Source organism: Motacilla alba, chromosome 3 (genome assembly GCF_015832195.1).
Source record: "Motacilla alba alba isolate MOTALB_02 chromosome 3, Motacilla_alba_V1.0_pri, whole genome shotgun sequence".
In the NCBI taxonomy this organism is placed as follows: domain Eukaryota; kingdom Metazoa; phylum Chordata; class Aves; order Passeriformes; family Motacillidae; genus Motacilla; species Motacilla alba.
The window spans coordinates 87,636,075-87,707,355 of record NC_052018.1 but is presented as its reverse complement, the minus strand read 5'-3'; the positions used below and the strand labels follow the sequence as shown (position 1 = coordinate 87,707,355).

Below are 71,281 nucleotides of genomic sequence, written 5' to 3'. Positions count from 1 at the left end.
GTTCCTATTTTAAGAGTAAGAGATAAGCCCAAGCCATATGTCCACATACAAAAATTACCCTTGAAATATAGCATAATAACTTGTTCTGACACCTTACAACATGCTCCATGGTCAAAGGATTGGGAGGAAATCCCTTCCTCTGATCTAGGAAAATTCTCACTCCAGGAGGTGTTTTGCCCTTTGGGGTTGCCTGTCTCTCTTGCTTGGCTGTGGAGGCAGTATGAGCAATGCACAGTCCAAACACCTAATGTGTAGGCACTAACATTTAGGTGAACTAAATCTTAACCTGAACTGAAGTTCCACTACAATGAACTTTCATCTCCCACATTCTTCACTGTCCATGTCTTAATCACTGTCCTGTAATATGATTTTTGCTTGCTTCTATCACAGAAACATCTACAAGGAGAAACTTCTGTCTCTTCCAACAGTCTTTCTTTCTTCCTCTTTGGGACAATTTCAGAAAGAGAGATCGTCATCATTTGCCAGCCAAGCATCTCTTGTTTAATTACTAAATTAGACATGAAGGCCAGGGAGTTGAGTGCACACAGCACAAATATAGCTGGGTGATGTGTGTTCATACCAGTGGGTTATTTTAGACTCGTGGCTAGTTTTGAGACATGTGTGGAATGGTGTACCTTGACAACTGCAGGTGGTGTAAGCATGCTTAGAGTCCTACTGGTAAGGGAAGTGTGAAAACTCTTTTTTTCTCAGTCTTGCTTTGGGGCTGGGACTGGAAGGCATTGACAGTGGCCTTGTGCTTACCTGTTTTCTGGTGAAAATATTCATGTTGTAGTTGACAAGGAACTGTAGAGGCAGGTTACAGTTGTGTATCACTTTTAAGGATAATATTAACATGAAAATATCCAGCATCTAAAAAATTGATGTCTGTCCCCAGAAAAATCAGAATGTTTCCACCAAAATCAACCCAGCTGTCAAATCCAAGCAGGAGAGATCCAGTGGTATTCGTGGATGCATTTAGATTGAAGAATTTGGAAATTATGTTCTAGTCTAAATACATCAGTTGCTCTCTTCTCATGCTTGCCTATGGACTGAGAGATCTACACAATTAAATTATTGTTCCACAGGAGACTTTCAGAAGATGACTCATAACCTCTATAATCTATAACGTTTTACGTAGTTTCAGGCTGAAGGCCGTACACTAGCAGTAAATGTTTTCTCTCTGAATTACCAAATGTTTCTATAACTCAGCTCAAGATAATTGAGGTGTCAAACCTCCCATTCTTTTATGTTTGTCTACTCTGAAATAGCCATGAAAGTTTGGTAAAGGGCAGGTTGCCTACCCTTATGCACAAAAAGATTTATGACTTACCATTTGTTTCTTGAAGAGAAACTATTCTGGTCGTTGGACAGTCCTTCAAGGCCAGCAGAGGACATTTCTGAGCTTCATGGGCTTAGCTGGCTGAACCTACAGGTCACAGAGGCTCTTGTTTCAGTATTTAGTTGTCATGAGAAAAGGGACAGAGTGAAACGTCTAAGTAATTTGATCTATTCAAAGTGTTTCCACTGGTTCTACCTGCTTGTGTTTTATTATGTTGTGCATTTAAGTTTGGAAGCCCAATTTCAGGCTACACATTCTCAAGCACTGCGAACTGGTTTTGGAAAAGCAAAAAGGCCCTTGTAGGACTATTCAGCCAAATAGTGACTTTTTTGGTGAAAGGTGGAATCAACCAAATAAATAAGGCAAGGTGCAAAAGGTTTATTGCTGCTCTCCTCATTAACAGAAGAAAACAAAAGTTATAGTGTAATTATAGCTTTATGTTCCTTTTAACAGGGCTCTTGCAGCCAGTTACAGTCTTCTGTATCTGTTCCCAGATACGCTTACACTGTCTACACCATTCTGGGCCTGCATTGCAAGCACCAGGGTCATCTCTGAATGAAGGAGACATGACTGTGTGTGCCATGTAGAGTCAGTTTTCCCTGGATTGCTTACTCAGTACAGATATATTTGTAATGATTAATCAGAAATGCAGTTACTGAATGAATGTGTAACTTGTGTCAGGATTTGGGACTGTAAGCTTCTCTTCAAGGGTTGTGAAGCAGTTGTATGCTGCCAGAGAAGACTCCTTGGACCTTACCAGGCCCTGAAATTCTTGGAAGAATTCCTTGGCAGTGGCTGAAAAACTGGGTACTTTTGCATGTTCAGTCTTCCAGATGGTGGTCTATAGACAGACCCTTTACTGTGCCTTGTTTATGCATTTTTTTGGTCTACAGAGTATCAGGAATCTTTTTGACTTAGCAATGAATTTTAACTTTGAGCCCCACTGCAAGGAAGTGAATGCAACTGCCTTTATTAATACAAATTGTGCAGTTGGACAAATGTAATGGCATGAAAATAGCATGCTGCTAACTTGCTTTTGAAAAGAAACTTGAAAGAGTCTGTATACAGTACGACCATTACATTGTAAAAAATTTTCCTTTGAAGAGATGAAAAAAATATTGTTGTGCTTAGTATTTTCATCTGCCTATTAACCATTCCAAATATAGTCCTTGCTAAATATATGGGATGGCAAGCTTTTTACAGAAGGAGCTTCTTTTAAAATTGCTCAGGCACATAAAAGGTTGCCTTATTCTACAGACTGGAAGTCAGCTAACTCAGAGCATGCTTTTTCATTAGTATTAATTAATACTATTTTTCCACAGCCTGTATAGCAATTATTTTCTCTGTATACAAAGAAAATTTACACATAATAAAGACATTAACTTAGACAGATGTAGCATGAAAAGTGCACTACAAGGTCAAATCCAGCCCAAACTTCCTTTTTCCTTTTCATTAATATTTTTAGAAGGAGTCTTCAAACTTGTAGGTGGTGACTCAATGGGATTTGATATGAAGATGTGACACCTCATCTTAAATTCCTTAACCACATTTCTTAAGTTGACAGGAATGTCAGGAAGTGTGCCTGATAAGGCTTGCTGTCCTCTCCGAGCTGACTAATCATACATGAAGTCTTGGCAAGAGATAACCAGGTTACAGTAGAGCCAAAATGACATCACATCAACTCAATTTCATATCCTGTAGACACCAGTGCCTATCACCACTCCAGGTTGCTAACATCCTTGACACACAAATGGTATTTTCAGTCTCCTATGTCCCCCTTTTACCCTGTGTCTGTCACTCTGGGGTAAATCAGGAACAAATTTGTCACTAAATGTAAAGAACCATTAACTCACGGGCACTTTGTCATCTGAAGCATAATTTTCTGTGCACGGCTTGCCAATCCCTGGACTCTAGCTATTTGCATAACAGTTTGCTGTACGAATTTATGACGGAGGATAGTGCTGAACTTGTTAAAATTCCATGTGAATCTCAGCACAGAAAATGGACTGGTGCTTTAAATCTTGGAGAGTTGTTCACATCAATAATGAATTTCAAATAATTTATTCACTTCAAGTGTAAGTGGTTGGCATACAGTCCTTACAGCTGGTTTGTTGAGATAATTGATTTCCATATAGTTTAAAGATGGGGAAAAGAAACATATGACAACTACAGCAGGTTTCGAGGCAATCGTGAATGCCATATCAGTTTAATTATAGCTCCATCTTTAGCTAACATGGGTTCTGTCCTATTGGAATGAAAATATCCCAGCAACTTGAAATGTAACAGTGATGAATTTTTTATGTTCTTCTACCTACCTTGTATGCTCGCTTAGGGCACTGTTACAAGTACACTTCTAGCTTTTTTCAGTGGATAGTTAACATGACATGCAAGACTGGTCTGCATGACACAGATAACTCAAGGGAATAGCAACAAAGTAAATGAGATGCATTAGTATCTGGATGTGAACTGGGGGATATAAGTTCTCAGAACTTCTTGTTTAATTTATAGAATTGGGTTTTTTTCCCCTGTGCATAAGATTTCAGAATGGTAATCGTATTCAGGAAATGAGCTGTTCCCACTTCAGGTACTAATATCAACATGTAAAAGATAATCATTAACCAGATGTACCACTCAGGAGTACCTATTATATGTAAGCAAGCTAGCTGAGGTGATAAAAGAAGCTTTTACTTAAAATGTAGGTATATTGACCATGGAGACAGTGGGAAAACCGTGAGGATTTTGTTTTGGCTGGATTTTTTAGTTGACCACTATATGCATCAAACCAGGGCTTAGAGAAACAAAGAGTGTAATAAAAATTTGCTTTGCAGCTAACAGCTCATGTATGAAATACCCCCTTTGCTGAGGTACAATCTGGCTGCCCCTATGTAGGGCCGTTTTAAAGGAGGTGAGCTGCACCTCCATATTCTCACAGGTAGGACATGCAGAGGAGCAGTCCTTTCTAGAGGACTGCTAGGAACCCCAAACTTCACTCCATTTTTTCCTTTCCACTAAAAATTGGTTCACATAAGTTGCAAATAAATTGTTTCATTCTTACTCGATTAATTCCTAAGATCCACAGTGTAGAAAAAAAAAGTAACAGGCAGGTGTCCAGCAAACTTTCCAGCAGTCAGGAATTCCTGACTGTGTTGTTTCTACTTCACCTGATGTAACTTCCCTGGTTACAATCAGGGCCCTATACTTGAGCTCCGGCATTAAGTTGAAGCAATTCCTGTGGGCTGAGTCCATAGTTTTGTTTCAGTTTAATAGAAGAATTATGAATATATCTCAAATATTTTTCTGGCATCTCTGTATGCTGGAATAAATGAGAAAGGACTCTCCTCTGAAATAAATGATAAACTGTAGTGGAGAAATAAGGGCTTCAATGGCCTAGCTTGACATAGATGGCACAACATTCCCTGCCATTAACTTCCTTTTTTACAGATATATTCAAACTTTTCTTTTGACATTACTAAAGAGCAGAAAGTTCCCTCCAGCTTCCAAGACTTTTTTAGGAGTAATTGCTGAGGATCTGCAATTTAAGGCAAAATACTTGGTTTAAAAAGAAAAAACTAATAAGCCTAAGTCTTCTGGTATTTACTTCCAGCTCCAATTCCAGAATCCTAGATTTCTTTTAAAATGAAACACAACAGTAAGATGCTGGAAAAGATCCTGCAGGTCTCTGACAGTCACCACATAAGTATTTTGGGATGCATAATCACATTACAACATTGCTCCCTGTTTTTGGCTCAAATATGTAACTTTGATTCTGTAAGTGTGCACTATGAACACATGTTCATAATTTGAGGTTGGAGCTTGGACTGGGTCTTGTATCAAGAAGTCCCTGTGGGGAGTCACATCAAAATTATCTTAGCTGTTGTAATTTAAAGACAGTAAAGACAGTCCTGGAATAGTGATCAAGGGCTCTGGGGACTTAAAAAGCCTTATTGGCAAACAGATGCATTAACACTAGAAAGAGTTCAGTAAAGAAACTAAAATGGGGGCTCTATGCAGAAGCAACTCTCTCTACCATCTGTTTTTACAATACTACAGAAAATTTTGATGGCATAAGAAATGCTGGTGCTTGATTTTGTTTGCAAGAGGTTCCTGAAATGTATCAAGAGGTGGAAGTGAGCTGGAAATCGTAACAGGGATATCACCAGTCAAAGTACCACCGAGACTTCCTACGGGAGAACAAAGTTTCAAAAATACCCTTTCACTTTTAAATATAAGCTCAGGTCTTGTTGATGTGCCTGGAGTGGTTTGTTATGGGCAAGCAGGAATTCTGCCCATGGAGATAAGGTAGCCAAGTGTGAAATCTGCTATAAATAAAGGAAGTGTTCTGCAAAAGCACTGTGCCATGGGATTTAACCTTCTGCAACTCTGAATGCAGTCAGGTGAGTGGCACACACTAATAAATAGATGCTAACAATTTTTTGTGTGTGTTTCACACTTTCGTTATGTATTTCAGGTTGCATTTTTGCCTCCCAAACTGGTGAGCTAACTTGAATACTAAATAGATAGTGGAGACTGACACTTTTCTTTTTAGTCATTGACAGTAACTCATAACACCCTGCTTGCTTCCCTCAGCCTCCACAGGGAGAGAAGGGAAGAGCTGGAGAATGGAATCTCTCAATCTCCAGTGGATGTTTGCCTAACTCTTTGACTTCAGAGGGGACATGGCCTGTCCATGCATCTAGTAACTTTAGTAGCTTTTAGGACAAATGTTTGTCAGGTCTCAGAGTACCTGATTTTCTTGCTATCCTTAGCCACTAAACAGCCATATTCAGTTTCAAGGGGAAAGGCTTAGAATCCCAGGGCTATATAATGCTTTCAAATATCATAAACCAACATTTCTTGTGCGCCATTTTTGTGTAAAAGTTGTTCCTATATCTAAGAAAAAAACAGACTATTCATTCTGTATTTTAAAGTCTGCATAGAATAGAAGGATTTGCACATAAATTTTCCACAGCTTCTAAGATATGACATAAAGTGCATCATCAACAGGACTTTGTTCCTCTCAGAGTTAGTGAAAAAAAACCCTTGAATAGTTTGAATCAGACTCCAGACTTCCAACTTTTATTTGTGGAGAAGAAAAGTATTTCTTGATGTCCCAGACCAGCAACTACATGATAGAACAAGTCTTTTCAGCTTATAGAATGTGCTGTGTACTGTGGCAAGTTGTTGGTTGTGCTACTGGGTTAATCTTTTGGGAAGCCATCAGATAACTGTATCCACAATTATGAAAACTGCATTCAGTAAAGAAAACAATTTGGGCACATTTGCTGCTTTTCTTGCTGGAGGCCACCCTAGTGGTGCATGCCTTGAGAAGCTCTGCAATAGCTGCAGAGCTGCTGGCAACAAGAGTGCAAAGTTAGTAGGGCTAGGTTGAAAAGCATGGGCATTGATGGGAGCATGACCTTTTGGACACTCAAACCACACCCTGCGTTGCCCCTAGCTTTGGCCAAGACTTTTTTACTTCCATGTCCAACCTGAGCACTTGCTTCAGATCCATTGTCCCAGCCAGGTGGCATCTTGCTGCCTGCTGTCTTTCATTCGAGTGTTTCTGTATACAAATGGATGTCATCTGCTGGCTCAAAATCTTAATATTTCCTTTCAGTTTCTGGCCAAGAAGTGGCTGATTTTTCTAAGTTGCTGAGAGAGTAGGCATGATTGAATCCGTGTGTTGCAGAAAACATGTCAAGACAAACTCATATGAATGAGAATTTATTAGCAGACTCCACAGTTAATGGCACATATCAAAAATGACAAAGGAAAAAAAGAAGTGGGAGGAAGGAGGGGTGCAGAGAGGAAAGCTCTCCTGAGTGGCAACCTGGAAGGAGAAGCTGTGATTGACTGTGATTGTCCTGAGACAAACAACTTCCTCAGGCATCCTATCCAAGGCAATAGGCAGTTCCAATACAATGCTTTCCCTACAGAAACTACACTGTTTTGTTCACGACTCACTCAAACTCTCTACTGATGGTTCCCATTTCCAGTGCAAGCTTTGAGCAGGGGAAGGTGCTGTGTAGCAGGTTAGTTGGTGAGCTCTGTATTTTTGTATTTTCCTTGGCTTAAACCAAAGCTACAACCAAACGAAAGACAGAGGAAAAGGAGTGGGTGATTCTTGCCCTGATGACAGTCACTTCCACTGGAACATGCCACGCCAACACCATTGGAGTACACAGGCAATATCCCACCTATCTTCAGGAGAGTCCTGTGGTCTCAGGAAATCCTGGTGCCACTGCACAATTTCCATGGTGCTGAAAGCATCATTCCTCCCTTCCAGTGGCATGCAGCAGAAGACAAGGGATGCTGTGTGCTCCTTCATTATAAAAACCATCCAACTTTCCAACCTGAGCAGGACACACCAGGCACTGCCCACGGGGAGGACAGGCTGCTGTAGGGAGTTTTGCTCACCTAAAAGGCACTTGGAGGTAGGCAGAAAACTGTTGCTGGCGACCATTTGCACACATGTAAGTACTGTTTAAAAGTAACAGTAAATTTATCAGCAAATAAATTGGTACTCCTGAAGTGCTTGATTAGCTGGTATGAAAAATACATTAATAAAAACTATACATTATTCACTTGGCAGTTGCCTAATGTCTTAGATTACAGGAAAAAAAATGGAAAGCCATGTCTCGCATTAAGTATTTACCTCCCTTTGCCCAGACCATGTGCAAGGATTCTCTAAAACTTTTCTGCATCAGAGTGTAGAATGTTGTTTGTAGAGTAAGCCACTGCTTCTAAGCTAAACTATTTGTGTTTGGATCGTAGTGTACACATACTGATATTTGTGTTTGATGTAAAGAGCCTCAAGATGTAAAAGAATAGTATCATATTGGCTGGATAGCCAATTTTAGTGGTTTATATTACAGAAATTCCTGGAAATAAAATAAAGAATTATTAAGTAAGTGCATTTCACTTATCCATATACTGAAATAAGCATTTCACAAGTAGTCTGTTAGCATAGAACCATGCTGTGCTGGACATGATAACCCAAGGAAGCAGGCATTTGACATGTAATCCCTGTATGTCCTTTTTTCATATGAAATTCTGCTTACATAGACCATCACACATACAAAAATGCACATTATACTTGACTTCTCCTTCCTAATGCATCATACATAGCAATATCAAAAAATGGCTTTTATCCATACATTTCATTTGGTGAAAAATAAACATCTAAATGCCCATGAGCAAAAAAATGAACTAACATAGACCTTTTCACTTTTGCTCTTGAATCTCCTTTACTTCCAGCTCTTTACGTAAGTAGTCACACATGATCTTTTTCTGGACTCTGCTGTTGCTCTGTGCCAGCTGCAGAGCTGCATTGATGCAATCTGCATGGCAGTGCACCTATGCAAGGTGCAGCCTGCTGGCCCCAAGGGACTGTGGGTATCAAGGCTGTGGGGGAGGGTCAGAGACACTTTGTGGCCTTTCTCCAAATCATTTCTAACTTCAAAAATTTTGGTTGACTAAATCCATGTCTGCTGACACCTATTTAAGTGAAACCAACCAACCAACCACAAACCACCCAGAACAACCCAAACACAGAAAAAACATGCAGAAGTGTTGCTTTATGCATGAGCAGGGGGCCTTGATTTATTTCATGTTTTTTTGCATAACCCTAACTAATTTTATTATCTAGATTATTTATTGTTCATAGACCTCTGTAAACACTGGCCAACCATCAGTATGTTTGCACTTCTGCATCTGCACTGGTGGATTCTGACCAGCCTTTCAGAAACATTCACTTAGAATGATGTAAGTGACTATAAATAGTCACTTCATTCTAGAAACAACAACTTGCTGTTTAAGGAATAAATTTGAGATCTTAACCACATATTCAGTCATTCCTTTGTATTAACTGATTTTAGATCAATCATTAGAAATTGTCATCTCCATGTAAGTTTACAGCTTGTACCAATTAATACTGTGCAGAATTAACTTTTCACAACTGAACCTGTGACACTCATCTTAGGTATACAAAACCTAAACATGCATAAAGTAATAAAATAAATGTTTAGTTATCTTCTTTTTACTCGTTCTGATGATAAAATATCTATATCTTGCAGTAGTTCTAAATTAGTATGAAAAACATTTTGCTTATCAATGAATATGCTACTTTGCTGCTTTGTTTGTAATGAAAAAAGGTCAGCTAAGTATAGAAAGATTTATTTTCACTTTTATCATTCACTTGCAAGAAGTTATTCTCCAATTACTTATTAGCTGTAGAATAATACTGAAATTAATACTGAATAATACTGAAATGAGAGCCCCAGTCAATATTGCATGCATCAAGAATGATTAAAATCTTCACTTACTGAGAACTGTGAAATGTTTATTCGTTTTTAGACACAGAGTCCTCCAGGGAGTGCTACAAATCCACACAAGCTCACTGCACCTTCAGTGTTGCATTTAGAGTGTTGATTTGGATGGAATATGTGTAAAAACTCCTGTCAGCAGACAGCTCTCTAGTGACTATAGATCTGCAAAGGCTCAAGAACATAAACTATTGCAACATGAGTCTGGAATAAATTATGTTCACCTCACAAATTCTAGATCTGCTTGGTCCACAGCCACAAAGGAAAAACTGTTGTGTTTTAGAATTAGGGAACCAGAGTTTTTGTCCTCATCCTGTATATGTGTGTGTAATTTTAGACAAATTTTTTTCCTGAGTAGCAGAATGCTAATGAAATCAGCAAAGGAGAGAAGATTGGTGAAATTAGGACATGGAGTGATGTGAGATTGGTACAGCAAGTTCCTTGAGCTACCTCAGAGCCAAAGGTAAAGAAGCTGTCTTCTCTTCAGGAAAAAATGAATCAAGCTTTTTACCCCAGAGCATCCTACACAGTTCAGATTCCTTAAAGCTACTCTATATTCCCTGCAAAGATAAAAGCACTTCTAGTTTTTTCTCATGGATTATCAAAAAGGTCATTCATATTGGAACAAAAAAAAACCAAAACAACAAAACAACTTTTCCCAATATTCTGTCTCCAGAAAACAGTGGTTCATCACTTGCTGCTGTTACAGACCCAGATTTTGCATTCAGTAAATGTTTCAGGATTTGTCTTCCATGAATTTACTTCCATGAATTTACTAAGTCTTTACTGAGTTTGCTTATCTTTAAGGATATGCAACAACTTGTGGATGTGAATAAGTCCAACACTTCAGCTCCCTAATCTGTGGAAAAAAAAAAGCTCTTTTTCGTTTGTTTTGTTCCCCAGTAATATCTTGTGTACCCCTTGTTCCTGCATCGTGATAAATTGTCAATAATATTTCATATTTACCTTCTCTCTGTCTCATGAAGAAATGTCATTCTATGTTAGCCCTCCGTCACTTCTTGTCTACATAGACACCTTATACTCTGTAAGACATCCTCGTTCAGAATCTAATCAATGCAGCTGACCATTTTCTCTGTCTTTCAGTGTATTTTTCTAGGTTTAACCACATTGTTTTTGAGTTGACGTGACTGTACACCACAGGCTATATATCAGCAGAATAGTTTCTGATCTTTTCTCCAGTACTTTCCTAATATTCTCAATTGGGTTTACTGCTGTTGAACACCTGGCTGGCATATTTATCAGGCTCTCCAAGATGTCCTTCCTGAGATTAAATAGTTAATTCAGTGATCACAGCCATGTAGATGTGTTTGTTTTCCCTACATGCATTGTCATAATTGAAATAGAATATATTGACTTATAATATTTATAATTGACTTATAATAGTTATTTTATTGCCCAGACACTCATAGAATAATAGAATGACAGAATCTTTTGTGTTGGAAAAGACCTTTAAGATCATCAAGTCCTGCTAGCACTGCCAAGTCCACCATTAAACCGTGTTCCCAAGTGCCACATCTAAAGTCAGCTAAATAACTCTAAGAATGCTGACTCAACCACTTCCTTGAGACAGCCTATTCTGCTGCTTGACAACCCTTTCCACAAGGAAATTTTTCCTAATATCCAGTCTAAACCTCCCCTGGTGCAACATTTCCTCTTGACCTATCGCCTATTACTTGGGAAAAGGGGCTGACCCCCACCTGGCTACAGCCTCCTTTCAGGCAGTTGTAGAGAGTGAGAAAATCCCCCTATGTGTTTGTCCTTTCCTCCAGGCTAAACACCCCCAGCTCCCTCAGCCACTTCTCATCAGACTTATGCCAGACCCTTCCTTAGCTCCCTTGCCCTTGTCTGGACATGCTCCAGCACCTCAATGTCTACCAAAAGGTGTGTATCAGGAGGACTTTTTTTCTTTAGTTCTTCACATAAGTTTCCCTTTTTCTATCTTGAGTAATTCAGTGTTAGTACAGATCTCAGCCCAGGTTCCAGTGGGTCTCCAGCAGTATCCTATTTTTCACTTAGAAAACTGACCATTTTTTCTTTCTTTCTCATTTGGTCCCCTCACACTTTTTCCCCATGGTGAACATGCTGTGTTTGCCTATGAAACAAGTCTGATTTGTACTGTCATATTTTACTGTCATACTGCAGACACTGTTTCAGGCAATGAAACACACAATTAGTCTTCCTTGTCACTTGCTTTTTTAGTTCCTTTACACATTATTTCTTGATGTAGTTCTTACATCCTTTCTGCTTCAGTTTTCATCTCTATCACTTTTCCTCCTTGTGTCTTTGTGCTCACTTTCCCATCCACCCAAGTTCCCATACAACATCTCCTGTTATCCTTTCCTGGATGACCTCAACCTTCTCCTCACTACTCACGTCTCTTTATGCAGTTTACTAGAGATACAGTATCTTCATCATTTCCAGTGCTGATCTCTAACAAAAAAAGCAACCAGATGTAACCTGTGCATGAGCTAAAGTCACTGAGTCTAGAGGAAGTCTCTTCACTGGGGTAAGTAGAGTTTGGAGTCAAGCCTTCTGTGAAATCAGGCTGACTTATGTATGAGGCTGGTTTGCAGCTACTGCACTGCTACTCCCAGCAGATCTAGGGAACAGGAAATATGCCACTTCCCCTCTTGGGCTGTTTGGCCATGGATGCCATGATAAGAGGAGGAGATCTGCTCTGATGGGCTGAGGTACACCAGGCTGAAACACGGTCTTCTCGGATTCATCTGTCTCTCCAGTGAATTGCTTGCAAGGGCTGAGTAGCTCTAGGAGGAACATTGCAAAAGCTCAGGAATCTATGCCTCTCCTAGCATTAGGCAACTGAGGGATAATGGAGCTGCCAGCAGATATAGGCAAGAATGAACAAAGCCATGCACCAGGCAGGAAGTTGATAAACTCACCCGGCCTTGCTGCAGTTGACTGTAGAGGCAGCAAAAAAACCACAGGACACCAAGCATTGTAGCCACCAGCCTGGAGAACTGTGCTGAATTTGGGTCCTTAGTGCCATGGCTCCTTCAGAGAGATAGCAACCACAGTACTTAGGTATCTCAGCATGAGCACAGCAGAGACAGAGCAGCCATCCTGTCACCTGTCTGTCACCCATGACATGGAGCAACAGAATTGGGACAACATAGTGGAGTTTCTTTACAACAGGATGAAGCCTTCCCACATGATAGGACTTCTTTCCTCATCCCTCAAGCTTTGATTCTCTCAAATGTCCTTTTTGATGCCCGCATTTCCTATTCTTCCTCATATATCCAACATCCTTCTTTTATCCAGTCATCACCAGGGAGCTCTGTGGGATTCAAGATTCTGAGTATATAGAAAATTTTGTGAGATGGAAATATCTGAGGTAGGTAAGAAAGTGCAAAAGACCATTTCTGTGATGTAGCTTGTTACCTTTACTGTTCTCACAGCCATTTGTCAAGCACTAAGTCAAATAACAGTCCATCTCTACTGGGCTCTGCTCTTACACTCACAAATACCTTACTCCTGCAGTGGTACTGAAAACAGCAGAGACAGCCTTCCCTCCAAATAAATACCCTTCATGAGAGAGAGTGATGGACTGAACCTCTTTGGCACAGAGAGGCAATCTGAGGAGAGCATGGAGGTGCCACAATAAACCATTTCAGTGAAATAACTGAGTCAGCTCCTGTGTGCTCTAAGTGCTAATGGCTGTGATGACCACACTTTGTGGCCACTGCTCTGCTTTTGCCAAGGCATGTTTTCTATTGGGTGACCTCCTCCTCAGGGTAGGCAGAGCACTTCTGCTGTTGCACTGCTTTTGCACACAGGTTCTTTGTGCCAAATAACGTCACATTTTTGTTGGAGGTTCATGGTCACTGTTTCTTCAATGCATCTCTATTTTGCCAAAGCCACCCATCCTCTGCCATCTGTCAGATGGCAAGAAGAAAGAATGTGGCTTCCGCTGTGCTGAAGGACAGGGGGACATGTGATGAGACAAATTCACATTATCACCTCACAGCAGCTTCTTTCATGTGATTGGTTATGAATCATAAGGGACTATTATATGTATAGTGTAGGAACCAGAAAGTTAAAACCCCACAGACTAAGAAATTGCAGCAGTGTTATGAAGCAAAAGATGCTAAAGCCCTTTCTGGTCTAATTTACCAGTGACCACAGTAATAGAGTTTTTGTAGTGATTCTTCTCGTCCAGTAAGCTAAGTCCTTATGGACAATGCCCACGGTTTATACTTCTCATAAGAGCAAACATGTTTTATCTTTTATCTAAGCTGTCTCCACACTTCCGTATGCTTCCAGTTATTTATCTTAATTGTGGAAACAAAACAAATACACTACACGTAAAGAAATGACTTGACCTTCCTTCCATGGGCCACATCCTATATTCTTTGTGTGCTCCAAAGCTACCTTGCACTCTGATTAACTTGACTAGGAGCTGTGTTTGTGTATATTCTCACACAAAATGTATATATAACCTGCCCTCACACGGCTCCACAGGGCTCAACTGAAATCCCAGAGCTTCAGCTGTGGTATTAATCATGTATTCATGGTGGAATGTGGGTTGCAAGAAAATATTCAAGAGTCCATAGAAACTTTTCTTTAAGGCATGCAATCCCTAAATATTTGGATTCACATTATAGTCCTTTAGCTAGGATTTATTAGACTATTTCATATTTGCCTTTCTGTTTATTTTGTAAAAGTATACTTGTCTAGCACACATTTTTATGCCAGCCTTGCTTTGCATTTTTACAGTCTGCTAATTAGACCATTTTAACTAATTTGTTTGCATTTTGTATGAGCAAGTTGGGCTTTTGGATTGACTAATGTAATTGCAGCCAGTTTCTGCCAAATACAAATTACTCTTTCTAGTGTGAGCTAGAGAGAAAAGTAAATATTTAATAGCCATCAATACCCTTGCAGCATTCTAAAGTGTTCTTTTTTACTATGGAAAGTTTAAATAATTTCTTCAGTGCTTGATTGCACTTTAATGTTAAGAAATTATTTTTTAATCTTTTTTGAAATAATAATGAATTAGACATTTTAGCATGTCCACAAGGGTTTTATTTCTGTGCACTTTGCAGTTTTAAATTCCAAGCTTTAAGATCTGGTACTTTGATGTTTGAAGTTTATTTGCTTAGCTTTTTATGTACTGAGTACCATCTCCTGAAAACATTTCACTAGGACGTACTTGGATTTTGATGTTTCTAATGGAAGACAAGTCTTATAGCAAAGTTAAATTGTTGGAGTTTTACTTGCTTTCTCTCTTTTACTTTTTCTTTCTTTTTCTCTCCAAAGGAGCATAGCAGAAGACAGGAACTGTTTACCAAACATCAGCATTAATTGTATGTGTATTTTGAACTGCATGTCTTACATGGTTCTTCTCTGCACAAGTGTACATAAAGGCATAAGAGCCTCAGAGCCTTAAGCAGGTTAAAGCTCCTCAATTTCCAGCTTTAATATTCCTGGGGTCCTTACTATGATATAGATTAAGAAGAGCACCTGCTCATCAGGGCAGGGCAACCTTATTCCTTTTCCTCTCCTTCATGTCTCACTCCCTCTGTGACCCATGCAGAGAACAGGGGTGTGTCTGCCTCACCCGAGGGGCTGGCCCTGAAATGTTATACACAGAACACATTTCTCAGGTCAGGGACATCACAAAAGTCCAAGAGGTGTTGCTCTCTGACAAAATTTGGTGATGGTGCTCCACATCCTGCTGTGCCCTCGGAGGAGTTATCTGTGCATTTTCCCTAGGGTGGGAGGGCTTCAGTCTCTACTTTCTTTTCCCACATGAAGCTCTCAAATGCATGAATCCCGCAGGTCTTAGCCAATAGCCTAAGGAGTGGGACAGCTGTTGTTTTCTGCCACCCATTGAATGTGGGAAAGCAGGAGGGTTTGAGCAGGAATGGTGGGTACTGGTTAGCTGGTACCTGGGCTGCCTTAGTGCATTTCTAACCTTGTCTTACCTGTTGTGCAGCTGATACCAGCCCCAGGATGCTGTGGGAAACAGAACCTGCCTTTGCCCATCTTTCTGTTTCATCTGATGAAGTTAAAATGATTGACAGATCAACAATGAGATCCAGCACTAATCAGAGAGAAATCAAAACACCTTTTAGCCAAGTCCTTGACATGTCAGTACTCATTTTATTTTCAGATAGGGTGTTAACGCCATGTCATGCAACATCCATAACTATTAATTAAGACAGTGAATATGTGATCACGTCCAAATGACAACAGAAGTCCATATCATCAGCAGGTTATAGAGCTAGGTTCTGGATTTCATAATCCAAACAACCAAATTCATTCTCTGTTTCATTCTTGGTTCAGCAAATGCGTCACAGAGCATGAAGCAACAGGTTTTTGATGTACGTTCCATCACTGTCTTCACAATCCTCTCACCATGCACTAACAGGCACACTGCAAAAAGTAATAGCCTTTTTTTTGTTTTAGTATTTGCCTGGCCTAGATGGATGGGCAGGTAATATGATCAGTGTACTAAACATGCTGTTCTGAGAATGTTACTATTAACATAACATAACATAACATAACATAACATAACATAACATAACATAACATAACATACTATGATGTTACAGGCAGTCTTACCTGCCCTCCTGGATAAGTTTAATTGTGACATTTTGTTAGTAAACCCAAAACTGCCATTCTTGCATTTCTGTAAGTCCCACAAATATGAGTGGCAAATTTAAGCATAACTCTGTTGTAGGAATTGTATACGTGGATTAAATTTTTAATGTAATACTATATATAATACTTAAATTCTATACTGAGAAGCTGTAGTTAATTTAACTATATTTAATAAAAGTAGATTTAATAGTAAATTTTTGGTGTATATTTTCCATTATGACGTGGTTGCTCTTTGGGATCAATGGTCTGTTGGTCCTTATGTACTGAATTTCTAGACTAAGTGTGTTTTCATGAAACACACAGAGAAAAGTACCCCCCTGTGTATCCTGATATTTTCTATCTTGGTACCAGTATTTTAGAAATCAAGAGGACAGATTATTGAATGGATTTGCTTATCTACTTTTCTAAGTGTGCCCATCTGAGCACACAAAGAAGACCTGGTGTGATTTTGGTACCCCTGAGAGGAGATAAAAAGATGGAGGAGTCTTTGAAGATGTTGGTACTACCACACAAGAGATCTGTCTAAAAATACTGCACAGGTCATCTCTAGAAAAGAGAAGTCAGGTTATTTTCTCACTTCTGACCGTTTTATGCTTTTTCCATGCCTGTGTTCCCTTGCTGCTAACAGGATTATTCACACAAGGAACACAATAGCACTCTAGCCTTAAGCAGTTGTCCTCCACACTGATACGCAAGTGAGCATGTCAGATGGAGCTTGCTGTGATGCAGAGAACAAACTAACCAAGAACTGGACTGTTAGAAGTCATAGACAACTGAAATTTATTTTAATCATTTCTGTCACAGGAAACTATTTTCTAAATGCCTTATGTCAAAACATCCCAAGAAGTGACATGTAATCCAAGGCACATGTTTTATTCTTGGTTACATTTGCAAATTGAATCTCAGTACTTTCAATGCATTTTGAATTTAAAGTAATATTGTTAAATGCCTGTGTTCTTGATACTTAACTAAAGCAGTGACACAGGAAGAATATTCAATAAAGGACTTCAGTACAATAATTCATTTATTCACTGAATACCTTGTCTTAACAACTGACAACTTTTACAGATCTGATCCCTCTCCAGAGACTTAGTCATTCTCCAACATGCAACAGCGAGAGATGAGGAGATGATAAAAAAATGTAGATTACTGTTCATATTCAAATAAATATCCACCGTAAAATACAGGTGCTTTCCACCAGCTACGTCACAAGACCTTTCAGTGTTTGCTCTCTGCTTATCAACTCTTTATTTCTTTAAAAGCCTGTGACACTCAATATCTTTACAATGTCAAGTCCTGCTAAAACTTTACAGGAAAACAAATCCCATGCATTTTTCTTTCTAACCTACGATGGTGTTTCTCACACTGATTCAGCCTGAATATCTCTGTTGTGTTAGGTTGTCACAGCAATTTCCAGCATTTCATACTTCAAGTCAAAATAACTTGTTTGTAATTTTGTCAATTTCTAAGGCCAGTATTTCTGCACTTGAAGAGTAGCTTGAATGTAAGGGGCAGTGCATCAGTTCTTCTGTGTTACGGTAACAATCCAGCAGGAAAATTCTTGATTCAAATGACAGACATGGAATATGAAATAGCTGCTATTTCTTAAACATATACATCCTCTATAAATTTGTGCTCTGCCCATGACATTTTTCCACTAAAGACAGATGTACTTAGAAGAAAAATTTCCATGTGAATGACAAGACATTCTGCAATCATTGTGTGAATGAAAAGGGGAAATTACAATCACCAGTTTTAGACTATTTTATTTATATCAAGTAGATGTTTCTAGTGTTAATTAAACTCTGTTTAGATTATGAGAACAGTGAGATCTTGTCCAAGATAAATTCATGGTTCATTTTATGTCATTTGTTCCTGTAGTTTTGATTTAATAAACCAAAATGAAGATATGTATGGGGAAGGTATGTGAGAAAAAAGTGCATGCAAAGCAGTGATGTGAATAGTGTGAAAGAAAGAAAATCCAAAGAAGAAAAAATAAAGGTCTGGCCAGATGTTGCAGAAGTTTCTACTCACCTGTGATAGAAATAGGTGCTAAAAAAGCTGGTCCTTGTTGAGTTCTACATTAATACAGGAATTCTACAAAATTTAATGTCTTGATCAACACATGGGTTTGCACCTCCAAGAGTACAGATCTATGCCTGGCCATCACTTACATGATGCACTTCAACACAAAGCACTTCTCATGTTGCTGCTTACTATGAAATTTTGTTTACTAAGATAAGCATCACTTTAAAAGATGATAAAGACACAATGAACAGGAGCCAAACTTTTCAATTGCTGACGCAGTCTATAATGTACATAAAGTATACTTAAAAACAGGAATGCCAGTTATGTTTGCAAGTGGCTTCAGATTAACAAGGGCAGATATAATCCAAAGTACTGCTTAAAGGTCAGTGAAAGGTTTAAAGGTTAAACCCTGCTCGTTTTTTTTTTCACTTCGGACTCCAAGGGTTTCAAAAACAAAGGCCATTTCTACTCTCAGCTACACTAGTGTGAATTTAATATTCACAAGTGCTTGGTCTTAGTTGGATTGGTGTGGATTTACAGCAGAAGGGCTTCCAGCTCTGGCCCTATACTGCTGCTTTTCTGCTTTGTTGAAAGAACAGGCTTTGTTCAGCTGCCACTTTCACCTAAAAGAAAAATAGATATATCTATATCTATATCATCTATATCTAATTACCTCTGTGAAAATTTGTCCATGGATTTTTCAGAGCAGAGAAGCTACACAAAATACTCTGAATACACTGTAGATGTTGAAAATACATATAATTGGGAGACGTGAATTTTCATATTAAACAACCTTTTTTGATGTTCTTTATCTAGAAGCAAGAATAACACACTTGCATCAGCAGTTCTACGGCATTTTTGAATGTGGTGAAAATGTTGGATTATATTTTACTGTTTGTTAACAATAAAATCATCATACCCTTAATTCTATAATAACTTAACAGGAGCTATACCGCTGAAAAGAAGAATGTCTTATCTCAAATGAGGTTTCCAACTAAGATAATCTGAGGAAATGTATAACAACTGTGATCCTAGGACAACTTGTTTTTCCACTATTAGAAGTAATAAAACCATACCATTTAGCAAAATCTTTAAAAACCGTCAGCCAATATACAAGAATATTTACATCTTCTCTTCCTGGAGAAATACTTCAAGTCTCTCCCTTTGTCTCCACACTTCCTCACATTCCCTGAGGACAGAAAATCTTCCAGGGCCTGGAAGGTTCAGGGTCACTCCTGAAACAAATTGCAAACATGATACACTTGAGCTCAGCAGCACTGCCTTCACCTACTCTCTGCCGGCCATGCCACCCACCAAAAGTCCATCCTAATATTCTCTCCTGACTGGGTCTGTAAGCAGTCTCTACTGGAGAAAGTTGCTTCAAGAAAATGTGGAGAGTTGAGTGATAAATATATAGAAAGTTTACAAACCACATTCTACAAATTCCCTTTGGATATCTTCCCACAATGTTATCCAGAGAGGTAGCTGGGTCAACAGCAGCAAGGAGCCTCATAGGATCCCTTAACTCCCTCTTGCTCCTACAGGCTCTTTGCATTTCCCAGTTCTGCTCCTGTGCCCTCAAGATCATTTTTCCGCAGGATCCTTCCATTTTATATCCCAGTTCTGTGATGTCTCTTCAAGTGTCCTCTCAGAATCTCTGCTGCTCCCGAAGCTCCTGTTCCCGTTCATACCACACGATCCTGCCACTTGCCCATGCCTGCACGACACCATTCCATGGGCAGCTCTCACCCCGATGTTCCCTGCTTGGTTTCTAAACCAGATAGCACTATGGATAGGCTTTTTATCAAGTAATATTTTTTAAGCTTTTTTTTTCTCTTTTGAAGCTCTCTGAAGGAACTAGATGAGATTTAAGTCATCATCTCATGCAGAAGGAAAGATGAAATGTTGCATGAGAGACAAAAAAGAGAAATGGCAGCCTTTTTATAATACATCCAAAAATACAGTAGGGTTTTGGGAATTGCAGCTGGTTTTATGACCATCTGACGACTCATGGCTTGAAAATCTGCAAGATGTTTCCTTCCTTTGATCACATACCTGTAAAAGCACTCCCAGCAAGAAGTACTGCCAATGTGACCTTGTGGGATTTTTTTTCCCTTTTCAGCCATCGTAAACAGTCATACAACTAAATTCAATTGCTTGGATATGGATAGAAAACAGATCCACAAGAATGACAATTTGGGCAATGTATACTCGTTTCAAAAGTCAAGAAAATATTGACAGAAAACACTTCTGCATTTTCCACTGGAATTACTGAATATATTTGATTAAACATATAAACTTCACTTTGGTATTCAAGTTCACCAAGCATGTTTGGAATAACAATTATTCTATTAACATACTGACATGATCTAGTCAAACAAAATTAAACATGTTTTGGGGCAATAAGATATAAAGCCTTATTTAAGTATTGCTGCTTTTTTAAAACAATGGAAAGACAGCGATATCTGCAGAATCAAAACAATACTCCCACAAAAACTGTAAATTAAAATCATTAACTTCAGCCTTGACATAAGCATTTTTTCCTCAGGGGCATGGACCAGCTGTCCTCAAAGAGAAATTTTAGTTTCAGAAAGCTCCTAGGAAAAATAAACAAAATACAATGGTATACTATTCATAATATACAAGTCATCTCCAATTCTGTTCCTAATCAGCATAAGGCCAGAAGAAAAACTAAAATTGCCTTAAAACTAAATATTCTTATAGTCTTAGAGATTTAGGGAAGCATCTGAAAATATTTAAGTAAGTCATCACATTCTAACCATGGCATTGGCTTAACAGCCTGTACAGGTTCAGGTGCACCATCTTATGCCACATTTTCCAAACTTTGAAATTCACATGGTATTTCTTACCTTGTTCAGAGCAGCTGACAATACTTTATTAGTATTGTCAGAACAATACTTTAGTTAGAACAATACTTTATTTTCTTTGTCCTCTTGCCTATTCTATTGCAATAGGGTCTGGCTTTTAAGCATTTTACTGTGACATCTTTGTTATCTGTTACCTCAAAATTTTTGGTGGTGCCTTATATATGTACCTGATGCTTTGTGAACAGCAAGGTTCAAAACTGCTGAACTTGTGCACCCAAGCGTTAACCTACATGCTAGAATAATCTAGTTAATGAAAAGATGACCAGGGAAAGCTGAATCTGACTGTGAGCTCAGGATGTGAGAGGTAGCATGGGCTGTGGCTGGCACTAAGAAGACTCAAAACTGCCACTGACCCATTGCGTGATTCTGAGGAAGCCATTTCACCTTTCTGTTGTGCTTTTCTTCTCAGCCTTCATCTCTCCAACCTGCCAGCCCTTCACAGCAAGATCTGTCTCTTATGATATATCTCACAGCAGGAGCTCAGCTGGGGCTTCCAAATTAGAGCTGATTGGGAATTTTGCAATGAAATGAATTTTCATTAGAAAGTGCAGCTCAGTTTCAGTGCAGTTCTGCAGTGCAGTTGAGGGGATGCTCACCCAATATATGAGGAAGCAAATTCAGATAATGATGTAAGAATGATTTGTTAAAGGAAGCAGATCCCCTCCAGGAGGAACTGTGAAGTGCACCTTGCCCAAGGATAGCTGTCAGGCTGTGGGTGAATTGACACAATCCTCTCCAGTGAGAGAGTCAGCGGGTCAGGAATTTGAACCCAAGTATGCATGGGGAGATCACGTGTTCTTTTGGTGGGAGCTGTGTTTGTTTGTTTGTTTGTTTGTACTAAAAACAAGCCTTCTAAAAGCACTTATGTTTGTTGCAAGAAAGAACTGGAACATCAGTGAAATGCTGGGAGATTTCATGGGTACATTTACTTGGCCTGACTTGGTTCTGCTCCAAACCCTGCCTGCTGTTACCAGTGAGATCAGATGTATTTTAACTTGTAAAATACTTACAGTCTAAAGGAGACAAACAACTTCAGAATAAATCATGATCAAATATCTGAGGAGCCTTATTGACAAAGAGAATTTATTTTTAAAATAATTCCAAAGAGAAATAGGAAGGCCTTCTGGTAATTAGAAAAAAAACAAGCTGTCCCCAGCATGAGGAAGGAGACCACAGCAGGTAGGAGTGGGCAAAGTGAATAATCAGATCAGTAATTCAAAAGGAATAGTAAAAAAATTAGTAAAGAAAACAGGACATTAAAGTACAGAATTAGGGGGAAAGTGATACAGGGTTTAAGTAAGATTTGATATGCTCTAACGAGAGAAGGGAATTAACCAGGAACTTGAAGACATATCGCTACAGTTCTTAGAACATTTCCTTGGTAGCTTCTGAGTATTAATTCTGATGAAACACACTAAAGAGAGAAACACTTGAGAAATACTGGTTTTTACAAAAATAGTTCTGTTGTTACGAAGCTGATCTCCGCTATACACCAGTATAAGCTGCACCTGCATAGAACATCGCACCGTTACCAAAATGGCAGTGCTGAAGGGGAGATGTCTTTTCTCCATTTTCTAGCCCCACTTCAGTTCCTGTTACTGTCTGCTGACATAAAATACCCTGTGTGTGTAATCCAGAGAGCAGCTGAGTCATGTTCAATTCACATGGTCACTTTGAGCTGAGTATGACTGCATTACCCATGTGGCATCTCTAAAGAATATGCAAAATGTCATTTGCTGAAATGGCAACTCTGTAAATGTGTCTCCAGGGGGCATTTTGTACAAAAGTTAAGAGTATTGGGAGGACCATATCTCTTAGGCTACAGATTTGTACTGGGCCACGCACTGTTTTGTCTCCAGCTTCTGTCTACCAAACACCAATTCTGTGTGCACGGCTGGGGAGCTGGGATGAGGATTTAGGCTCCAGAGTAACTGCAGTCAGGACACAGTCTGCTGCAGGGTGTTGGCATAACCCCTGTGCTCACCTTCCAGGAGAATTAAGGCCATAAACATAAACTCACTTTGAGAGTTTCCATTCTCTAATTGTTCACTTTAGACTCAACCAGAACAAATCATTTTTCCAACTTGCAGAATGACATTTCAGGAGAATATAGGGAGAAACAAGCCCAACCCTGGAGGTAAGCTCAATGACAATATTGCATTGAGAGTACAGATCGCTAACAAACTTCTAGATTTGGCCCCTTCATGAGGAAGACAGTAACTCTTCCAGTGCAGGGTGATGGCCTAGGTTACTTCCTCAGCAACAAACAAAAACTGTCCTTTTAAATGATATTGCTAAAAAAACCCAACAAACTATGGAGGTTTTTTGGGGGGAAAAATGTTTTCCCATGAACCTTCTGCTACATAAATTCAGATTAAAATTAGAAAAATTTTAGAAAAACAAGTGCTGACCTGTAAGTGAGAGTTAAGAAAACATATGGACTAATTCAGAAATGCAGTCCTGTGATGAGAAAATATCCAGGGTAATAAAATGTTTACAGAAGAAAGTTCTGTGGATTTTCAGGCAGGGGAATAGCAGTTGTTACCTCCTGCTGAAATATCATAGCCGCAATGAAGTGGCAAAGACGACAACTGACATGTCAGAGACACATAAATCTATCCTTACAGGACTGACAACTTGGTCTGATTGCTCTCCAAAGATAACTTTATAACTTGCTGAAGTGTGACTTAAGGATGCCCTGGAGCAGCACTAACCTGTGTACCTTTCTTGTGGGTAACTTTTTATAAGCTATAGCTTTAGTTAATAGCTTATGCAATTTTTCATTTGACCTACGGGTGTCCCATGTGGGTGGGATTTTCAAAAACACTCAGGCCCAAATCCACAAAGGGATTTACACAGAGATGATTGCACCCATAATATGTATTAGGGAGCAGAGCAGAAACTTGGCCTCAATTTAGCCTGTAATCTAGCAAGGATACAGGAGAGGGTCTGCAACACCCTAAATGTTCACCAGGAAATCTGCCCATGCTTATACGTGTGAAATTCCTCTGGACAGTGGTCATGCCTTAGCTCTGCTCCTGCTAAAATTGAGTAAAACTGAGCATCAGGCAAGTGCTTTTGAAAAGGCCAGTATGAATATTTTCTTTTCCTTACTGTAACTTCAGTGCTTTCTGAAACACCTTTTAGAAAGAAGTACTTGAATTTTATTGTCAGGTAGACCACTTCAATAGGAAAAATGTGTGTGGTTTTTATTTCAGTGTTTTGTTTTTCAAGTGAGCTATTGAACACACACACATACACAAGAATAAAAAGGATGATAAAAAGGACAATAACACAATATCCAGTTTGGTCCCAGTGATGTTGGCTGTGCTTAATCTGAAGCTGTTGATAGTCTCTGCATGCAACTTGAGATCTTTGAGTATGCCCTCCCTTTTGATGCTGGCAAAGAGCAGTGGTGGCATCTTCATATATGTCAAACATTAGGAGAAATTTTGTCCTCCGTGGGAAACAAGCCACAAGCAGCATAAATAATAAGCCCTTAGGGAAGCTGCTTTATTTCCTTTTTTCCACCATCTTTTCACAAAGCCAAACCATCCCCCGTGGCATTTGGACACACAGAAGACAGTTGCATTTGAAAGGCCATAAGCAGTCAAACTAAATAAATAGATGTGAAAAGCTGAATCCCTTGCAATGCCATGCTGAAAAAAAAAAAAAAAAAAAAAAGGTGGCAAACTGGCAACTTCTGCATGAAGGCTCAATGCTGGTCTGCTTCCTCTGACCCAGAGAGTTTTTGGTGAATGTCCCTGAGGAAGTGCAAAGAGCAGGTTGATCTGGCCTCATGCCTGTGGAGCAGGCAGAGGTTTTTCTGAAGGATAGTGCAGCTCCAGAACATCTCAAGCTAAACTCTCAGAGCCGTGTTCAGACTCCAGTCAGTGGCAGAATTTACAGTCCTCTGAGTGGGCAGAAAGTGCCTTTGAAGCAGTAGAAAACCCCAAGGCTCTTTAGAGCTCCTGGGAATCTTGACCATAGTGGTAGCAGAAGATACTCCTCTGGCTTTCACAAGGACAGGGAATAAATGCAGTAAACTGTATTCAGGGTAATCTGAGGGCTGCAGAGTGAACTGGAGAAAAGCCTTTGTTTGTCCTCTAGGAGCAGTGTTATAGGAAAAACCTATAGATTTTAGAATATCTAGATCCAAGCACAGAGCTTCTGCTGGCTTCCAGGAGAGTGTCAACTGCAGATAATTAGCCAAGGGCTTAAAAGCATAATAGGGTTTCATTTCAAAAGCATTTAAAGTTTATTTTTCACCCGTTCAGAACAAGCAAAGCATGGTAATACTGTTGGCTGTTTTAGTAGTATGGGCAAAGAATATAATAAAAACTGCTGGAAAAGACACTGTTTTCTCTTAGACCAACTGTTTTAATTAGGGGGAAAAAAGCTTTCAGAAACAAATCCTCCTTTGTATACAAAAACCCTCCTCCAGATGTTGCTTTCAGCTATTCTACTAGAAGATGTTTCTTTTCCCTTAAATTTTCCCTTGGAAACAAAGTGAGATCTAAACTCACTTTGAGTGAGTTCTAAAGTGAGTTCTAAAGCAAAATACTGGGTGATCTATGTCTACACAGTAAATAAGCACTGAAAATGTTAATTGGGAAAGCTGATGGACTCATGACACTTCCTAAGACTGACATGATTTTAAAGTTAGTCACACAAGAGATTTTTCCCCACTGAGCATATTTTGTAGGCTTAGGGATTTAAAGTCACATCCTTGCAGGAAGTCACCAGAGATTATGTGAACACTTAAGTCCTAAGAGTGAAGTATGGACCCTCTGGAACTGGTACAGATACAAGAGGGCACAGGCCTTGTAACAGCATGTTTGTAATAAGGTGCAAGTCGGTGTAGGGAATGGGAGAAGAGGAAGGTAGATTTTGCTCTAAAGCACTTCCACCCGGGCTTCTTTTCAAAAGCCAAGTAAGTGTTTTATGCTGCATGTCAAGATTTACAACCTCTTGTCCTCACTGATAAAAAAATACCAGTTAAATGCAAGTAATAGAAAAATCACATAAAAATTATTTCAGCTACTTCCTGAAGACCATGGCATGATCTAAAGAAGTGCTGTTGTTCCTCAATGCCAAAAATGCCCTCCTTGTCAGATAAATTACACGGTTCACCATCTGCTGCAAAACAAATGTTATTGTCGGTTCTAGCATTTAGTTCCTTTTGTGCTTTCTAGCTCTTCGATGGGAGGAAATCTGGGCATGATGCTTTATGGTCACAGAAGAGGGAAGTAGGTTTCTTTTTAAAGAAAAGAACTAAGGAACTAAGATGTTTCTTTTAAGTATTCACTGCAAAGGCAAGGAAAAATAAGGAAAAGTGACACCCAAGTACCACCTGCAGTCAGATTTAGGGTGAATGTTCTCAAAAACTGTTCTGTCTCACACTAACATATTTTGGACTTGAGCATTTTGTCCAAAAAGTTGATCAAGAACTGCTGAAAAAGGAACAGAAAACCTAGAGCAGAATAGTCTTCTAGATCCCTGAGTCCAGGGTAGGTACAATGTATTTCTGAAGCTGCTTTAAAATCTAAGTCAGCCTCTCCTTGACCTATTTTGGTACCTAAATTAAGAGAGGGTAGCAACACTTGGTGGTCTCACCTGTTCATTTCCAGTTAGCGTTCATTTTAATCATAGGTGCCAGAGACTCTTTCTTAGAGCATTTCATTACTTTGGCCAGGCTGGAGGGTTTCCCTCAGCACTCCCAGATGCAGGAGCAGTATAAACATATCCAGTGCTACAGTGATAAGCAAATTCTTTGAAATAACCTAGATCTCAGCCTGTGTGCATATTCATACATAAGCAGTAAGGCACATCCTGCATTAGCCTGCACTGAGCGCATCAGGTAACACAGCACAAGTGCAGAAAGCAAGAATAAAACGAGCCTTGATCAAACAGTTTCTACTTCATTTATTCTTGCCCTGCTCTGACCGGTGTAACTTGTAATTAGTCTCTGCCGGCAGTGCTGTGGTACCAAAGAATGGTGGATTAGGGAGAAACTCTAGAATTTCTCCATAACTTGACAAGTTATAACCTGAAAAGCTACACTTAGTCCATTAAAGATTTTTCACAGTGACATTTTAGTGCAGCTAGGGAAATATGCCACTGTGCCATTTATCATTTTCAGGCCATGGACACTGGAAAGGAGGTTGCTATGAGGAACAAAATAAAATAGATTACACGTATAGAAGTGAGGTGAAGAATACTGATAAATATACACCACTGAATGTCAGCAAATGTCACTTGAGAAGCCATTTGCAGCTACCAGAACAGCTCTGCAAACCAGCAAAAGTAGCAAAACCAGGCAAAACAAGTTGGGTGTACTCACTTCCACATGAATAAGCAATAAACCTCTCTGAAGTTACACCAGAAAGTTGTTAAACTTGATAGATTAATCTTTTCCAAATTGTTCTGTCTCATACTGTATGTGGCTACAGAGGACTCTAGGTGGTTTAAAGTGAGAAAGAGAAAGCATTGCTGAGAATGCAACTGAAGCATATGCGTTCAAACATTTGTATTCTGCTTTGTATTAAAGGGACAGTATGAACAAAGAAGTGATTCATCAGACCACTTTTTCTTCCATAGGGCTGCTCTTTTTTTTTTTTTTTTTTTTTTTTTGTCTGAACTTCACTGTCAGAACTATTGCATTACCACCATTTCTCCTTTAAATGCATTTGCCACTCTAGCAACAGGACTTAGAGTTAAATCAGTTTGGGTTTGGTCATCAGAAACATTGCAAATTAAATCTTTTCTGCCGAAAAACTTCTAACAGCAGCTACCTAGCATGCCACCTAAGTGTAAGTGAAAGACCTGCAAGACATCTATCTTTGCAGCAGCATCTGAGTTGTAGATCTATGGATTGGCTCCATTTTGGGTTATAGACCTGCTGACCTAGAAAAAGCCCTCCTTGTGAAAGTCACCATACTTGAGAGACAGTATAATGATTCATTCAGGCTTATTTGAATCTGTGCTGCCTGCAGCCTCTTGAACCACTGCTCTTCATTGATAATAAACTGAATATTTTTGGCTCAAAAAATCTCCCAGGAAGAAATAGGTGTTCTTAAAACTTCAGAAACTCTGTCTGCTTTTATATTTAATTTTCCATGAGATTCCTCCTCCCGAATTCTAATTTATCTTAGCAAAATCAGAGACAGCCTGCATCATTTTGATTTCATGAGGCTGTTATCCCCAGACATCACACTCATGCAAATTTCAGATCAGTTTTGTTTTCATTAGTGAAAAGCAGCAATGTGGATCACATAAATGGGGTCACACAGGAACTCCTTTATTCAAAATATTTCATACATGCTAAGATATGCTGTTTGTAGAACTATTTCAGTCAAACTTCTCACCATATGTTCATGTAAAAGCTATAAACAACCAGCCCTACAATGGCATCCTAAAGCCAAGGAGTTTAAATCTTTGAAGAGAACAAATTTCTTGTACTTACAAATCCTGTAGATGGAGTATGGGCGAACCTTCCTTTCTTGGGCAGGATGTTTATACGGTGAATTTTCTTTGTACTACTCTTCACTCTATTCTTGCAGAATCAAAATCAAAAGTGATCCTTATTAGTCAAGCCAAACACTTTATTAAATTAAGTGTAAAGCCTGGTTTAGAAATTAACAATGAAAATTAGAAAACAAAGATTAAACAGATGGGTTGAACTTTTCTGAACCACTCTCTACCCCTCTCCCCACCCCTCTCTCCCCAATTCTTTGAAAACTAAAGTAATCTTTGAGACAAAACAAGCATTTGACAGCATCTGTCATACAGAAGTTCTGTAGATGTTTTGCTGCTTCTTTGGTCTTGTTTTGAATCTCTCTGTCAATTTGCATACATGCAGCAGAGTCTCTAGGAGTGATGCTCACTCACAAGCTGAGAAGGCAAGGACTATGTGGGATACAACAAAAGGGAAAAGATCTATCAGTTTGCTACCTCATCATGAAAATCAGTGTCTCCAAAAACTTCTCTTTTTACACAAAAGTGTACAGTTTGGTGAAAAGCACAAGTAAGCTTATTTATCATTTATAGTTGAAATTTAATGTATTATGTAACAATATGCCAAATTTTTTTTCAGAAATTCTGAAGGGTAGTATATTTTCACACACTTGTCTTCAAAACAGACAAAAATACAATTTCTTAAAGGGTATATGAAAAGCAGAAATGCTTGGCCTAGAGATTTTAAATAAATTCTTGATAGGCAGCACATGAATAAATATGCTGATTTTGCGACAAGCGCTGGAAAGAAACTTCTGGTTAGCAGCCTGCTTAACCTCATGAATGGTTTAGTCCTTCCTTCCTCCATCCTAAGCATGAAAGCTGCTATCCACACCCCAGACTTGACCTAAACTATTGAGAGTGATGGAGAAGTGCCTACTGATGCTGGATCAGGCCTGGTAGCCTCCAGGCTTGACCCTGTAGGCCTGAATCAGCCCAAAGCCAACCTGTGCTTCCCCTTGGCCAGAAGTCCTTCCAATGCAGATGTTAAGGTACGTGCAAATTATTAGAATTGCTTGATCAGAAAGCCCTGGTCCTTTGAAAAAAGTAGAAGTTTTCCCTGAATAAAACAATACAGGTTTTGCTTGGTACAGGTGGTAATAATGAAGAATCACAGTTTCTGTTATCAGGTTTTTTGACACATTTGTCTGAGTAAAAGGAACATATAATTCTAAAGGGCAGGGGAAGAAGATTGTAAGTTTTTGCCCTTTTTTATTTTAATGGCTAAACATTGTAATGCTAGCTAAACACAAATTCTTGTCTGTTAATAGGTTCCTCTAGTTTGTAATAAATAGGAATGCTAATGACTAAAATTTGGTATTTGGTATGCATTAGCTTTTGTAAGTCTTTTCTTTACAGGCTTCATTGACATTCAATATGGCAAGCTTCCTTTGAAACATATTTATAAAATAACTACAGTATAATTAAACCAACAAAGCCATCTTTTAAGTCAGCTTAATAGCTCAGTTTTTCAGTCTGTAAATTTTTTATTTTAAGAAGGAAAAATAGTTATACTCAATTCTACTCTATATTTCATTTTGCATATAATTTCTTTCCGTTTGCAATCTGTGCATATCTAATTCTTGACAACTGTGATTATTAATAAATGTGCATGAAAAACATGCTTCAGAGATTCTTCCACAAGAAGATTTTTTTGTTAATGAGAACTAAAACATATCTTGACAAAGACAATATAGGTAATATGTATGTGTATATATACATATTTCAATAGCTAATGGTGGTGTAGTTAATACAGAAAAATGGATTAATAGATGTGGCAGGTAATACCCGAAGTGGATGCTGTTTGATAAATGTAACTAAAAATATTTTAATTACATGAAAGCAATAGGTAAATAAAAGCAATTATACTTAATTTAGCTTTCAGCTGGTGAGCATTTTCTGTAAGCTTTAATAGAGGAGATAGCCTGTGCAGAAGGCTAATGGTATAGCCTCTGCTAACATTACTCATTAAGGTTTCTAAGCAGTAGTAATTCTGAGGTATTTCTCTGGAAGACTACAGTGTTCTTCATAAGGATACTTGGAGCCTGATAAGTCTAATTCATAATAACATCTACCTCATTCAGAAAATTAAAGTTTACAGAATCCTCTGCAGATTGAAAATCTTTATACTATTTAGAACCACGATCGTGTTTACTTAAGGACAAGGTAAAAAGTGATAATAAGTAAAGTGGAATCTCCTAACTGTTTCTTAAACACTGTCCTCTACAGGCACAATAATATTGAGACCCCATTTACGGTATGATGAATAAAAACAGTTGACATCATTGTTATAACCTTTATTTAAAACTGTTACCAAGGTTACTAATTACCATCACTGTGTGCAACAGGTCCCGCTGAAGCAGTATCTTTACAGATGAACTGTAATGTGTAGGGCTATAATAAAAGGCATAAGGGATTATGCACAGGCAAAAATGCTGAAAATCGCGCAAGCACATCTACATTATTCCGTGCATCACTTTGCAAACCTCCGCTTTCGATGCTGAAATACTCAATGCGGCTTTTTGTTTAATTCGAGCATTTAGAGTGACTATGCTCTGAAGTGGCTTCACAAATGTCGGGGAGCAGAGGAGGTAGGGACTACAGTGACCAACAAAACCTGCTGCTGCTGGAAAATGTTCTCACTTCTTCTCCACCCTTCGCGGGGCACCTGGTACACGGGGAAACCTGCCTGCGTTGCGTTAAGCAGGACTGCAGGGAGAGAACGCGGAGCTGGCGGGGGCACGGCCCGCAGCCCCGGGCCCGCACCGCCTCCAGCGGGGGGAACTGGCCCGGGGTGCCAGGGTGGCTAAAGGGAAAGCGGAGCGGCAGGTGACGTCCCGCTCGCCCGCCGGCCACCACCCCGCTAGGTCACACCACCCCGCCCTCAACTTAATGACACAAATCCGGGCTCTTAAAGTCTTTGCGACTGATCGTACTCGCTCATTTATAAATAATGATCTCCACATAGATGCATAACAACAACATACCAGAAGTGTTTGGGGAGAAATCCGATTAAAGTCTATAGTTTTTTTCCCCTCTCTCCCGGAGCAAAAGTCTCGCCACAGGTCAGCTGCCGCGGCCGGCCCAAACTGCGGGGTTAAAGGGAAGAAAAGGCTCCAGGCGGGAGGGGGCTGCCCCGGCCCGCTCGCCCTGCCGCCCCTTCGCTCGCCCGGCCACGGACGGAGGGAGGGAAGGAGGGAAGGAGGCTCGGCCGGGCATTTTGGGGGGAGGGAGCCGCCGGCTTGGCTCGAGCGTGAACTCTGCTCCCGGGACCGATTTCCCCCCGGCGCCAGCATCCCCGGGCGGGGGCGTGGGGCCGCCCCGCTCCGCCCGGACCGGCCCGGCCTGGGGTGGCGGTGACGCAGGACCGTGCTTTCCTTTCCTCTTTCGGGCGATTTAGGGGAACTAGAAAAACAAACATCGGGCCGTTTCATGAAACGGTGGAGAAAACTCCGAAGGGAATGAGAGCGGGGCACATCCTTTTAGAGGAAGGACAAGGGTTCTCTGAGGAGGGAAAACAAAAGATGACAGTGGTGGCTGTAACCCCACCATGAACCAGGGACCTTCTGGCCATGCTCGGAGAGCTAACCTCCCCGGACTTCCCATTACCTCTCCATGACACTTCACTAATGCTCACACAATGGCCAACTGAGCAGTTTAAGTAAAGATATTTTAACCTGAACTAAACATTGTCTCCAGACAATAGGATGCAAAGCAACATCTGGTACCACACGTAAACAATGCTGTGCAACAGCATATGCTCGACGTCTGGAAGTTTATGTCAACGCTAAGCAGTCGAGGAGGATGTCGCTGCTTGGCATGAAATCTTAATAAATGGCTGTTTGCTGTGCTTCCGAGATGAGCATCTAGGATCCCTCCTCTCAAGGCGTCCTCTTCAGGCTGAGACTGCCCGGCAAGACATCTTCGGACCCCATCCGCGCCTCTTCCCTCCCGCCCTAGAAGCAGAGCACCAGTGAGAAATGCCGCGGGGAGAGCCCGTGGACCGGCCTAGGGACCGCACCGGGTTACCCCTTCCCCGCTGCGGCTCCGGCTCGGCCGCCGGCGCCGGTGGCAGCGGCGGACGCTGAATGGCCAACTTCAGGGAAGCGCTTCTTTAAAGAGGAAGCTCTAGGCTAATGAAACAACGGGAGGTGACTATCGCAAACAGCTGTTCCTCATACATATTTCATTATACAATCAGATAATGCGTCTTTCCACCTTCTCAATTATTCACAGATAAACATTTTCAAGACGTTTTGACATCTGTCTTAGGGCCTGCTATTAATTTAGTAATCACTATGGTTAAAAATGCATGGGGACTGCACCTCACAACAACTCCGATTTTTCTTACGGAAAAACTATCGTAAGAGCTCGCCCTAAGCAGCTCATCAGGTCAAAGAGAGCCCCGAGACGGAGGGAGCACAAGATCTTTGCCCAGCAGCCCTCGGGCTGCCGCTCCGGGAGGGCTGCGCCGTCCCCCGCGCCGTCCCTGCGTGCCCGGCTGTGCAGCGCCGGGCCCCTCCCGGCTCCCTCCGGGGCTCCCGGGGAGACGAGATGGGCGGAGGAGGCCGAGGGGGGAAAGAGACGGCACCTTCCCTCGCAGGCGAGCCCTAAAAACACACAGAAAAGTCGCGTCTGCCTCTTCCGTCGGGCTCTGGGCACAAGCACCGCCGCCTCTCTCGGGGGCGGAGGGAGGTCGCGGCTGCCTGTGGCCGGCCCGGGGGAGGACACCTGCCCCGCCGGGAGAGTGCTCCGCCAGCCCTGCAGCCAGCGTGCCTGCTGGCCGGGGACAGAGAGGAGCCGTGGCAGCTCCCGTGGCTTCGTTCCCCGCGGAACAAAGCCCGCGGGTCCCCGGCCGGGCAGCGAGATGCGCTCCTCCTTCCTGAGCGTCGGTGAACTTCTTACAGCAAGTTTGTTTCACTGCTGCTGAGCAGGTTGTAAACCTGCAAGACTCTAGGAAATCGCAGCATCTTAAAACTGCCTTTTTCTCTTCCTTGGCAATTATCCCTTTTCCTCAAAATAAAGCGCGCACCACCCCCAAAACGCAGTTGTACACGCGCAGTACCAGATGTTGTTACACACGAGCATTAAAGGGCAAGTTAAACTAGCAGAAGGGAGAATCAAATCTCGACAACTATTTCAGACATTTTATTGATTAAATTAAGCCACTCAGCGTCTTTCCTCCCTCCCCTTCCCCAGGTTACCTCTTTTTAACCTCAAAATCCACACACAATCGGCGCCTTTCACGACCCTCCCCCCCTTCCCTCCCATGCCCAGGTAAGTAGATGGAAACGCTTGCGTACTTCCCGATCCTGCTACACAAGATCTTGATCACAACTGGTTTCTAGAGCTGCGGTCTCGACAGCGATTAGGGGAATCGTTTCTGCAGAAGGAGCAGGACCCACGCGTGAGCCAGAACAACGAGGGAGAAATGGAATTTTTAGCCTGGCCAGACTCGTCTCCCCGTCCCGCGGGGGCACGGCCACCGCCACTGCCCGCCAGTTCCTCCAGTTCCCGAAGTGCTGGCCGTCCCCGACCGGCGCATCCCGGCGGGTACCCGGCTGCGGGCGGGCTTGTTTTAAAGCCTCAGCCAGAGTCCCGGCCGTGAATTTCATTTTAATCGCACTGCCAAGTGAAGTGCAGGCACCCAGGACGGAGGACCTAGGAGTGTAAAGGCCTTTCTGCCTCGCAGGCGGCGATAGGCAGAGAGGGATTTGGGAACAGCCGGAAGAGGACATGCTCTGTGAAAAGGAAACGAGAACTCTTAGTGCTCCCTTCAAAGTATTGCCCACATTTGAAGACCTTGCCTTCTCTCGAATGCTCTGTAAACAGCGAAAGGGTTAGTGGTGAGCTCTGAGCCTCTGGTTCAGATCCACCTGGAACCCATGATTTTAAAAGTCAGAAATAGGGGAAATCGGGCTGTGAATGTGTGGAGGGGAGACCCTTCCACCTCAGCAGCATTCATTATATTTTAATGGGAAGTGTCAAAAGCCCGCTGGAATCTTTGCGCCAGCCGCTCTTGAATTGGTCCTGCACTTGCTCAGAGCCGGTCTGAGCCTACTTGGCTCCTGACTTCAGCTCTCTGAGTCCTCGTATAGTTTCAACACTGTATTTGCAACTTTGGCCCCGCAGAACCGTCCTGCTCCCCGTCCCTACCCCAGCCTCAAGACGTCCTTCGCCCTATTGATGTGTGCTACAGCCAAACAGGGCAAAAAGACGAGAATTGTATTCGACAGATGCTGCTCACTCGTGAATAACAGGTTCAGCGCATACGGTATCTCTCGCCATTATCCTGTAAGTTAATATCGAGTAGCAATAGCTGTCTAAATATCAAAATCTATTTATAGGGGATGTAGAGCTATGACCTCTCCATCTGACCTTCAGGAACCGCAGGCTGGAAAACAGGGCAAATGAAGAAAGGGAGGGGGGAAAGGATAAACCCAGGATTACAATGGAGATTCGTGCGTGGCGGAGCTGGGCTGGGCTGCCTTTGTTCCGAAATCCTGAGAGGACTTGAATCTTTAGGACGGCACTGGCCCTGCGGCCCAGGGAAGGAGAGGCTCCGTCCGGCTTCTCTGTGTCCCTGCCGCGATCCCGGGGCTGCTTCCTCCACTTCTGCAGAGCTACAGAAGTTGTTGTTGTCGGGTTTTGGGTGGGGTTGGTTAGTTTCTTTCACAATTAAAAAAAAAAAAAAAAAAAAAAAAAAAAAAAAAAAGAGCGCCGTTGACTAAAGAGCAGGTCTCTGTGAGCAGTGAGGGAACAGAGAGCTCAGCAAAGTGCAGACCCACAGCTTAGGAAATCATTTTTCACCGGGGGAAAGAGGTGTTGGGGGTATTTTCTGATTCGGAGCCTTCCCAGCGCAAACAGGGTGTGCGCGGAGGGAGCGGGCTTCGGGAGTTTTCCCGGTCCCTCCCCGGCAAGTAGCCGGATGGAGGAAGCTGGGCGCTCTCGGTGGCTGCCCGGGGGTGCCTGGGGTCCCCAGCAAGGCGAGTGTCAGGGCCTTGGGCAGGGCCCCCATGACACTCCGTGCTCTCGGGGATCACCCCCTTTCCCAGCGGGCGGGGAGGGAGAGTAGAGTCCCAGGGCAGGCGTCAGTGTTACGAAGCGCATCCCCTCGAGGGTAGTTGGAAAAAGGAGGATAGCGGGGGGGGGCTAAGAAGCAAAGAATAATCCCAAAGTAGTTTGGGTTTTTTTGTTTGTTTTTTCTTTTTATGGAGCCATCGAGTGCTCGTCCAGTCTAAATTCACAACTGCGTAAAACTAGACTAACTGCGCACCCGCCCTCCCCCCGCCCCGGCCCCGGCTCCCGGCGGTAATATGGCGCCTGCGAGAGAGAGAAGCACTTTTCTCGGTGTTTAGCAGTTGAAATGTGCTCCCTGAAGGTCATTCCAGGCGACGCGCCCGTCGGCTGCCGCGGAGGGCCGGGGCGAGGGCCGGGCCGGGCCGGCGGCAGCGCACGCAGCCCCCGACCGCCATCCCGCCGGGGACAACAGAGCGGCTCGGGCAGGTTCCCTACAGCCAAATGTGCCCGGCTTTTTCTTCCCCTTCATGTTTCTGTGTCTACAAGGCAGTCGTACCCCGTTTTCCCTCGCTATCTTATTAAAAAGAAAAAAAATAAAATCAAAAACTCTGACCAAAGCACCCAGCAATCGACCACCTAAACCAACGCTGTGCTCCGAGGGAGTTACTCCTTGTGTCTGGAAATTAAAAGGCTCAAATCTCCTGCGTGACCATGTTGAGACACGGGAGCACTGTTCGCAGCTACTTCAAAGCGCCAGTCCCAGTTGGTTTGGAGGTCGGAGCTACAGTTCCTCAGTAAGAGAAGTGTAGTTCAGGAGGGAAACTCTGTCCCCGGGGGGTGTGCAGGCTCTCTTGCCGCCGTCTAAGTGCACCTACCAAGGGAAAAGAGAGGCAGGGCTGCTCACCGAGCTGCTTAAATGTTCTCCTCTTTCTGCTGCCGGGGGCTAAGCAAGGAGCAAGCTTCTCTAGCTTTCCGAATAAAATTAGAAAGATGATTTTTTTAAATTGCTGTTCTTGGCATTTGCGTCCCATTTGAGAAAAGTGTCTGGGGAAAAAAAAAAAAAAAAAAAAAAAGAAAAAAAAAAAGGATCTCCCAAACTCTTCCCAACACACTTTGTAATAATCTCATTTTAAATCTTGGGTCTTGCTACCGCATTATTCTCCGTGATATTACATTCCAAAGAAAATAGACTGGGTATTAGAAGAGGAATCCCCTCTTCCTAATGAATATTTACCCTGAGGTCATTACATCCGTAATGGTCCTTGCTAACTTACCTTGCTCCCCTCTTTCTCTGCTAGAGACTGGGATTTCAATCACAATGCCCTCGATTTTAAAGTGTCGTGTACCATTTAATGGCGGGGTGCAGGAGAGGTTAGAATATTATTGACTTCATGCAATATATAAGATGGATGCATTTAAGACTTTTAACTTTTTGTTGCAATGACATGCTGTATTTTTATGAGATACCTATTATGCAGACAGAACCATTGTGCTGTAGCTGCCTCACAGTTGCTGGATCGTTTCTATCAGATGAAAGATTTTGAATAGTTTTCTTTCAACAATGCATCCTTTTGGTCTTGATACAAAGAACGTAGGCATGGTATACACTTAAACAGCTCTGTCACAGAGCAAGATTAAATAGAGTATATATCGAACCCTGTCTGCAGTATAATACGTACAGGGAACAGAATGGAGCTCCCTCCTCCGCTGAAGGAGTACATTAAGGTCTGATGTCCTGGGAGCATCTTCCAGGTTTCCCTTATCTCTGATATTTCGTTAAGCTGTTAAAAATCTTTGCAGACGGGCTTTAAAATCAGCTGTTTCTCGCAGAAAGACCGAAGTTGATAACAGAGTCTTTTAACAAAACCTACTGCTGGCGCTCCAGCGAAGGGACAAGTTGCGCTCTATCCAGTCCCCCATCTCGGCCCCCGCGCCTGTCCCGGGCAGGCGGCTTTTCCCTGCCCTGTCGCAGAGGCGAAAGAGGGGCACCGGCTCAGCACAGCCCCTGGCGTGCGGGTGCCCACCCCCGATCCACCCGCGGCGGCAACCCCGGGCCGGGATGCGGGAAGGCGGTGTCGGCGGCCGCCGGTGCCAGGCGTGGGGGGCTGGGGGTGCAGCCCGGGGAGGCTCCGCGCCCGCGGCGACCCCCCTCCGGTGCTGACTCGAGCGACTTGACCAAAGTGCACGTGCTGAGCCCAACTTCCCTCTGCCCAGCTTTGTGCTCTCCGCTGATTGAGTCCCCATATTAAGCTCGAGATCCTTTCTAAGCAACTGCTAAGAAGTCAAGAGCATCCTTGCTTGCTTTCTCTCCGTGGCCTTTCATGCCCTCAATTTGTTATTCTACTGACACTTTTCTTAAAGTTAGCGCCTAGCATTGAAACATTAGCAACAAAAGCCCTGGAAAATCTCTCCCTCCTCACCACTAAATCCTCTAATGGGTCTGTGCGTGTCGAATTTTTATTTGATTTCCAATAATCTCTAGCGCTTCAATATTAAACCTACCTCAGCCCAGTACCTCACCTATGGGATATTTTTCAGTGTTGCTTTGGAAAGCAGAGACGCTCAGATTTCCTTCCACGTGCACCCACTAATTTATAAATGAGTGTATACAGCTGTCTTCGTGTATATCTGTGTCTCTGTATCTGCAGTAACGCTTTCATTTTGTGTCAAAATAACACATCCTGTCACTCCACGCCAAAAGTATATTTATCGAATGAAATAGCACCGCAAGCTGCATCTTCTTTATCAAGCCTTCATTTCTGTTTTACCCAATTGTTAAATATCTTTTCATTTCTTTTCCTATTTTAAAATATGTATTACAGTAATTGTTACTTGGAGGTCTTTTGTGTATCTATAGCTCCTTTGATTCATATCTTTTCCTTTCTTTTAATCTTGTTACGCGAAATTATATACACATTTCTCATGAAACCCAAGGAGCATAACTTGATTAAATAAAAACCTCCTAATCCTCGAGGTTTGCGGCAAATACCAATTTTTAAAGTACACGTTCCTAACCCATGGGTTTTTTGAATGAAGATCCCTAAGTCCTCTTCACTTTATTACACGGATTTGGTGAAATGATTCTTCAGGCTCTCTAATTTAAATAAGTTTTAGTGTGAACTAAGAATGAACATTATCCTCTAACCTGAGGTCAAGTGAAGGGTGATTTACATGACAAAGAATAATTCCCATTTTGTCCAATATGAAACAACTTCACCTTCGGCATCATTAAGAAGAGTTTAGCACTTTCAGGGCTTTGGGGGTTGGGGTTTTTTTGGTAAATAGTTGGCTATGTATAGCGCAATTTCCCTTTTATAAATCACAATACAAAGGCTGACTTCTTGTGCTCTTGAAATTCGGCATTATTTTTATAGCCTTTAGTAGAGCGAATTTGCACCTGCTGGTATTTAAACTTTAACATATTAGCTGGGGAGGACTTATCAACCCAGAGCACTGTCTCGAAGCAAATTAACAATCTTCATTAAAGTAAAGGCGGGGCGGGGGGGGGGGGGGGGGGGGGAGGAAGGGGGAGAGGAGATGTGACCATTTAAGACCCTGTCCCGGATCTCTCCGATCTATACAGGTTCCAAGTGGATTATTTGGTGTCTTCACAGCAGCAGAATAACCGCTTTACTCCCCCTCCCCCCAACACATATTCGCTTCCAAATTTCTACTTCTCGCCTTCTTTAACCCTCTCGATACCCTCTTACCCTCCGCCTGCAGCGATGCCCTGCAGAGGAAAGTTCCGAAGAGGCAGGGGCAGCTCGACTGCGCTCCCCGCCTCAGCCTCGGCGGCCTCCTGCTCCCACCCCACCTCCCTTTAAGAGCACTTCCCCAAAAAAAAATCAAGTCGTGCGCTTGGTGGTTTCTTTGATTTCTTCTCTCTCTCTCTTTTATGGTCACTTCGAACTGAGCTTGCTCCCTCTCCTCGTCTTCCTCACATTCACATACTCACACGCACACTGCAGGAGCCCTCGAGGAAGTGATCTTAATCTAAATATCAAACTTACCGTCCGGAGCATCCTGCCTTGGGAAAGTTCTGCTCTGTTGGGTCTCAAAGTTAAAGAAACCACCGTCAACCCTCATTAAGAGCTGAGGTCTCGGGGAGAGGGGCTGCTGGCGGAGGGCCACGGGCGGGGAGCTGAGCTCCCCAGCTCTGCCCGCCCGGCGATGCCGGCTCTGTGCCCCGAGGGGACCCAGACCCCCTTCCCCGCATGCAGCCCCGGCGCTCTCGGGACGGGGCGCCCCGGGATTTCTCCCGTGGGCGCGGGCGTGCGCACCTAGCCGTGGCTCCGGGGGGGATCCGCACGCTCCCCGCGGCGGGAGGGGGCCCCGGGGCAGCGCACCGGCTCTGCCCGGCCGCCAGCTTCCTCGCGGGGGTGGAGGGGTGGCAGTGTGCTTGTTCACAGCTACACCGGGAAAGCGGGAGCATTTCGTGTTTACAACCGGCTCCGGGTTGTATTGGTGAGATGTAGTTCAAGCAGCGCTCCTGTGTGTCGCGGGCTCTTAACTGGAGCTTTGCTCAGTCATTGAGAGCAATAGAAAGTATATGGAAATCAATATATAGACAGTGTGGAGGGCAGATAATGGATTCGAGTCAGTGAGTGTTATAATCTGCATTATGGGCTTCCTATTGTTTAGACTGAGCACAAATTTCCAAAGGGTGAAGTGTTGGGTTTGGGTCCCCCCCCCCCCCTTCTTCTTTTTGGAGGGCTTTGTGTGTATAGGGGGAGGGGGAGTGTTAAATCCTCCAGCCACAATTATCAGAGTACACCCACTCCCCCCTTCCCGCCCGCCCCATCTGATTTTAAAGGTAGTGCTTTCACGGCGAAGCTAATGACTTTCATTTAATTGAACATGCCCTGATGTAGCGGATTGTTCTCGCAGCCCTACGCCTTTGTTGCTTTTGGGGGGAAATAAAGCTAATCAAACCTTTTGTCACGGCCAAATTCTCCCTCAGGGTCTCCCAAACATTTGTTTGAATAATTCACCTCAAGAATTGAAAATACTAATTGATTTTAAAATGCCAGCCCGGAGGGACGGGGGGGGAGGGGGGGGGGGCGCGTGGGGTTGGGGTGGGGGGAGCCTGGAAATTAGAGGCGAAGAGCGAACGTCTACCTGCCAGCAGCGAAGCCTCCGCAGTCGCTGCCCCCGCCGGTAGCCGCTGCCGGGCTGAGCCCCCCCGCAGGCTGCGGTGCCCCCGCCGCCGCCGGCCGCACTCTCCGCTCCGTCCCCTCCCTCGGCCTCTTGTCCCCCTCCCCACCGCCAAACTGCGCCTGGTCACCTTGGTCCCGGATTCTCCGCTAAAGTGCCGGCGGTGGCAGGGGTGGGCTCCGCCGGGCGGGGAGGGGATCCCGGTCCGGGCGCCTCGGCCCCATTCAGGGAAGAATTTTGATGCGATTCATTAGAAGTAACGAGTTGACATAAGGTAAATCTACATCGAGGGGGCCTTTCTTTGAGTGCATGGGGAAGCTTCATTAACCATCGCTAACAAGGCGTGCAAATGCTCTGATTGGGCAGCTTTCTTGTAACGCCAAGGCCTTAGCAGGATGCCCACCTAATGAGGGTCACTACAAGAGACTGATAAAATATTCAAATTTTCCGTCGCACCAGGAACTTTGTACTGAAGGAGAAAGTTGAGACAACTGTGTGCTTGTTTACCTTGGGAAGGCACACTCGGGGGAGAAGGCATCTGGCTCTGACATCTCCATCTCCCAGAGAAGCCGCGAGCTGGATGGTCGCTGTTTTACGGACGTTTATTTGCTAAATTCGTCAACAGATTTTCCCCCGCCTTCTCTCCTTCTCCCCCATTCTAATTGTGTTTCTCTCGGATTTAATGCGCCGATTAATAAATAACCTGTCTGCGAGGTCCCACACTTTTCTTCGCTTTTCTTTCCTTTTTTTTTTTTTTTTGTCTTGAAGATTTATTAAAATCAGCCTGATGGCTTTAATGACACGTCAATCATTTCAAAGTTGCTGCTTGTTGCTAATATGTCAGACTCTGTACACATCACCGCTACTTTCCTCTCCGTAGCGTTTAAAGCCTGTCCCCTCCTCCCCCCGCAATTTGTTTCTTCAAGTTTTCATCTCTAGGTTACGATTTCTAATTAGAGCTAAGTATTTCACTTAATATTTAATTTAGACGCCAAGCACATATATCATACCTAGATCAGTCAATCAAGTGTCCCTTGTTGATAATGCTACATCATTAAGAGTTGTGTTTAATTCAGGAGCAAGCGACTGTACGGCTGCTTCTGCTGCAGAGCAGGTAACTTTCGACTGGTGGGAGCTGCCAGCAGATCCAGAGGGATGGGGGAAAGCAGCCCAGCCCAGCCGGGAGGCGGCTGCGCCTTCCTCACCTCCTCGGGAAAGTTTTCTGCTTCCCAAGCCGTCACCTCGCCGCGGAGGCGAGCTGCATTCCTTTTCTCACTTTATTTTTTTAAAGTAATTTTAAAATTGTTGGTATTTCACGTTTCCCTCATCCAGCCTCGGTGTTTATGCAAAATAAACCGTGGGAGGGGTCCCCGGAAGTTTAACTTGGAAGCTGAAGCAGTATTTTGGACCACTAATTAAATACCCCCTCGACTTCTTAAGCCAATCCAAGCCACTAAAAAAACCATCACTTGCCACTTGTTTGTTATCGCGACCGGTACAGCGCACACCGCATCCACAGAGCTCTGTTACAGGGGCCGGATGGGCCACGTCTTACACACCCATCAAATGCGCCTTCATTTGTCCCGGGAAATCGTGACTAAAGAAAGAGAGGAAGAAAGAAAGAGGAAAGGAAGGAAGGAAGGAGGAAGATAGATATGTTTTAAAAGATAGCATCCGTACAAATTTGTCAGCGCTTGCCCTTGAAGACTGACAAAAATTCAATTAAATCGTTGCATAAATAATATAAAAAGCCTAACAAGACCAACGCGATGGGTTCTCCTTTACCTGCCCCTGGCTCTCCCCTTCTCCCCCCCCCCCCGCCTTGGCTTCCCCCTCGCAGCGGCCGCGGTGCTGCATTTTCCTCTCGCCGGTACCTCGACCGCTACGCCCCAGCCCCGTCTGAACCACTGCCTCCCCCGATAAAAAAAAAAAAAAAAAAAAATCAGCGCTTGCAAGCGTCGACTGAGTCACTCCCGAGTCAGGATTAAGGGGCACTAACTAGGCAGCAGAAAATCGCAGCCTCCTGGGAGCGACCATCAAAACAAGCAGTGAAATAAAAGAGCTTCTCTCTCTGCTTCTCTTCCTCTCCCCAGAAAAGTCCTTCAGGTTGGCAGCCCGACACACTCACACACGCACGCAACTTCGTAGGGCTCCCTCCAGAAGAGAGCACTGGCTTGCCCGGGTTTGTTTAGGGGGAGGTTTTTGGGGAGAAGGGGAGGGTTGCTCCCCTGCCCTGCAGAGCCACATGTCATTCTAGCAGCTGAAACAATAAATCATGCGGGACCAAGTAAGATTGACTGGAAACGGACGGCAGGTTCCCCGGCCTGGAGAAGACGGCCATCGTCAGAGCAGAGGGACCCCGCCTTACGCGGCCCCGGACCCCGGGCCCCAGCGCGGGGTGGGGAAGGGCCGGGGGGGAGGAGGGGGAGGCCGCGCACCCCCTGGGCGCTCCCCCGCGGGACCTCCGCCTGCCCGTAACAAACTTACAGGATCCGGAAAGGATTTCCCAAGCCGAGAGGGCAGCCTCTGCCCGGCCCCGTCCGCCGCCGCCGCGCTCCCGCTGCCGCCGACCGCGCCCGGCTCCGCGCCCGCCGGGGCGCCCCGCTGCGCACGCCGCTCCGCTCCGCGCCGCTCCGCGCCCGCGCCCGCCCGGCGGCGGCGGCTGCGGCTGGGCGCCCGGCGGGTCCGGGCTCGGTATTAGCCGATCCCATTGACAGTTTGCAGCCAGCAGCTGCAGTCATTAAAAGCCATTTACACCCTGGCCTCCTCACACAAAGCTGGAGCGCCAACAATTATCTGCTTGCACATTTCAGGACATGAGAGTGTGTCCCTAACAGGCTTAGGGGAGCGCTGAATCCCCGGCCGGGCTGGGCGAGCGCAGGATCTGCTCCCCGAGGTCTGGCTGACGACCACCGCGCCTCGGTGACCCGCGTCTTCCAGCCGCGGGAGCCGGCGGAAACGTTTGAGGATGCCGGCTCTGTTCTCGTAAGAGCCTCTGGCTAGCACAGCTCCCGGGCTGGACCTTCGCGGCACAGAGAGGAGACTGCGCTTCGGGAAGACCTCGGTGTTAGCTGATAGGCAGGGCTGTGGGTTTGTTTGGTTAAAAACACGCACGCACACAGAATACATGCATTAAAATACCCTACGGAAGGATATTGTGGAAGAAAGATTTTCGCCAGAAATGCAGTTGTTACATGTTTCATGGGTCTGGTGGGGAGAAAGGTAAAAAAAAAAAAAAAAAAAAAGAAGAAAAAAAAAGGAAAAAAAGGGGGGGGGGGGGGGGCGGAAGGAAAAGAGAGAGGGGGAAAGAGGGAAAGAAAGAATATTTGTAGAAGCTTTCAGAGATTCATCAGGAATACTAATAGAGGGGTTGCAACCTAAAGCTGAACGACCAGTGTATGATAGTCCGTGAGATTAAAAAAAAAAAAAAAATAAAAAAAAAAAACAACAAAAAAACCCAAAACCAACCCAGAACAACAGAGACGGTTTGGATGTTATTCTGGAAATACATTTTAAGGTAGTTTAATTTGCAGCTCGAAGAAAAATGGAATCAAATATTAAGAAACTCCCGCAGGAATTCCCCCCACTCTCCCCTCTATAATCCTTTACATAAAAGGAAAGGATTACAAAGAAAAAGATTTTGTGTGTGTGTGTATGTATTAAAATCTTTGGCTAAACATATTGTTGTCCAATTAATACCTCCAAGTCGACTTGTAGAGGGGCTGAGAAGTCTCTTTCCTTCCTTAGCTGTACGGCTGGAAATACGAGCCAGGGAAGGTGGAAGGGTAAAAAGAAGTTTTCCCCAAGTCTGTTAACAGAAGTGCTTAAGCAGATCACTAAAAATTAAGAGGGCGAATTATTTCCATTAGGACTATGAAGCCATGTAGCACACCGATGACAGTTTAGTGGAAATCAGATGAATGTGTCATACAGCGAGCTTCTTCCAGTCCAGCAGCTCTTCCAACTGGACCTATTCATCTGCCACTTAGAATTATTTCACGAGGAGTGCGCTGTGAAAGGATCACAACCAGTTTGGAGCGCAGCTAAAGAACTTCTACCACCCATAGCAGTATTATTATTATCCTTCGGATAGGGCAAGTCACGCTATGTTTTCACATTTTAATTGTAATATCTCACTTCCCCCCCTCCTTCCCTCCATTGATGTCTGAAAGTAGTTTGGGCTCCAAGCCTCACCCCTCGATCTCCATCGGAATGCAGAAAAGATCTTTAAAAAAGTTTTGAATTCCTGAATGATTTTTCTTCTAGAAAGGCGGCTTAGGATAATTATTTCAGCTTTATTGAGGGCAGATTAGTTGAAGTCTGGATGCTGCGTTTCAATACTCGTTGTACATGCCTTTACAATGTCGGTATTGTTTGCTACTGTGTGTGAACCTATTCAAAATATACACTTTTTAACACCAAGCAAAGTCCTGTCTAAATATACACAGTAAGTCTGGAAAGATGTCCATGACCCGTACAAATCTCTGTAAATCACACTTCCATAGCTACAGAAACCAAACAAAAGAGTTACCAGCTCAAGATGCTGATTAAATCTTCTTAAAAGCAACATACCTAATAATAAATATAGTTGCATGGTAGCAAGGTCTGACGACCCAGCTCTCTTTTACTGAGGGATGGACTCAAACCACCACTACGGATATTTTCCCTGCTCTCAATTTCATAATAAAAAATAAATAAATAAATATATATTTTTAAAAAAAGGCTCAAAACCACTTTGGCTCGCATCCCTTTCCTCTTCCTCGCACGAGAGCCTTGCAAGTTGGGGGGCAGAGTTAGCGGGGCAAAGGAGAGGTACGGTGTAAAGCCCCGGCGGATTTGGGGGTGAGAAACAACCTCGCAAGGTCGCTGGGCTCCGGAGAAAGGAAGGCACGAGGGGAGGTGAGGCGAGTGGGAGGAGGAAAGCCGGAATACAAGAAAAACAAAGTGGAGAGAAGGAAGAGAAAGGAGAGGGAAAAGGAAGACGAGAAGGAGCGGGAGGGCGGGGAAGCGAGGAGTAGGACGGGGGAGGCAGCGAGCGGGGCACCGCCGGGGTCGGTCGCGGAGCCGGGCGGCCGGAGCAAATCCGGGCTGGGCGCCCTGGGCGGCTCCGGCGGAGCGGCCGCGGAACTCCTCAGACAGCGGAACCCTCCTTCCGCGGAGAGGGGCAGGGAGCGAGAGAGGGGAGGAGAGACTCTTCGGTGAACCAGGGCTAAACCCAGCCTGTACTGTATGTGCCTGCTTCTGGGAGGGTCACCGGCGCGAGGATGGGTCTAATGATCTCATCTTTCTTTTCTTCCCCGGCACTATTAGTGCTCAGATAGGCAGAATGAAGTGAAACTACGTGCAAATCATGTGTAAATTGTCTCAGTTAGGAGCCCTTTATCCGAACGTGTATCCCAGCCTGGCCCATTTACTTTTCCCCCATATCTCCTTTAGCTTTAACGAGGCTCGTTAAGATCACAATAATATTCCACCCTCTAATTGCTCATCCCATTCAACAAATATGTGCACACTGCTTTTCGCATTATTTGATCCCTTATTTAGGAGGGGTGTGGAGAAGGAGGGGGGAGAGACAGGGAGAAGGGGAAGTGCTGAGATTAGGAGTTGCAAAGATTAAGGAGGAAAAAAAAAATCCAAACAACAAACCAGGCTTTTCCACCAACCGCCCGGCTTCCCTCCCCCCCGTGCATTTGGGCGAAGTGGTAAAAACCTTCCTTACGTACTCCGTAATGATTGGCAGGGCTGACAGTGATTGGCAGCGGCTGCCATGGCAACGCCACAACGACACTCAGAAGACCAATAGAAAAGCGAAACAAAATGTTTCAGCGCTGCACTCACTGTGGATTTAGGGGAGATATTATGAGGCTGTTGTCATTAGGGCGATCGCTGTTGAATCACTGAATCCTGACTCGGCGGCGGCGCGGGGCCGGGTGTGTGTGAGTGCGTGTGCGTGTGGGGTGCGTGTGAGCGCGCGTGTGCGTGTGCCCGCGTGTGCGTGTGAGTGTGTGTGCCCCCGTGCCTCTATGTGGCTGTGTGTGCGTGTGCGGGTGTGGATGCGTGCGCGGTGCGTGTGCCCTTTCCTCCCTTCTTCCTCCCTTTCTTTCTTTTCTCCTTGATTTATCTCCCCCTCTCCCCGGTCATCCCATGGTGTTCAGGTCCCCGCTAGAGCTTTATCCCACCCATTTCTTCTTGCCAAACTTCGCCGCCGATCCGCACCACCGCTCCCTCCTTCTCGCCAGCGGCGGCGGCGGCGGCGGCAGCGGCAGCGGCTCGGGCTGCAGCCCCGGTGCCGGCGGCGGTGGAGGCGGCAGCTCCCGGGCACCCCACGAAGAGTTGTCAATGTTTCAGCTGCCCACACTCAACTTCTCCCCGGAGCAAGTGGCCAGCGTCTGCGAGACGCTGGAGGAGACTGGAGACATAGAAAGGCTGGGGAGGTTCCTCTGGTCGCTGCCGGTGGCGCCGGGGGCATGCGAGGCCATCAACAAGCACGAGTCCATCCTCCGCGCCCGGGCGGTGGTGGCCTTCCACACGGGCAACTTCCGAGACCTCTACCACATCCTGGAGAACCACAAATTCACCAAGGAGTCCCACGGCAAGTTGCAGGCCATGTGGCTCGAAGCGCACTACCAGGAGGCCGAGAAGCTAAGGGGTCGCCCGCTGGGGCCGGTTGATAAATACAGGGTGAGGAAGAAGTTTCCGCTGCCCAGGACCATTTGGGATGGCGAGCAGAAGACGCACTGCTTCAAGGAGAGGACTCGCAGCCTCCTGAGGGAGTGGTACCTGCAGGACCCTTACCCCAACCCCAGCAAGAAAAGGGAACTGGCTCAGGCCACGGGGCTCACCCCCACGCAAGTAGGCAACTGGTTCAAAAACCGAAGGCAAAGAGACAGAGCAGCGGCGGCTAAAAACAGGTCAGTGGGGCTGCTGTGCCACTCTCCGGGGCGGGGGGCGAGGTGGGCGGCGGGACCGTGCGGGCGGACGGCCGCGCTCCGCTGCTCGGCAGCCGCTTGGGCGACAGCGCGCCTCTGCCTCTCCTTTCCTCCTCCTCCTCCTCCTCTCCACCGGGGAGAAATCGGTCCCCCGCCGGGCGGGTAGGTCTTCTCCCGGCAGCCGCAGGGATGCCACGGGAATAGGCACGGCTCAAAGTTGCCTGACGTGCCTCCAGCCCTGCCCCGACTCCCTGCGGGCTCTCGGGGTGCGGACCGGGCTGGGGCTCCCGGCGGGCGTGGGCAGCTCCGCGGGCGCGCGTGTGTGTAGATATGCGCGGAGCACATCGGCTGCGGCGGGGGCAGCGCCCCACTCTCCCGGCCTCCCTCCCCTCCCTGCAGCGGCGGCTGGCACGGGGGACGGGAAACGCCACGGCTCTGGGTCGGTGGGCTTCGGTTTGGCTTTCGGCTTGCCGGGATTTGTGCCTGGCCGGTCTCAGGCGCGGTTCCCCGGCCGAAAGGCCGAGGCAGGCTGTGCGGTTTTAGAGCGGGTTTCGGCGGAGCCGGCGGCTCCTCTCCAATTGTTCGTGCTGCTCTGCATGCGCAGCGGGACCAGCACAGGCATACCCCAGAGCTCTTTGGCTCATGGAGAAGAGGGGAAAAAAAAAAAAAAACAACCCAAAAAACCCCCAAAAAACCAAAAACCACAAACCAACAAAAAAACCCCAAACCAAAACAACATTTAAGAGACCGGGAATCTTTTTTCCCCCTGCATCTCCATTTCTGTGTTTACACCACATGGCGACCTGGCCTCCTGGTCCTGTGTTTCCTGTGCATTTACACTTGCATTTATTTGAGAGTCTTTCGGTGTCCTTTTTTTCTTTTTCTTCTTCTTTTTTTTTTTTTTTTTCCTTTCCGCTTTGCCATGATAAAAGCGAGGCACCCTTCTTCCTTTCTTTTGCTTTTTTCCTTTCTTTCTCATTACTGTCGTAAAAGTTATTTTGCAAATGAAAATGGACCCTTAATTTAGTTTGACACATTGGTTTTATTTCAATTTAAGTTTCGCTACCACTGTAAGCGTGTAAACAAAAACAACTTCTTATAAATGCTGTCTCCCAAATTCCTCCTAATTATAGCAGTGGTGTTACTGATTAAAGATTCTGTAGGAGAAATGCGACCTAAAAGTGCCTCGCTATTTAATTTCCATTAAATGGAAAACAGATCAGCTTAGGACTGTAAATAAACAGAAGTTGCCTACGGATGCTTTTGTTGACTCAACGCTGTTGACAGCAGATGAATGCACCAGGATTTGTAAATGGGAGAAAAATCAAAGACCTTGAAATTAGATAACTTAAAATAATGAGAAATGCAAAACAAACCGGCTACATTTTTTCTGTTACTTGCAGGAAGTTGAACAAAAAAATACCCCGGTGAGAAACATTTGAGCGAAGAGTGTGTTTTGATTCACACAGGCAATCCTAGGCGCTAGAGGTTGAGGCTGGCTGCTCAGTCCAGGACTTTTAGCTCTTATCCCTGAATTAGGCTTTCTTTGGGTTTCGAGTGGAATAAACGGACCCAGATAAATGGTTGCAATATGCTAGGATACCCAAAAAATATTTATTACCGCTTAAAAAAAAAAAAAAGTCAAAGGTAATATTTCCTTAAGCATTAACAATGAAAGAAATGAAAGAACAAGCACTTTAAACCTGATTATGGATTTCAGATGAAAAAAAAGACTTAAATTTCGAGGGGAGAGAAGCGCTGTGTCCCGCATTCTCCTTCTTTTATTTTATTCTTTGCTCTGCGTCCCTGGGACAAGACCTCCCTCCTTCCCTACCTCAGACTCACAGTGTCTGTGCACTGGGAAATATTTAGGCAGGTGTTGGCTAGAGCACAAAATGGGGTTCCCGTACGATTCTTTCCCGCTACGGACCGCTCCTTGAAGCCTTCCGCGGGGTCCAAGCGCTACGGGAGCTCACCCCCACACGGTTTCTCCTAGGCCCGCCGTGCCGCGGGGACGAATGAATGGCACACCGGGGAAAGAGAAGGCGCTGCTCGCGTTTTCCAAACGCGGGCCCAGGGAAGCGCTTGTCCCCGCGCCCCCCGGCCCGTTCCGGACGGCGGCCCCCGCGGCCGCGTGTGCTCCGGCGCCGTCCCCCGCGCTGGCCTGCCCCGGCAGCGGGGGCAGCGCGGCCGGGCCGCCCGCCTTGGCCCTGCCCGCCGCCGCCGCTGCGGGCTGCGCGGGGCGCTGCGGGAGAGCGGCCGGCCCGGGGCCGCGCCCCACGGCACAGGGGCCGCTCCCGCCCCGGGCCGACCCCGGGTGGGCGCAGGGCCGGGCGGGCGCCGTCCCCTCGGCCGCGCCCGGTGTCTGAGCGGGGCTGTGCTGTTGTTTTGTCTCCCGGCGCGATGCAGGCTCCAGCACCAGGCGATAGGACAGAGCGGCATGCGGTCGCTGGCAGAGCCCGGCTGCCCGACACACAGCTCGGCCGAGTCTCCGTCCACGGCGGCCAGCCCGACCACCAGCGTCTCCAGTTTGACAGAAAGAGCCGAGACGGGCACCTCCATCCTCTCGGTAACCTCCAGCGACTCGGAATGTGATGTATGATATCGGAAAACAAACAAACAAACAAAAAATCCAAATCCAAACAGCCAAGCACCCTCTCCCCGTCCCGAGAAAACAAACCGAGGCAACCTAGAATCAGGACACACACACGCATGCACGCACACACACAGCCGGGAGGAAAGAAAAGGCCAAACCCGACCCAAACATAATAGCAAACAAACAGACAGGGATCAGAGAATCCACCACCACCACCGTCAGCCAACACCACCACCAAGAGATGGAGCTAAAACTTCAACAGTCACAAACGCTGGTGCTGCAGCGGGAAGGGTGGGGGGGAGGGCGGGAAATAATAATTATTATATATATAAAAAGAAAGGAAAAAAAAAAAAACAAAGCAAAAGTGACAATTGTATTCTTTTTAGGACAAGCACGATTTCTCCTTTGCGCTTTTCCATGGACGCATTTCACCCACTTGCATGATGATGATGATTAAATTTGTATCTGGGAAAAAATATTCTCTATAGTAAAGGAAAACAAACAGAAACCAGACAAACAAATGCAAACTCTGATCGAATTTGTACAAAAATCAAAAATAAAAAAAAAATTAAAAGGAACTCCTTGAAGAGGGAAATAACAAATGTTTATCGCCTTTTTGTTGGTCCTATTTCTCTTTCTCTCTTCCTCTCTCTTTCTCTGTCTTTTTTTTTTTTTTTTTTTTTTTTTTTTTTTTTTTTTTTTAGTCCGAGTGATGGTCCAGCCAAGATGCAATTTTCTGTTTTTTTGTTCCGCAGACAATCATTTTATTCGTAAGCACCTTTTTTTCTACACTTCTGTCACTGCCTGTGTGGGTACTGGTTATAAATGTGGAAAAAGAATAGTTATGACTGTAACAGATTTTTATTTTTATTTCAAAATTTTATATGAATTATGTATATCTTAATGATGCGGTCATTTTCCCAGTTTGTAATATATGTGTAGAAATGCTTGTATATGATATTTGCTCTCCTCTTTCTTCCTCCCCTCTCTCTATCTCCCTCCAACCCTTTCTCTCTCTCTCCTTTTTATTTTCCTTGACTCGGTGTTCCTTGCACAAACTTAGCCGTCAAAATCTGACGTGCTAGGTTTCCAAAAGGGACCTCAGCGATAGAAGAAAAAAAAAAAAAAGAAAAAGAAAAAAAAAAAAGCTTAGGGTGCAACTGTAGTTATCTTATGCAAAAGCTATTTTGAGTATTTCATAGCAGCTTTGGGGGGTCTCTTCTTAAACTCCACGTAGGACGCTTAAACTATTGTTTCCTTAACTGCGTGTTTATCTATATGTACAAACTTTCTAAATCAAATACAGTATTCCATTTTCTTATCTACCCAGCGATGTTGGTGTTTCTGTCCGCCACGGAAAATCACTCCTTGCCCGTGGGCTCCTGGCCCCGCACTCCGTCCCTCCGCGGGGTGCGCAGCGCTGCGCGGCCCCTACGCCCCTCCGGCCCCTGCCTTCCCCGGCTCGGCGGGACACCCCGGTGGGATTTTACCGGGACAGAGCGACCCTGCGAGGAGGCTGCGGGCGGCAACGGGGACACAGTGCTGCGGTAGCGGCGGCGGCGCCAGGCACGGCCGTGTCCCTCCGTGTCCCCTCCGCCACGGCGGGCTCCATCGTTTCCCCTCACCCCGGTCATCTTTTTGTGCACTGTGAGCTAAAAAACTTTCCCCGACCGCCTGTCTGCAAGGATGGGTGTCTCCAGAGAGCGGTTAAGACATTTCGGGATTTGTTTTGTAGCTTTAAATGAAAACAAAAACAAAAACTCCTCGCCCTTAACGGGTTGCAGCTCCTCCCCTCGAATCTGGAGTATATTGTAATGTGCTGAAAGAAGCCTTTATTTGCATGACTAACAGTATTTCAGCATCTTTCTTTCTTTCCTTTTCCCTTTTGCTTTTTTTCTTTTTCCTTAAAGTTTTGCTTCGCCCTGGGCAGATTTTTCAGCCGTGAATTAGCAAGAGGTGAATTTTAAACTTGTTTTTACTTGAAAATACGATTTTGAATATTACTAGGGATTTAGAGAGAAACGTGCCTGGAATTTCTTGACCATTTCCAAACTAGTATGGTCTTCCGATCTACCTCTGTGTTGCCCGAATCCTCTCTCCCTCTTCCCTCCTCCTTTTTTTTTAGTGAAGTCCGAGCTAGGTCTGCGGAGAGACGTAGAAAGCGCATGGGCTCTTCCCCCCTTCTCCCTTCCCCCCCACGCCTCACGAGGCTACCTGTGGATTTGGGAGAACCGTCACAGGGTGCTAGATTTTAGAGCGAGCCACTGATGGGTAATTTTAAAGAACGAACTGGTGTGCGAACACGTTCACACACCTGAGGTTCCCCTGAGGAGAAGCCGCGCGTGTGAGCGCCGTGAGCGCGTAGGGAGCACGTCCCCGCGAGTGGCGGGAGCCGCGGCGCTGCAGGACACGCACGGCCCGGGGCAGCGGCCGCCCCGTCGTGCTTCGCCTCCCCCGCCCCGCGGGCTCCGCTCTACGCGCGGCTCCGCGCCGGGGTCCCCCCCACGGGGCAGTTCCGGCCGTGCCTCTGGCCCCTCGCCAACACGAGTGGGGAGTTAATAGAAAATAAATTCCCGTCGTACGAAACTGAAATGGACGGGAATTGCCTGGGGGCAGACGCACATTAGGGCTACCGTGTTCCGCGTGGGCGGTGTGACGGACCTAGTTCTTCCCCTCCCCCCCCCTTGCGGCTTTTTGAAGGGAAAAGTATTACCCAGGAGGGGATGAAAGGTTCCCCAGTGGCCGGCACCCTCACCGGGTCTCACGCTAGAGCTTGGGCTGCTTTTTCTCTCCCCGCCGGCAGAGAGGCAGCGGAGAGGCCTTTATGAGAACAAACTGGCTTTCAAGTCACCCCCAGTTCTGGGTAGGAAGATCTTTGATATCGGTACATTGTTTTGAAGGGCAGTATTTCTATTCCTCTCTGATAGCAGAGAGAAACATCCAACGTCGTTCTCATCCAGCAGTGTTTTTAATGGAATTCAATACCTGAAAGGATTCAGAGGCGTGAAAGTTTGGGACATACATTTTTTTCTTTCTTTTCATTTTCGCGTCTCGAAGCTGCAGCTAGAAGGCGTCAAGCCGGCAGCAATAATCTACCTCAGCTCAGCCTTACACTGATAGGTTTGGATTTTTCTTCCCTCTGATTTAGCCTCCTAAATATCGCCCCGTCGTGCCGTGGCTGCTAGGGGAGGCCAGAGATCGCCCTTAGCCTCGCCCCACCGGTACCTGGCCTTAGGCTCCGGCACAGCTTAAGCTGAAGGGCAGGGCCTTTACTCTCCCGCATCATTTGTCCACCTCACCCCCAAAAAGTTGCTCCTTTGGTCGGAATCCCAGCCCAAAGCCGAAGGAGGAGCTGCCCCAGCCGCGCTCGGGGTGTCCGCCTCTCCCTGGAGCCGGCGGGGTTTGTGGGGCGAGAGGACACATCTCACACAGGGGGAGTCGGTGCCTGCACGGTTTAGGGGTGCCAAGGGTGCAGCTAATGATATGCCGTTTCAAAGCCGGGCTTCGTAATGGATAAATGATGTTGTTTTAGGATTTGCATAAAAAACCTGAATGGCTGATTGAGGTGTAAATCTATGAAAAGCTGCGTTTAAGCCTTCTCACCCACTAAGTCCATCTGCCCCGGGAAGATAGGGCCTATCGAGCCCCACCAAACCCGAGGGCTGCCTCCTCCCTGCCCCTGGCCCGGCATTATCCACAGGCCCTCTCCAGCATTAGTTTGTTATCCGCGCCGAGCCCGGCCGCTGATTAAGATGAAATTACTCAGAAGCTGAAGTGCGTCTGATCAATATTTAAGAGAAAGCCGGAGGACAGGAGGCAGATGGCCGGAGCCCGGCAGCCCACCGATCTGCCTCCCCGGGAGCCGGTCGGGGCGGCCCCGCTCCCCCGGCCCGCGCCGTCCCGCACCGCCGCCTCTCGCCCTCCGCGGGGGCCCTGCCGCGCCCCGCCCGTCGGAAGTCGGGCCGAGACCAGCCGGTTCCGGAGCAGTTTGGAGACGATGGTTAACCCCCTCACCACCCACCCCTCGCCTATAACCCTGCTATAACACTGCCTTCATTCCCAACTAGCTCCGATTTGCGGGTCCAGCGGCGTGCTTGCCACCCGGGGCGGAGGTCTGGGGGACCACCGACGCCACCTGCCTCCCTCCCTCCCTCCCTCTCTCTCCGTGGTCGTTGCCCGAGCCCTTTAGCATGGCTGAGGGTCCTTTGTGTGCCTGCTGGGCCGCGGCTGCTGCTGGCCCTCCACGGTCAGGCGTGGGCTTCGGTCACCCCATCTCTCTCTGTCTGATCAATTACAGCAGCCTTTTCGAGGGACTTGAATCTGCTTGCCCGCTGCCCTTAATTTTTAGCATACCCAGATGAGGTTACTGCCCCAGCCCGAAGTGAAAAGAAATGTGGACGTTGGTGCCCTGGTATTGCTCTGATTTCCTCGGTTAGCTGAGCACAACTTTCTATTCGTGTTTATTCATGCAGCTTCTTATTGAGCTCCACATCGCACTGGCCTGGATTCCGCGTGTAGGGAGAGGACAGACAAACATTGCCTTTTTCTAGAGCGCACACACGCACACGGGTGTGCAGACTGACACACACCAACACACACACACGCACGAGTACAAAATGCAGAGGGTCGGTAGCCACATCACCGCCCCGCAGAGAGCCCAGACACACAGAAGTTTGTAAATGGTGTATAAAAAAGGAGGAAATGAACCAAACCATCCAGTTGCAAACTGACCAAGGGATGGAGAAGGCAGGGAGGTGGGTGTCTGTGTGTCTCCGTATGTGCAAGAAGGAGTTGGGAAGGGAAAACACTAGGGATATTACCGACAATCATGGTAAATATTATCTTCTGGCACGGTAATGACAAAAGGCAAGGGCTGTCGGGTTATAGCTATGATTGAATGATACGAAAGGGATTTGTGTTGCTGTGTCTGGAGGAAGGACGGCTGTGAGGTTTTGTTTTCGACGCTGTTCTTTTGTATTTTGAAAGCAAGGTGGTTTCAGACCAGGAGGCTTCGAAGTGGCTTGGCACCTCGCGATCTGCAAGAGAAGGAAGATGTTAAAGAGTATTGAATAAAGTGTGGAGGTAAATACCTCCAAGTGCATGGTTAGAATCACCTCGCTTAGGTGAAGTGGCAGAATCGTTTCTCCCTGCGGCAGATAGGTCCTTTGCCGAACAAGTAGAAAAAGTAAGACGAGAACTACACTAGAAGTCAAGATTTACCACAGCTAAATCCGGACTGTGACTGACTTTAATTCCAGTCCTAGTTATTAGAGGGGAATTTACCTATGCCGCAAATGTTTGGTTGGGTTTGTTGTTTTGGGGTTTGTTGTTTGGGTTTTTTGTTGGGTTTTTGTTGTTGTTGTTGTTGTTGTTGTTGTTTGGGGGGGCGGGGAGGTGATTTTTTTTTTCGCCATAAAGACATCATTAGGAGAAGTTAATTTAAAAACAAATTCACTTAAAGAGTATTTTCCAGAATTGCTTCCCTACTGGATTAACCTCTCTAGCAATATCTGGCGACAATAAAGTTATGCTGCAGTTTACCAAAACTCACGAATTTCGACAGGACCTGGAGGAGAGTGTGTTATTGCGTGAGTGTGTGTGTGTGTGTGGACAAGGGTGAACCCACACACCCACAGAGCGTGGCTGGATGTGTGCACTCACCGGTGGGCTGGAGCTGATGTGTACAATGTCCACACGTAGAGAGGCATATATATGTGTACACACATATGCATGTTTTCAGATTAAAGGAGCTCTTGTAATATCTTGTAGAACACTGAATATTCCCTTTTAATATCTAAATAGGTCAGCAATACAGTTCAATAACATTGGAGGTGTCTGTATATTCTCTCTCTTCAGTCTGTGATAAAACATTCTTTAAGACTATTGGGATTTTACACTGTAATTCTATTAAATAGTAATTGAAGGGGCGCGAGAGGCTATGATACAGGATCAGCAGTGTGTAAGCCATCCGTTTGAACTTTAATTTGGAATCATAGGCAGATGGGATCACGGCCTCTTTGTGGTGCTTGCAGATTTAAAACTAGCCGGCACATGGAGAGGAAAAAAAAAAAACCTGCAATGCAGATTCATTCATTAAACATGAAAGGTTAGTGCTAGAGAGGATAAACGTTTAGACGTCTAGGTAAATACAGAAATGTACTTCACTTCCCTCCCTTCACTCCTACCATTACCCCCAGCTATCTCAGTTACTGATTTTCTATTGGTATTACAAATAAGTTTTCTTTATATCCCCAGTGGGGATAAGCATACCTGAATGACTTATTTATACCTGCATCACAGTCTGTCCGTGAAACTTTTATTCCGCTTGAAGCCAGGGGGGAAGCCAGATTTATTTATTTATTTATTTATTTATTTATTTATTTATTTATTTACTCTTTTGCTGCGTCTTCCTTGTTCCTCCTTGGATCCTTTTAAACCTCTTTTTGAGAGATTGCTGGAGCCAAGCCCCTCTGTATAGGGGACACGGCAGAGAAGGGATAAGTTGTTTCCTAAAATGGACAAATCAAATTTAAAAAACCCAATAAACCCCAAAGAGAAAAGGTGTGGTATGAATTGATCTGCTTAGGCCGGGAGGCGAATGGTAACAGTCACATTCTGCAGGAGGAGCCGTGGGTGCTGCTGCTGCGTGTGGTGGGGAGCTGCGGACAGCGGCCGAGGTGGCGTGGGTGCACGCCCGTGAGTGCGCACCCGTGGCTCTGTGCTGGTGAACTCTTAGGCCCGACGTTGCTGTTCCACCTTACCAGAAAACAAAAGATTTTCCAACTGAGTCAAATCCGCCCCTCCTCCTCTCTTCCCTGGGTGTATCGTATTAAAAAGGAGCTTTCATTGTTTATTTCTAAATATTTGTGAAGCAGACAGTCTATGGGTTAACCTAATTAACACATCCATACTGTATATTAGTGGACCAAACGGTACGACGAATTTCTAATGCGATGGTTGAATGTGATAGTCATTTCTGCGTTACAGGAGATTACAGCAACACTGGAGCATTTCCAGATTGTAGATGGTTTTAGATGTTGAATTTCCAGATGAGTATTTACCATCATAACTAATTTAAGACCATTATTAAATAGAAATTCTCAGCAGGGCTCTTTAATGATGGAACACGTTACTAATTACAGAGTTTACGCTCTGTTTTGGCTAAGCAGTCTAGAGGGATGGGATTGTGCTCTGCATGCAAAGCCAATATTACTAACGAGGAGGCATCATACCCCTAACATTTCAATCATATTATTAAAGAAAGCCACTTCTTGCCTTATCTGCGCGAGGAGATAGCAAGAGCGTTTTGTTTACCCTGCTCCCAAGCTCTGAAAATAGCTGGAATGGAGAGCGGGATCCCTCCCCTGCCTCCCCCTACTCCCAGAGATCTGGGGGCCGGGGGGGCTGTGCAAGAGGGCCGCCCTCTCCATCCACCGCTCCCCGGGGCTGGCTCCCCGCCGCTCCCGCCCTGCCGGGGCCGCCCCGTTGCCCCCCCGTGCCCGCCGCAGGCAGGCTCTGCCCGGCACTCTGCGCCGGGGGGAAGCGCGGCCGTGAGCGGAGAGAGCAGCGGGGGGCTCTTCCCCGCTCCCCCAAAAGTCACGGGCACAGACGCGCACGCACCGGGCAACCACACAGAACCGGCGTGCTCGGGGAGATGGGTACAAGCAGTCAAGTAAGTAAAGGGCGTGTAAAGGAACACTTTTGGTGTTCTCACCATCCCTAGCTCCTCTGCTCCCCGGGGCCCACGTCCCGGGCAGCGGCCGGCGCGTTTTCCCCGGAGGCCCGGACGACGCTCCCTTCGAAGCCCGGGGAAGTAGATCCCCGCCACGAGGTCTGTATTAAAATGGTATGATGTGTTCAGAGGTGGGAGAGAATGACCCTGGTGGGAACGGGGGAAGTGGGACCCCGGGGGCCCCGTCAGGAGGAGCCCCTGTTCCCCGCGGCTCTGTCCCCTGGGCAATGCCGCACGTGCGGGACCAGTGCTTGCCTGTCCTAGCTGTCTCTGAGACTATAATACCTTTGGAGACAGGAAGAAAAGTAGACCTGAGGCTTATTTACTCATCTCAGCTATGGGCCACCTAAAACCTCATTTAGTTTTTCTGACAATGGCAATTTTCCTCTTACCCACCTACTTCCTGGCCCACCTCCTTCCCCTCTCCAGGTTACGGAGCACGCTGTTCCGTTCAGTCCCGGTGTCAGTACTGCGTTTTCGTTGCCCTTGAAAGGACGACAGCCGGTTCTCAGCCTATTTTCATTCTCGCTATCCATTAATGTATTTGATCTGGACGATTAATAAGTACCGAGGACAGGTTTGCAATAACCTGCTATTACGTTCAGCGTCAGTTCTGCCCGAGTAAAGACTTTTTGGATTGGCTCGCTCTGCTTGTCTTAAAAAGGTGCAGTATCCATTCTCTGTACAGATGAGATGCACATATATGCGTATATAGAGAGACAGGAACGCAGAAACACGTTTTCTCTTTATACGCATACGTATCTGCAAGAACAGTTGGGCATACTCCACACAGCCTCCCTCCAACCTGTCCTTACAGAGGATGAAAATTGAGGGGACACAGGAATACAAGCCAGTGGCCAGAGGCTCGATAGGTTTCCCCCTCTCCTATTTTAAAGAACCTTTTAATGGCATCTAAACAACAATCTAAACATTAAAATCTTCGAATGGATTTCAGGGAAATTAAATTGCCTACCCCCACTGTGTGCTTGTGAGCGAGTCACTGTGTTAACTTCTAAATGGATTCTCTCAGTTTGTCTACTTATGTGTTTTACTGCAGCGTGTCTTGTTCGATAACGCAGGATGTGGCACTGGGTGAAAATCCGGCCGCTCTTTTGGGGCCTCGCTCCTTCCCGGTGCCGAGGAACTTCCATCTCCGAGGCCGGGCTACTCCGCACCCGGCGTCTGCGGCCCGGGACTGGGACCCTGTCCCTGCTGCTTCGGGGCCCTCCCTCCGCACGGGGCGGTTTCTCCCGGGGCTGGGACTCCCCCACCCTCTGGGCAAAGCTAAGCAGAAGGCAAGCCTCGGAGAGGGACGAGCATCCCCTCGGAGCGCGCGTCCCGCTGCCGTCGCGGCACAGCCATCGCGGGGGGAAGGAGGGACACCCGCCCGGGGCTGCCGCCTGCCCTCGGCGCTCTGACCGCCCCCTGCCAAGCGGGCCCTGCCGGGACCGTGCCCACCCGAGCCGAGCCGAGCCGAGCCGGGCCGGAGCGCGGCCTGCAGCTGCCCCTTCCCCGCGGGTCCTTCCCGCCCGGCGTCCCGGGCGCCGTGTCCCCGCCGCGCCGCGGTCCCGCCGCCACCGACGGCGCCTCAGCCCGTTTGGAAACTGACTCATTCTGTAAATAATCTTTGACGTCCCCACAAAGCCGCCCTTCGAGAGGAGTTTATTAGCACGGAGCCATTAAAACAGATGTCATGTTAGCTTCCCCGTGACATTTGGGTGACACATCTCTCCCGATGAATTGCTAATTGTCTTCCCGCCCGCAGTAAACATCCCGCTCCATTGTCTGCGCTCAAGAGAGTTTCTGCCGCAAAATACAGTCCTGCGCCGCGGAGAGACCTCGCCGTGCGCCTCCCCGACCCCTGCCCCGGCCCCCTCGGTCGTACAGCTACCCTTCTTGCTCCCCTCAGACCCCGTCTGCCTCTGCCACCCCCCGGGCTGGAGCTCCGGCCCGTTCCCGCACCTGGAGGTGCGGCAGGCCTGGCCCGACAGCCTCGCTGCTCTGCCCTGCCTCCGCCGCGCTCCCCGGGCTGGGCGCGCCCCTCTCCCGCCACCGGGGGACCCCTGCGCCCTGCAGCGCCCCCGCTCCCTTCCCGCCCGGCTCTCGCAGACACCCGCGCCCGCGGGGCCGTGGGCGGGGGGGAAGCGTGGCCCTCCTGCCGTCTCTCCCCTTCTGGCATAACACCCTTTCCCAGCTCCTCCGAGTTGTTTATTTTGCCTGGAACAAAAGGTGTGTGTGGCGGGGTCGGGGGAGGCGGCCCACTTCCAGCAAAGTCCAGGCACGGCGGTGACATATGCGTGTCATTTTCGGATGTGAAAAGCAGAGATGCGCGGTGCCGAGCCTTCTCCTTATTCCCTGGTGAAGGTACTGGGAGGAAGCTGTCAGAGGGCTTTGAGAGGATAAGACAGAGCAGCCTTAAAGAGGAGCTTTGCAGCTGAGTGGCTGACTGAATCCGTCTTACCTATGTACGTAAGGTTTCATATTCATAGCCGTCGTCTGTACGTTGATACATAATCTCTCGCCCTTGTTAATTCTCAATAGATGCAGAGATAACTAATCCTCCCAGATAGATAGACACGGGCAGATTATGCGAGTGCAGTCTATCTACCTATCTGTCTGTATAGTCCCACATGCATATACATAAGCACGTAAAGCGATTTCACTGCGTTTTCTTCCACAGGAGTACACAGGACTGAGCAGATAGAGAGCCCAACGCCCTGCCTAGCAGATGTAGAAGTGTTCAGTGAAAATAAAAATACACGCGCCACTCACATATTCGGGGCTACCTGTTGTTAGAATTTTTATGTCCTGCACCCACTTTCTCTCCCTCTCCTTCTCCACAGTGTACTCGAGTTTTATACGAACACGTACAGGCTTTCCTAGTGAGGGAAATTACGGAAAGAGGGAGAGAGAGGGAGGCTAAAAATTAGGTGGATTCAGAGTCTTAAAAAAAAACCCAAACAAACCAAACACAACTCTCCCCCTCACCCCAACCAGCAAGACCGCACTTGAAATTATTTATCTGCTGGACAAAAAGACCTATCTGAAGTCAATGGAGATATTATTTTCATTGCCCAAAAGTGTGCCTGTCCTTAGGGCCAGTCAGTATCTACAGCGAAGTTACCTGGGCTCGGCTTTGTTCTGATTTTTGGCAGACATGTTTTATGGACGCCAATCGCAAAAAAAAAAGCACGTTCTTGGGATGCCTGCTGAATGTTGCTCCGAGTGTGCCTAGCCTCTGCCCGCCCCAGTCCAGGGATGCTCGCCCCCCCCACTCCCCAGGGAAGCCGGGCACCACGGCGCCGGTGGGGCAGCGCCTGTCCCCGTCGGCTGCGCTAACACCGCGGTCTGAACTCGGCCGAGTTTGCAAAGGTCGTTCAGTACCTGCCCGCCTCCGCGGATGGGATGGCTTTGCAGCCGCTTGGGAAAATGCCCGGTTCGGGCCTGCCGGGAGCAATCCCACTGTTGCTGCCGAGTCTCGGTCACCCTGGCCCGGCCCGGCCCGGCCCGGCGACCCTGCCGGGAGCGGTGCCTGCGGGCTCTGCGCAGCCTCTGTGCAACGGGAACCCTGCCCCCAAAGCGGGGCTGGGGGTGTTCGAATGCCACCTCACTACTCCTCGGTGAATATTAAACATCATTGTCTTACAAATGAGGAGAAACCGCTACCGTCAGAATAATAATAAACTACCTCTTGAAACCCCAAGTCTCTTACAGCGGGGCGTTAGAGACGACGAAGCTCTTAGCGCTAAAATCGGATTCCTCCCACCTGCGACTTCCCCGTGTCCTCATGTCCTGAAACTGTCCGTCTTGTTTGCCATGTTTGTTCTGCTATTAGCGATACGATACACACCGATCCCCACAAGAATGATGGGATGATTTCATCCCGTGTGAATTCCTGCAACCTTTCTCCGAAAAGGGGCACTTTCACTCCGGTCCTGCCCTTCTGATGATCAAGTTGTCTCCTTGATTGGAAACACGGTGGGGGACGTGGGACTTTGTCACTGAATCTGGGTCAGAAGAGGAAGGCAGCTTATGTTCCGAAGGTTTTTCCCTTTAGCTAATGACTTTGTCCTGTGTCAGTGAAGTCACTAAGACTTGTTTGTGTCTGCAGGTCCAGAGCAAACGTTGAAGGATCCTCGAATTCCACACCTCTCTGCTGCTGCTGTGAATGAGTGAGTCAGTCACTCGAGAACAACCGTGTATCAGAGGGGAAATTGCTCCCTGCAAACAGGGATCGCGTCTTCAGAAGCAGCTTCCCGAGCTGTATTGTTCAGACTGATGCTTACTTGTCTCATTACAAAATCAAGAGACTCCTCCGTCTCATGCAACATCCTAGCGTTGCATCTCAAGAGGGGAGAGGAAAGTCTGAACAAGTGAAGGTGGCAGGTTGAAAAATGGAGGCAGGAAACAAACCTCACCACCCTTCCAAATAAAAACATCTTCACCCAAATATAGCACCGAATAAATCACAAATCTGTACATAATCAATACTGATCTGGAACCAATCTGTTCCTCCCCAGCTTTGTGCAGATCCAGGACTGCAAGTGCTTGTGATTACACAGAGTAGGAGGGTCATTTTCTAACAAGGGTGCTCACTGTATCTGAGCTCCAAATTATCCAGAGAGGACAGATGGCCCTTCTGATCTTATAATGAGAGCAGGGAGTGATTATCAGCCTGAACCAAAAAATGATGCTCTGCTGACATATTTTCACAGTTCTGAAATCTGTGCTTGCACTTATGCCTCGCTTCATATCCCTCTTCATTTAATTTAGGCATCATTTGGGATTTTGGAGGGCTGTGTGAAATCCGTTCATTTATCTCGGTCGGTGTGTCTGTCTCTCTCTCCCCATGTATCTATCTAGGACATGTGTACAGACACAAAACAAAGGAAAGCAAAAGGTCACTTCACAGGAACTCTTAACCCAAATCACGCTTGGCAAAATATTTATATATAAATATATTTGCCAATAATTAGGAAGCCCAGCTGCCTCCCGGATGCCTAGATTTTATGCCTGCTTCTTGGCAGTTTTCTGGAGCTGTTGCATTCCATCTTTGCAATTACTACAATACATGGTGAGTCAGCTCTGACCGTAGGTCCTTTCAGGGAAAAAAAAAACCCCAAAAACCAAAAAACAAACCCATACTTGTGCATATGTGGGGCTTGTGTTCATGCTTTAACCGGTTGGGGTTTTTTTGGTTTTTTTGGGTTTTTTTAGAAGGATCTGTAACAGAGAGCAGAATCCCCCATGAAGAAAAAAATCATGATGGCCGAGTGTAAAGGGAGATATTTCTTTCATTTGCAGATCTCAGCGACTTTTCAGCCTAAAAGCCGTGTTAATCACCTTTATCCTGCACAGAAAGTGTAACAGAGAAGGAGGGCCGGGGAAGTTCCTGGTGACTGGCAGCAGTCGGATCTCCATCCCTCTTTCCAAGTCCCTCAGAGGTGAACTTGCAATTGCAGAGAAGTTAGGTCAGTACAAACAAATTAAATCAGGGAGCTATTCAGTGGTTACACAGTCATTTCGCTCTCCTATTTGCACTGTAATATTGCATTACCCTCTAATTGTCACATATACTTTTCACTCTCCAAATATGGAAGACAAATACTGAATCCGTTTAAAGTCGCACTGCTGGGCGAGGAAAGGCTTTTCTGCGGGTTCTTGCTGCCATCTACTGGTCCCACGGCTGCAGCCCTCCATCCCTGAAACTTCCCTCTGCTTTCACAGCCGAGAAGAAAAAGGTCTATGGCAAGCAGTGGGAAATGCGCCTAATGAGAAAAGGCATGACAATGTCGCCAGTGGCCCTGCGAGGTCACCACGCCGTTCATTTTAAGCACAGGGGAAGACGACGCTTTTAGTTACTGGAGGTGTATTCACTACTTGGAACTGAGCATGTGCATGTATCTTTATCCAGCTCTAGGTATAAACTGATTTTATACGAATAAGGCAGTTATTTCATATTTTTGGTGCTAAGAGCTTATAATAATATATTTTTGAAGAAAACAACATTCCTTTCACAGAAAACCCCAGAGTTCAGATATCCTATGTCATTAGCAGTGTCAGATTTAAAGGCAACCAGTGCCAAAGTTTTCCCTACTCCCTTTTCCCTCTTCAGTATCTATCTGAACTCCACCCCCAAACCTTGGCAGAAGAGGTGTGTCATACTACATAAGTAACATCAGTTTGGCTTTGTCTGCATTTTTGCAGACAAACACTTTCTCTAGAAAGTACTTTTTTCAGAGCAGCAGCAGTTTTTCCTGAGGTATCACCTCATATTATTGTCTGGTTTTTTTTCCAAATGACTGCTGATTTGAAATAATGACACCATCTAATAATTTTATCCCATAAAATCATAATATGCATAAAAAACTTCTTGGAGGAATGTATGGTTAGAAGAAATTTCTAGAGCAATATGTTCCATTTCCACATATAGATTGTCTGGGCCAGATCCGCTGAGGGCTTGGCTGTCACTTAACTATGGAGGCTTGAGCTAAGCCTCCCAGGTTCCTATGATCCCTCCAGTAAAGCCTTCACAAAGCCCACACTTCAGAGACACAGTGTACAGGAATCTTCTGAAGGCATCAAGAACCTTTGGGGCGTTCTGAGGGCCATGAGAAGTTTTAGGCCTTGGACCCATCAGCCACCTTAGGTCAAACATTCCTCTACAGATCCCACCTGTGGGGCCTCACTCAAGGGTCAGTGATTTACCATCTTAAAAGTACTGCTGCCTCCATTGTCCCCTGCAATGTGAGGAACTTTGGTGTTGATTTTTACTCCAAACAAGGCAGGGTGTAGCCACAGTTAACCACAGAAAACCTTTCTACTTCCATGTTTCCAGCTTAAGGAAAGGCGTTCTGACTGGATGGTCCACATTCCTCTAGGGCAGTGGCTTATCTAAGTCCTAATTCCTTTAATGCCTTAGGTTTAATTTTTTGGAACTAGGTTTCTGAGGCAGTCTTTCCGAGTTGCACTTCTTGATCCATAAATCTGCATATTTCAACCATCTGCTGGCTCCATGTCACAGCTTCTGGGACTTGAGTAGCAAGGATCTTCACCCAAATGAGGTCAAGAACAGAGTGTAAAGCTCCAGTTGGCAGGAGAACACCAACAATGCAAGTGATGCAGTGCAGAGACTTTAAGTTGTTTATGCCTCATTCTGAAAAGCCAGCTGAACAGCATGAAAAACATCTGAAAAGCATGGTCTGAACACAAGGAAACAGACTCAGGACACACCATGCCTTCCTTCAGATAGCTAATCAACGAATAAAGCACAATCCACAGATTCCCATCTGGCCTTGACTTCAGTATCAAACAAAGCATACAGGTTTTCTTCAAGGATATGCAAAGAATTGTAATATGCATTTTGAGACTGTAGATTTTTAAAGTAAGACCAAAGAGATTTATAATGTGTCATGAAGGAGGCATACACTGGTGATCCTCTCCCACCCCCTCTATATTCTCTGTGCATTTTGACCTTTTCCATGAGGTCTGAGCAGAGGCACAGTCTGGTATAAGGTACCTGAGCTATTGACCAGCAGAATAAAGCCTTCACACAGTGGTAGAGTGTCACACCCATCTCCATGAGATGTCTGAGGGTGACTGTGTCTTTAATTGTGGCTTGTTTCTGAATAAGCTATACTGTGACAGTCACACCTGTAGAAAGCAGATGTGACAGCTTTTGACTCCTGAGTGACTAGCTAGCCATCCAGGGAAGTTACCAGCTACCTGCTTTTCTTTTACTGCTATTAGTCTGGGTTTGCCTGTTCAAAGAGATTCTGCCTCAGCATATATGAACATCAAACAGAACGTTATCTTTAAAAGCTTTTAGCCTTTTTTTTAGCAGGACATATTGATATCACGTTATGCTTTGCCAGTGTGACATCCAAATGACAGCCTGTGGTCCATGATCACCCATTTTTTAATCTGCTAGCCACTTTCACTTCCACTTGCCCAATGCAATACAGGGCTGCGTCGAGGCACGTCCTGGCTGTGTGCATTTAACCTGTGTGCTGCTCTAAAATACCTGTGCTCCTGAGGTTGAACAGATGGCCTCAGAAGATGTTACACGGTATCTCTGGTTAAATGCCTCTCTGCACATGAGAAAATTATTTTTTGGGCAGTATAGCATATGATCATATGGGTCCTCTGTGACTGAGATGCAAGCATACCGAGGACACAGCTGAGGCGTGTTCTCAGCTTGAGTTGTGGCGCAGGAGAAATATTTGTGTCATTTTACACATTCCAAATGATCCAGGGATCATGGCAATGAGCTTTGTTTTGAGACTGTTGGCTAGCTTATATTAAACCAGAGATTAATTTATTCCAGGGAATGGCCCAGATTCTTGTATAAAGGAAGACATCAAGGAGGATTCTGCAAAGCCCAGTGGAAAAATTATGTTATTGTTGTTTTAAATAGTGTTCAACATATGACACTGTGAAACATAATGAGTAGCCTGAACATCTTGCTGCATCACTAATTCATAGTAATACAATTCTTTTTTCTGAGATGGTTTGTACTACCTCTTGTACCGCTTGTAAGTGGTACTTTGAAGTCAATCGATGCCCATTATTCAACATCTTCAGCAGATTTCAAAACTGAGGGAATTTATTCCATGCAAAGCTTAACATTTCAGAATTCTCTATTAAGACAACAAAGAGGAAAAAGTTCGAAATTTTAGATATTCCTGAATATTTACATGAACAACCCGAATCTTCTGTTTTGGTAGGTTTGCAACACTCCATGCTAGTATGGATTTCTTTTGACTTAATAATATCAACTTGTCTATTCTCTTAACATAAATTATAAAAACAAAGGGAAGCACTTCAACAACTTAGAAATTAGATGCTCCATTATTCTTTGCAAAGAACATTCACAGAACTTTCATCAACCAGTATTGAAATTGACAACTTGGAACTTTTATAGCAAGTTCTAATTATCAGATAATAAAGTGACTAGGAGGACAGGAAGTGTTTGCTCTGCAAAATAATAATTTACACTGAAACTGATAACTCTTAGTACTATGATTTATGTGGTAAAACATGCGTATGCATTAGGAAACAAGGGAACTTACATTTAATTTAAATAGTCTTCAGAGGTCAACCATTGAGATATGAATGCCTTAAGCAATACTCCATGTAAGCTGATATTCCTACAGTCAGGCAAAGCGCAATAGGATAAATAGGATTTCTTTTTCTTATTTTGTTTTAAGAAGAGGAAAACAGTATTCTGTTTACAGTCTAGCAATGAGTGCTGTTTGGTCTTCAGAACTACTGTGAGGTTAAGTGGAGAGGAGAACATTTGCTGTGCACCTTTACACACGAATTGCTAACACAGTTCCTGGTACTGAACATTCATTTGGGAATTACTCAGGTTTCCCATATGGATCTGGGCTACTCAATGTAGGTTATTGAGTATTCTAAGAATTACCTGTTTGAGAGACAAGTCCCTAAATTCTTTGCAGACGTGTACCCCAATGAAAGGCTGCTCCAATAGTTGAAAACTTCTCTTTTTCCTCCAAATCACATTCAGAAAACATTAAACAATTTCCAGTATGTTCAACTGAACTATATCTGGTGAACTGCCTTCCTCTTTGATTTTTTCCATGCTTGTGCCAATTGGAACTATAACATGAAGCCTTGCTTTCATAGGGGACCAAAGCTAAATCTGATGCTGCAGACTGGATAGATGAATTCTGAATGAATGATGGACTTACCCTTGTGATATGCACTTTCAGAAAATTCTTCATGGCTCATCTTCCCTTCAAAAATATTGAAGTGGCATCTTTTCTGGTCTCTGCTGACTTCTGGCTGGACTAATTTGGTCTTAGCAATCATAAGTGGTGTAGGAAATACTGTGCATTTTAGAACTGAAGCTTTGACATGATACAAGTTAGACCTCGTTGAGCAATTTGGATAATCATGTGTTTTATGGCTTTCAGATGTTCTTGCTGCAGCGTAAGGTCCATAAATATTTAGAACAGAGAGTCTATGGTCCATTTATGCCTATTCTATGTAGCATTGTTTTTCTTTATTGGAGCTTGTTATTTTGTGTATGACAGCAGCATTGTAGTTTTCAAATAAGATTTTTTTATAGGTTTTCTTGTAACACAGAAGCATTGAGGTGATCAGAAGATGAATTCTATTTTAACATCCACAAACTGGAAGATATCAACAAAGATTAGCTGAAGAGAAATAAAGAAATAATCCATGACAGTGTTGAGAACGATTCTCAGAATTTTAAATACTTGTTAAAGGCTTTGCTGTATTTCACTTCAATAAACATCATGCTCCAGTTACTACTTGAAACCATAGGGGCATTATCCTGTGCAGCACTTATCAATATTTTAACACGTGAAAGTCAAATGATGTTGAAACATTGAACTATATTTCCATCTGTGCAAGCTAAAATGGTACAAATGCATCCTGTGTAATGGAATACTACATCCCCAGTTACTTTCTTACAAGTGATACCTGATTCCTCTGTATTTTCTGTGGTTGTTTCCATTGCTCTGATGGTGCCCAAAGGAAGACTGTCTTTTAAAATTGATGTTTATAGCATTTAAGGAGTTTTAACCCAACCTGCCTTAAATCCAGGGAAAACAAATTCTTGGAAATTGCTAAAAAATTAGTAGTTAATTTTCTGTTGCCCTCGCCTCAGTGTTAAATTTTTCTGTGCATTTTGTGTGAAAGTGGGTATTGGTACAAAAACAATGACCCTGAGATTGGCTAGAACACAAATACACTGTTCCCACGAGAGATTCTGGAAGCTTGTGTCCAATGGAAAAATGTACTACTTAGTGGGCAGTAAAGAGGAGAGATGGAGGTTGCTGCCAAAGGTTGTATATTTCAGTGGGAATTCTCTGAAACCTCTGGAAAGACGGCTCCAGTCACAGACCTGCAGCACGACGCCCATACGCCGTGGTCCCAGAGCCACCAGCAGCAGGCACAACTGGATAGCTGGTCAAATACTAGACCAGCCACCTGGCTTCACCCCAGGAGGAGGATCAGTGCACTGCAGATGGGTGTGACACAGGTATGACAGCACAAGAGCGTGACACACACGTCAAATGTTAACTGTATTGCTCAGTGTCTCTATACCCCGACAAGTTCTTCTAGCAGCAACCCATCACAGATTAAATGGGTGATACCCCTTCTGTGAACCCCCTTCCATTAACTTGTCTCCTGTTGCTCATGTTATATCTGATACTGTGAGCCTTCCATCTGGTCATTGAATTCCTTTTCTTGGAAAAAGAATTCATCATGTTGGTTTGCTTTGTTTCACAATCTCCTTGTTTCTCCTGACTTTTCTACCCAAGGCCTTGGCTTCTATCAACCAGCCATGTACTCCTTTATTTCTTGGAACTATCTGAAGCATTCTCTCTCCATGGTCATGTGTCTGTGTTTCTGGTATGATCTCTTTCCTAGTGCAGCTTGGACTGCTGCCATTTGTTGCTGCTTTAGAAAAGAATTTGAAGACTATGAAAGCTGCTTAATTGTGGGGCTACTTCAAAAGCTTTTCTGCAGTCCTTCAGGGGCTGCTCATCTAGCTACCACATTTCTCTGTCTAGTTACAGGCTGTAACACCAAGAGAAGCAGACTTTGTCTTCTCCTGCCCACCTCCTGCACAATAGCCACCTGTGCGATCGAGAGGATGAATTTTTAAATTGCAACATTGCAGGTCTGGACTTTCTTCCTACCTGATCTGATGTCTTTCTGTGGGTGTTCAGGTACATCAATGAGCCAGGACTTCAATGTGCCAGTTGTGCCTGTGCCCATTGAGAAAGCTTCTCTGTTTTCACAGGTTTCTCAGCTTCTCACATGGGCCTTAATTTTTTTTCACTTAATACAACCAATCACTGCACAAATTTTTCCCAAGACTTCACTGACTCTGCTTTATATTTTTAATTCTCCATGTGAGGATAGCTACAGACAGTCCATTACTGTTGTTTAGCAGTGTTTCTTGGAATGGATTTCAGAGGGCTTTCCATTCACCTAGAAGCAACTTGATCCATTAGCCTGTAAGTGGCTGTAAGTGCATCCAGTAGAAGGGCTGCAATCTTTTAGTCAATACTTTTCTTCTGCAATGCATGCATCTAGAGCACCTTCAGAGCTGGTAAAATTATACAGCAGATGCTGCTGCTTCATCAGAAGACCAATCCTAGGGCAGCTCCCCACTACCATGGGATAATCATGGTGCTAGAATGTAACGTGAGTCTTTTTGTAATGCTCCACTGTACCCATGATTGATTATAGACTGAACATTTTCCCTTCTTTTTTTCCATTGAACCCTGACATCTGCATTTCCATTTGTCTGTCTGCCTGGCTGCCTATTTGTTTTGAGCTAGAGTGCTGGAGAAGTGCTGTTGTCTGTCAGTACTGAAACCCTTTCCCCAGCAGTTCAGCTGTTCTCCCTGTTTGGATCAGTTGCTTCAGACTGGTGTCTCTTTGTATTCTTTTCTCTGAGCTGCAGTGGAGAGTCCCAGGCAGCACAGACATGGTGGTAGGAAATTACAGCAGTGGCTGAACATGAGACAACACCCCTGTAATGACTCATGTGGTTATCATGATAATCCAGGTAAAATTATTCTATATCCAGCAGCTCAGTAGGCAGCTCTGTCTCTGGGTTGGAGACATTATGACTTTGTGAGAGATTTTGATTTTTCAAGCTCTTGCACAGATCACCAATACATAAATCTCAAAATCAAGCATTTGAGTTCCAAGGGGACTGAAGTTAAGCATGGAGATGCCTTTTCAAAAAGAAACAGGGCCTGGGATTTGTGATCTAGATGATCAGGCAACTCTAGCTCAACAGCAAAATCAGTTTTTTATCAGCTTTGGACTGTAAATAGTGAATTATTTTAACCAAGCCTGGAGCAGAGCTTTTGTGTTTGGATATCCACTTCTGAGTATCTTCAATGAAGTAGGACACAGAGATAATGCCAGCTGAGGTGTGTAATGCCAATGCCAAGTGTTCCATGTTTGAGACGTGGTGACCCTGGCTTCTGTTTGTTGTGTGCTTCTGACACCACAACTGAGTGCTTCTTCCAAATTTACGTGTAGATGCCGGTTATCATCTTTGTTGGGTAAGTAAATGCTTAAAGACATTATAATG

At 45.1% G+C, this 71,281-nt stretch overlaps 2 protein-coding genes across 22 annotated transcripts; one reads left to right on the top strand and one right to left on the bottom strand.

The window, feature by feature from the left end:
- Positions 1–16,107: 16,107 nt before the first annotated feature.
- On the bottom strand, positions 16,108–46,864 carry LOC119699465. Of its 21 annotated transcripts, none has more exons than XR_005256443.1 (4): positions 43,401–44,155; positions 31,727–32,695; positions 28,690–28,774; positions 16,108–19,571 (listed from the first exon to the last, which is right to left on the bottom strand). XR_005256443.1 is itself a non-coding variant. In XM_038133043.1 (3 exons), exons 1-3 carry the CDS (start codon positions 41,235–41,237, stop codon positions 35,098–35,100), a joined length of 645 nt encoding a protein of 214 aa, XP_037988971.1. In that variant the 5' UTR covers positions 41,238–41,376; the 3' UTR covers positions 34,487–35,097. The 21 variants fall into 21 exon arrangements, 1 of the variants encoding a protein (XP_037988971.1); XR_005256437.1 differs by lacking the exon at positions 31,727–32,695 and adding an exon at positions 36,373–36,630 and having other exon boundaries at positions 43,401–44,148; XR_005256432.1 differs by lacking the exons at positions 31,727–32,695; positions 43,401–44,155 and adding exons at positions 36,373–36,630; positions 41,044–41,376.
- Positions 46,828–51,763, top strand: SIX3 (SIX homeobox 3). The gene is made up of 2 exons (XM_038133042.1): positions 46,828–47,824; positions 50,252–51,763. Exons 1-2 carry the CDS (start codon positions 47,058–47,060, stop codon positions 50,442–50,444), a joined length of 960 nt encoding a protein of 319 aa, XP_037988970.1. The 5' UTR covers positions 46,828–47,057; the 3' UTR covers positions 50,445–51,763.
- Positions 51,764–71,281: the final 19,518 nt, after the last annotated feature.

Coding starts and splice junctions, on each gene's coding strand:
- LOC119699465 (XM_038133043.1), bottom strand. CDS start 41,237: ATGAAGCTTCCCCATGCACTCAAAGAAAGGCCCCCTCGATGTAGATTT. Junction 36,804..41,043: donor GCGGAGAATCCGGGACCAAG/GTGACCAGGCGC, acceptor TTTTTTCCCCAG/ACACTTTTCTCAAATGGGAC. Junction 35,409..36,663: donor GAGAACATTTAAGCAGCTCG/GTGAGCAGCCCT, acceptor TAATTGTGAAAG/AAACTAACCAACCCCACCCA.
- SIX3 (XM_038133042.1), top strand. CDS start 47,058: ATGGTGTTCAGGTCCCCGCTAGAGCTTTATCCCACCCATTTCTTCTTG. Junction 47,825..50,251: donor GCAGCGGCGGCTAAAAACAG/GTCAGTGGGGCT, acceptor GGCGCGATGCAG/GCTCCAGCACCAGGCGATAG.